The 72,089-nt window shown below is 33.6% G+C and overlaps 1 protein-coding gene, 1 long non-coding RNA gene and 1 pseudogene across 2 annotated transcripts; 1 reads left to right on the top strand and 2 right to left on the bottom strand.

Annotated features, from left to right (window-relative positions):
* The first annotated feature begins 2,528 nt into the window (after positions 1-2,528).
* LOC105793303 (serine carboxypeptidase-like 44) lies at positions 2,529-6,723 on the top strand (annotated as a pseudogene).
* A 22,497-nt stretch (positions 6,724-29,220) lies between these two features.
* LOC128043119 (uncharacterized) lies at positions 29,221-36,626 on the bottom strand. Its single transcript, XR_008198882.1, has 2 exons — positions 36,291-36,626; positions 29,221-29,460 (listed from the first exon to the last, which is right to left on the bottom strand). It is a non-coding gene; the product is annotated as an uncharacterized LOC128043119 (long non-coding RNA).
* A 17,238-nt stretch (positions 36,627-53,864) lies between these two features.
* On the bottom strand, positions 53,865-54,929 carry LOC105791412 (brassinosteroid-responsive RING protein 1). The gene has a single exon (XM_012619477.2). It carries the CDS (start codon positions 54,736-54,738, stop codon positions 54,238-54,240), a length of 501 nt encoding a protein of 166 aa, XP_012474931.1. The 5' UTR covers positions 54,739-54,929; the 3' UTR covers positions 53,865-54,237.
* Between the last annotated feature and the right edge of the window lie 17,160 nt (positions 54,930-72,089).

Raw genomic sequence — 72,089 nt, 5'->3', positions numbered from 1 at the left:
GTTATAGTTGTACTTGCCGATTGATAGAGATAATGTTATGTTTATAATGTGAATGTGCAATGAGAAAGTGCAAAAAAGGTAAGTGGTTATGTGGTTTAATGTGGATACTTTGGCCTTGTGATTCTATGAGACCATTGTATATAGTTGGCATGCCATAGGATTATGAGTATTCATATTTGTGTCGTATTTTGGGGTGCTAAGGCCTGAGATAGTTTGGAGAGATAAGGGAATGTTAGCTAAGCTCCATTTACCTGGACATGTTTGGTGTGCTGGAAAGTGTTAGCTATATGCTACACTTTTAGGATATGTTCGACTTAATGAGTCATTTGGTGTGTGGAAGATTCGTGTATCCGATGTGTGGTGCTAGAGCACACTCCTATCTTTCATAACCTCTATCAATGTATTATTAAATGTAATACTGTAAGATGTGATGTATGCATAAATGTGTGGTCATAATGTTGAACAAGCTATTAGATATTGCATGAATGTTATACTATATTGATATGGTCTTAGTATGTGAATGTGCCTTTGTTGTGTTCCTTTAACGTATGACTTCATGTTTACTTGGTGGTTATTCTGACCATTCACTGAGCTTGTAAAGCTCATCCGCTCTTTTTTAAACCTTTGCAGGCTGATAGTGTTGCAATGTGAGTGTGCGGAGGATTCCAAGGGACTGATACAAGTAGTTAGAATTTGAATAGGTGAATTGTAGTTATTATTTTGAATTGTGGGAATAAGACAATGTGGTAGAATTTTGGGTTGTTCATTGCCATGATGTTTTAGTTAAACTTTGCCATGATGGATTGAATATTTTTGTAACTTATTTGCTCTTACGATTTAAAGACTTGGACCCTGTTAGGTTAATTCTTGCTCAGATATATTTTTGATGTTTTGAATTGTCATTTTGGTCGTTTTGACGATGGTTTGATGAGGTAATTGATGCATGGTGAATAGTTATTAGTTAGAATGAATTCAATGACTTATTATGCTGTATTTTTGTTGTCTGAAGTAGAGGTATCGATATTCAGGTTTTAAAAATGATATCTTTTGATATTTCGAATATGTAGGAAGTTAGTAACACAATTTGGTATCGATACCATATCACAAGTATAAATACTTGGGGAAATAAAACATATACTTTTTGAAATGTATCGATAAATTATTGGGTTTTGGTTTTAAGCGAAAACTAGAATGCTGATTTGGTACCACTTTTCAGAGTGGTATCGGTACCATCCATGAGTATTATCGATACCATTGATTCAGTATCGTTACCTACGTGATTAATTTAATTTTTTTTGTGATTTAAAAGCATGTTTAACTTTTGTTTTAAGTTCGGTTGATGAGTGTTTAGCATGTTTTAATGATGATTAGAGTACGTTTGACTTAAAATTCTTACAAAATGCTAAAATAAAAGATGTTTTCTTAACAATGAGACAATTTATAATGCGCATGATATGTGACGGTGGTGTAGCGTCCTATTACTCGGGCTCGACGACTGGATTGGGTATAGGGTGTTACAACAAGACAATGAAAATGTTTTACAAAAAAACATTTTACATGCAAACAAACGGACCTTAAATGATAAAGATGTTGATGCAATATTTTAGACTGCAAGTTCCTTTGTGGGAGAGTACCTCTTATTTTGACCAAAATTTATTTTAGTTTTTCTTCTCCTAATTAAAATTATTTTGACCTAGGTGCTATGAATTTCAGTCTATAAATATGTTTTAATTACTCTAGGTTTTACACAAAAAAATATTTAGATTGAGAGAATTTTTTTTGTTTCAAAGGGTTTTTCTTATGGTGTTTCAAGTTTTTCTTTTAATTATCTCCATCTTTTGTACTCTCCTTTATTATAGTGAAATCTCTTTTTATCCGTGGTTTTTATCCTCTTTTGAGGAGGTTTTCCGCATAAAATATATTATAATTATATTGTTTTGAAACAATTTTAGGTTAACTCTAACGTGATCTTTTTTAAAGGAAAACACAATAGGTCCAACATGAAACTCTCTTAACCCAATTCTTGCATGGATAATACTAAAATTTTCTATTAATATATGCATGCATTGTCATTACTAAAAAATCTTACGATTAAATTCAAAATTCAAAATATATTTGAAATATGAAGTTTAAGAAAATAAGAAGAAATTTACATTTCATTTCTTGAGTTACCTTAAATCATGTTTGTGAATGAATTTACTATTTTAAAAAATTCATAATTAATGAATCCGTTAGTGTTTTATCCTATAATATATTTAAATCAAGTAAACCTATAATTCATAAAGGTTATTCATCATAAAAAAAATATTGGGAAAACTAACAAAACAAAGTCAGTGCCTAAAAGCAATGACAACTTGAAACCTATGTTTCACGGTTTCAAAATGTTAGCTATTAAAACAATATATTTAGTTTAAAAAAGACAAACACTATTTATAAGGTAGCTCTCTCCATTAATTTTAAGCATTAGAAAGTAAAGAATTCAATAAACACTAGGTTACCTTATTTCTTTGATATTAGAAGCATTTCAAATGGAATTTCGAGGAGGAATATTTCTTTTTCTTCTACTTGGAGTTAAGTCCAATGCCTTCCCAATGAATGATTTGATAAGAAAATTGCCCGGACAACCAGATGTTAATTTCAGGCAATTTGCTGGATATATTGAAGTGGATGAAAATGTTGATGGTCGAAGTCTTTTTTACTATTTTGTTGAAGCTGAGAAAGATCCCATGATTCAACCCCTCACAATTTGGTTAACTGGAGGTTAAGTTCTTTAAATTCTTTTTATTGTAGTTTCTGATGTTATGCGGATTTCCTAGTAGGTACCCTATATGAATAAGTTAGAAAAATTTCACTATGAGCAAGTTAAAGCCAATTGGAAGCTAGTGCTTCGGCCCCATCAGTTCAATGTTACAATTTCTTTTTTAGCCTCTCCCAAAAATTTATAATTAGATTTAATCCCCTTTAGCCCCCTTCAAATGGAGACATTATCACTTTTTTCCCTTGTTAGAAAGTAATGATTCAGTTTAGCCCATTTCTATGCGAAGGTTTTAGGTTTATGTCCATCCCTAACACTAAATTTATAGCCTTGATCTGACTATGATTGTTTAACTCATCTGAAAAGCCATACCTTTAAACATACACTAAATACTTGTCGAATTAGACTAGTCATTACATTAGATCAAACCATTACTCTATTTTCTAGCTTTATTTAAGCCTGGTCGACAAGTTTGTTTGATTACTCACATACAATAAAATCTTTTGTGTAATACTATTCAGGACCAGGGTGTTCGTCAGTTGGAGATGCCTTTGGAAGTGTTGGTCCTTTCATTGTTACGAAAGAAGCTCATGGTCTCCAAACAAATTCCTTTTCTTGGAACAAAGGTTGTCTAATTTCCTATGATTATTTTTTATTGATTTTTTGTGTGTGTATGTATATCATGTTTCATAGTTATTTCTTTCATATCCATATAAATTTATCAAAAAATATTAAATGTGTTAGAACCATAAAATATTACAAAACGTCTAGTTTTCATGGTGTTTAAATGAATTGCATTGTCTTTCTTATATATATATGTATATATATATATTTATTTATTTCCATATCTATATAAAATTACATCTAATATATGTTTCAATGTCAAATCTATTGTTCATCGACTCCCTATTGGATCCGGATGGTCATATTCAAACTCAAGTAGTGATTATATTAACGGAGATGATAGCACTAGTAAGATTAGAATATATATTCATCGTTATTAAATAAAATAGTTTGGGTATTATATATATTGATATTTTTAATTATTTGTTTTGTACAGATAAAATATTACTTACATTCATGCAAAATGGTATGAAAAATATCCATCTTCAAGTCCAAAGATTTATATATAGTGGATCAAGTTTTGCAGTGAACAATTTCTTTTTTTCTCTTCTCTCATTTGGTTGTATATCAACATATTTTTAAATACGAAAATATACTTAATGACCAAATGAAACAAAATATAATGTTATCTCTAGCATATAGTTTTTTTTCTCTAATATATATTGTAATTTATTATTTACATATCAAGCTTACAACATTACTTTTTAGATTCAAACTCAAATCATTAATCAAATTTCTTATTAAATTAAAATTTTAAAAAATTCAAAAATATAAATGAATTCATAAATTATTTTTAACATACTTGTTGAATTGAATATGTCGAATTAATTATTGAATAGAAATATAGCAATTAAATTATATCGACTTAATACCAGTTATGAATAAGTCTCTATGCAACAATACAAACAATATGACATGTTCATTACTTCAACTAAATTTGTGGATTTCTATTTTTAGGACACTTCGTACCAAATCTTGCTAATGCTTTGCTCGACGACAACAAGTAATCCAAGCAATCCAAATTTAACCTCAAAGGATTGGTTGTAAGTAAAACTGTATCTAATTAATCAAATTGAATTTCCACTTTAATATATATTTGCATAGAAGGATTAGTTAGAAATGTTCATGGTTGAGTAACTTGCCTAATTTGAGAAGGCTTAGATTTATTAGATTGGATTAGGATACCGACTTCTACGTTTAGGATCAAATCATTACGACTTTGATTATTGTTAATTACTGACATCATAGACAATATATTTTTCTTTAAATTAAGTACCGACACTAACATAAAAAAGTTAAAATTGCCTTGAAATACTTTTAGGAACTTTTTTGGGCCTAGATAGAACAAAAATAACATGTGTTGCAGCTCAACTCTCCAGTAAACATGCCTAGGTTCAATTCAATGTTAATTTAAAGATTTTGTTGTGAACTTTATTTTATTTTTTTAATTGTAACTATTTTGAACAGTTGGGAAACCCAATGCTTCATAAAAAGCTAGATGATATTGCAAAAATTGATTTTTTTTCTCTCGGGAGATGATAAACAGCTCGTTGTATAACGAAATCAAGAAAGAATGCAATGCCATTGATGAAAATAATTACTTTTCTAGCATCAAAATCACTTGGAGCACAAAATGCAAAAACCTTGTGTTTGAGGCCGATTTGGCTGCTTTCAAGACTGATGCTTATAATTACTCCCCACAAAAGCTATTTGATGTCTTTCGCCCTCCTTGTGCTGAAAATGAGCTGAATTTGAACTTAAGAAAATAGGTTTTCATTTATTTCTTTACATTCCTCTTACTTTACTTCAATTTGAAACTACAATTAACATAAGTTCCTTTAGAATCGAATTAACTAATCAATTGAGTAAAATTAATTTTGTGTTATTTTTCTTTTATTGGTTATATCAAAAGTGTAAAACTTTATATTTTGGTCCAGGTTCCTATAGTTAGCACAGAAGTAGACTTGTGCCTTCCATTAAGGGTGCAATTTTACTTTAATATCCCAGAAGTTCAAAAAGCTTTCCACAGGAACCGAACCAACTTGCCATATAGATGGCAGGGTTGTTTCACGTAAGTTTTCCCCTAAAATTTGAAACAAAATGAACTTTTTTTCCCTATATGTTTATATAATTACTTTTTGAAATTATTTTAAATTCAAGGTTTAAGACTTGTGGTAAATTTTTCTATCTCCATATTGTCACCTCTTTCTTAAGATAAATAAATAAATTACATGTTTATTGAGGTGAACGTTATGTGAAATTTGTTAACCTTGAAATTTTCATTATATGTTAGAGCTAATTTTAAATACAACGAACCTGATACGGACCTTGACATGCTTCCTGCGCTTAAAAACCTTCTTCAACAATTTGTTCCCATTACAATATTCAGGTTGGTATTGTATTTGTATGCCATACTTTTTTTCGATACTTTCTTGAAATAAGTTAAATAAGCATGAAGAATCAAAGTGAATGATTTTGAAAAGAAATTCTCATGCCATTTGACTGATTTTTTTATTTTTATTTTATTAATATGATTGCAATGTTATAGTGGAGATCAAGATGGTGTAATACCAACAGAGGGAACCTTACAACATTTGAAAAAGTTGGCTGAGGAGTTAAACATCAAGTTAACAAAAGAGGAAACATGGAGTTTTAGAATCAAGGTTTCATGTTTACTCATTTAATTATATATATTAGCTTTTTTATATATTATGATTAAATATATTTAAGTATCAAACTATCCCTCCGATATGATTACCCAATTTAGGTCTAAACTTCAATAAGAAATTTTAAGTGTTGACTCGATTGGCTTTATTAGCACTTTCAAGGAAAGCTCACACTACCTACCTAGTTCAATAGGCTTGACCAATACATGCTAGGCCGTGGACAATATTTTTCACAAATTTTAGACAACTTGTCCTGAATTTTTATTTAAATATGAAATTTTTAATGTATACATATTTTATATTTTCTAAATATTTAGTTGAGCCAATAGGTCGACTTGAGCTAAGATTTGGTAGTTTAAAAGTATTTTAAACTTAATCATACAAAATTAAAAATATTAGAAGAAAATAATTTTGCAAAGATTTCATATATATTGAAAATTGAAATGTGTTTTTTTGGATTGAATAACCCGACTCAAATTAACACTATTTATATTTATAAATTTTTTTAATTTAATAAAATTAATGATAAATATTTAACAGGAAGGAGGGTTGAAGTATGAGTTTGGAGACTTACTAAAATTCTTAACGGTGAAAGGAGGTAATCATCATGTTACATCTTTTCGACCATCTCAAGCTTTTTCTATTTTCTCAATTTTCACAATTAATTGGATGCACTGAGGGTTGGTGATGAAACTTATGGAGCACACGGTCATGACTCATGTTGAATCCATCATTCACCATAATAAGACTTGTCGTTGTAATAATTTATTATGATATGTATTATTTTATGATGCATGAACATCATAAATTTTTATATTATGAAATAATATAATTAGTTAAATCATTTGATATCTAAAAAATTATTATTATTTTAATAAAATCATTCATCAATTTTTTTTTTCAAATTTCATACATGAAATCAACAAATAAAGAGAACTCTAAATAACAAAACCCAATATGCGTAAGTATTTTTATTAATCTTTTGAAACAAGATTTTGTTTTCTAATATTATGGATTCTTGGAGCAAATAAATTGATTAATGCTTGAACCTTTCCAAACACCTCTTGATTAATGTTATGTTTCCGTATCTAGTTTTGGTCTTGATTTGTTGTTGATAATTTAACATGGTAGATCCTAGTTTATTAAATTATATATTAGATTGTTTGTATTGCACATTGGCCAAATATCATACTTGGGTCACCAAAAAAGAAACAAATCCATAGTTGAGTGACCAATTTAAAAAAATCATAATTGAGTGACCCAAAAACGAAATGGCCCATAGTTGGGTGACCTGTGATGTAGTTTACCAATTGTGGTATAAATTCTAATCCCTCTACTTTTTTACATGACAGTTGTAACGCCCCGAAAGTTTAAATATTGACTGTCAAATTTCATTGTAATTTAGACTTTGTATTTGTGGTTATGTCCTTTGCTTATGTGTTCGAGGTTAGGAGTTTGAGTCTCTCTTTTGTTAAGGTTTGCAATTTTGTTTTGAATGAATCCTTACCCTTGAAGTATTGACTTAAGTTTAGTTCTATGTAAGTTTGTGACAAGAATAGGCTTATTGATTCACTGGTTAAGCATCTATCTACCTTTTGGTCTTGTGTTCAAGTCTTTGCAGAAGCGAAGTGGAGATGTATATTTTTGCCATTTTGTTGGATGCATTTGGTTAAATCTTTTTAAATTAACCACAATAAAATTTTCCCTTTCCTTTTTCTCTCACCGTCGCCCCTTCTTTGTTCTTTGTTCTTTTTACTTTTCCCTGCTTTGGAATTGCGATTGTAACGTTGGTTGTGTGATCGGGTAAGTACGCATGTCACTACTACCAATTGAAACATTAATTGTGTGAATTTCATTGATTGTAGAACTTCTGTTATATGGTGGTTCGTTCATCTTTTCAGAGTTTTTTTTCAACTTGAAATGTTTAAACCTTCTTTTAAGTGATCGTTTGGTTTCTTTTTAGGTGAGGATATCGAAAGCAACAATTCTCAGTGCGCAAACTCGAGTAATTACTATTGATTTTGTCGGTAAGTCTGGATTCATAGAAGGTTTTGTGTCGAAACTTTTGACATAGTTTTTTTGTGTGTACTTGTGTAATGTTGCCAGTTAAGTTGTTTAATTGAGTTATTGAATGGTCGTGTTAGGCTTCAGGAGTCTTCTACGTTGTTCATACTTTGAAACTACTTCAGGTGCGTACCGAAAACCCAATTTTCTGTGAATTTTGGATGCGAGAAAACATGGCTGTCGACGCCACACGACCATGTGGCAGGCCGTGTAACTCACTCTCCACGAATGGGAGACGCACGGGCTAGGGAGACGAATACAGGATCTCTATAGGGCCCGTATGAACTGAATTAAATTGTATCAACTATTATTCTATGACCTGAGACTAAGTATTAAAAATTTGTGCTTATATTGCGTATGAAAATTGTTAATAATATTGATTTATTCTGTATGAGCATGAACTGTATCTGAGTGATCATATATGCCTCTGTATTAGATGTCATTCGAAATGTACATCTGCACTAGGTGGGAATTGAGAAAAGGAGGAAGTATTTTGTTCTGAGACTGTGACTAAACCACTGGTATCTCTATTCTGATATGGTAGCTAGTTGGCAAATATTGAAACGTGTCAAACCAACACTATGTGATGTGTAGGGTTGGATGGGTATTAAATACCTTATTTTTGTGTGTTGGGTTGGTCGGAGATGGTGTGTAACGAATGGGGTTAGGAAAATTGCATTTGTCCTAATTTGTTCTGTATCTAAAAATGATTCGATTTATTATCTGTCTGAACTGTCCTGATCTGTTAAATTAAACAAATTGTCTCCTATATTTGATTCAGCATCTGAACTTAGAAATTTATTTGTTTATCCATAACTCTATTTGAATATATAATTGGTTCCTTTATTGGAGTATTAATTCATTTTGTTGTTGAATGAATCATAGGTAATCCACAGTCTTGAGCAGGTCGACAGATCGGAAGCTTGGTCACGTTGTTTAAAACGTTTAATACTACTAGTATTATAAGTTAATTTCCATATTTTTGACTTTTTAAGATGATAAACCTTGAACTGTTTGTTATGTTTTCTTTTAAATCCTTTGTGACTCATTCTGGAAGATTTTAAAAGTTAAGTTTCAAAAGTTATGTTTAAGAAAAGTTCGATGTGACTCTCTAAGCTTGGGCTGTGTTCTGGGCTCCTATTTTGTGTACGGTATTTAAATGAGTAGTCTTGAAAACATATTTTATAAAATATCGAGTCTTCGACATCGATCCTATAAGTATTTCTGTTTAGTTATTGTGATTAGTTGAGATAATATAGGAATTGAAATTGTTGTTTGGTTAAATATTCTTATATGAACTGGGATGAGAACTATCATAAAGACTCTAAACTGATCTGTGCATTTCTGATATTGTAGATAAAATGATATTATGAGTTCGCGTGGTAGCCGTGGACGTGTTTCCAATGGGCGTCGTGGATGCCGAGGAGGAGCTCGAGTAGAGTCATCCTCTATAGGCAGCATGCCTAATCTGGAGACTAGCGAGACTGTTGGTACTCCTACTGTTGAGATTAGGTTTTAGACCCCGACAGTTGGGGACGATGCACTATCTTAGGCTATGATTCGAGTGCCAGAAAGGGTCGCTAGGACCCATTTCGGACCTAGAGGCCGAGGCTCTGTTACTGAGCGACTATGGTCAAACGGTGCTGCGTTATTCAGGGGTGTCATTGGAGTCACCTTTACCGTGGTTGAATATTGGTTAGAGGCTATCAAGCGTATTATGACTGATATCGATTGCACTCTTACTTAAAAATTGAGGGGTGCTATATCTCTGCTTCGGGACAGAACCTATCAGTTGTGGCTGACAGTTGAGCAAGGTGTTGAGCCTGAACAAATTAATTGGGACTATTTTAAGAATGCCTTCTAGAGTAAGTATGTGGGGGCAAGTTATGTGGCAGATCACCGACACTAGTTTATAAATCTGGTTCAGGGCGAGAGATCTATGGCCAAGTATGAGGCTGAGTTTTTGAAATTTAGAAGGTATGTGTGGGAGGTGAGACCGAGAGAGAATTCAGTGCAAGGTTAAGAGGGATTCGGGTCCTTCTAGTTCTGGACAGTGCCCTAAGAAATGGACGAGGATTGACGAGTTTTCCAGGAACGAGGCACCAACTACAGCAACTGAGATTCAGCTCTATAGTGACTGTAGGACGTGCCATCCAAGTGAGTGTTGGAGGAAATAAGGAGCTTATCTTCGTTGTTGGTCAATAGAGCATCGTGTTCGAGATTGCCCATATTGACCAGATCAAGTTCCCACTGTGGCATAGACTCCAGCACCAGGTCTCGTTTAGCCTCTAAGAGTAGCTCAACAACCACCTAGAGGCCATGGCATGGTCAAGGGTGGTAATGGTTCTAGTAGGGGTTAGAGAGCATCAGGCAGTGGTACAGGTCAGAGTGAGGTACAACAGCCTATATTGGTGTATGCAGTGAGATGTCATGAGGATAGTGACGACACCGATGTTTTAGTAGGTACATTTTTATTCATTTTTGTTCGTATTCTGCTCTGATTGATATCAGGTCTACTCACTCATATATAGCGAGTATTGTTTCTGTAAAATTGGATATTACTACTGAGTGTACTGCTAGAGAGGTTTTAGTAATTAGTCCCTTGGGTCAATCGATTCGAGTTGACAAAGTTCACAGACGGGTTCCGTTAGAAATTCAAGGTGTGGTATTTCTGACCAATTTGATGGAACTGCCTTTCGACAAGTTTGATCTGATTCTGGGTATGGATTGGCTCGTAGAACATCGATTCAGTTTGGATTGTGCCTCTAAGAGGGTTACTTTGCGAACTGATGAAAACAATGACATTTTTATGATTGGTGAGCATCAAGATTACCTTTTTAACGTAATCTCCACCATTATAGCTGAAAGGCTAGTTCGAAAGGGTTTCGAGGCTTACCTAGCCTTTATATCCAATTCTACATCTGTAAAGCTTTCTGTAAAGTATATTCATACTATGAGAGACTTTTCGGATGTCTTTCCCGAGGATTTTCCAAGAGTACCTCCGAATAGGGAGGTTGAGTTCGATATTGATCTGTTACCAGGTACTGCCCTTGTGTCCATTGTACCCTATCGCATGGCACCGAAGAAACTTGCGGAGCTAAAAGCTCTGCTCGAGGAACTTCTCGATCGAGGGTTCATTAGACCGAGTGTGTCTCCGTAAAGAGCATCGATATTCTTTTTCAAGAAGAATTATGGTATGATGCGAATATGTATAGATTACCGTCAGTTGAACAAGCTGATAGTAAAGAATATGTATCCACTACCGAGGATCGACGACTTATTCTATAAGTTTTGAGGAGCATCTTTGTTCTTTAAAATTGACTTTCGTTTTGGTTACCATCAGCTCAAGGTTAAGGAGACTGATGTGTACAAGATTGCCTTGAGGACTCATTATGGACATTATGAGTTCCTGTTTATGTCGTTTCGTTTGATGAATGTCCTGGCTACATTTATGGATTTAATGAATCGGGTATTTCAGTGGTATTTGGATTAGTTTGCAGTAGTTTTCATTGATGACATACTGATTTATTAAAAGATTGAGACTGAGCACAACGAGCATATTTGTATTGTTCTGCAAATACTTCGTGAAAATAATAGTATGCTAAGTTTAGTAAGTGTGAGTTTTGGTTGCAGGAGGTTTCCTTTCTAGGGCATGTTGTTGTTGGGTCACTAGGACGACTCGTGGCGCAACGGAAAAAATATTTTGGCGATCCAAACCAGGTATCCATGCACGAGGAACGAATCAGGAAGGAAAGGTTTGAAAACATACCTTTCAAAATCTAAAAAAATACAAAGGAACTACTGTTGTTTTAATCCCCTTCACATGTTGTTAATCCAAAGTCGTAACAGAATCATCCCAGCCTATATGTAGTCCAACCAGTTGCAAACGAATGAATAAAAACTCTCTTTAAACATCTCAGAGAGTTTTCCAAAAAATATGTGGCTACAAGACCTCTGTTTCTTTTCTTTTTCGTGGTTAATATATTGGTAACACACTTTCACCTTAGGGTTTTATGATTCCGTTTTATTTAATATCCATATTAAATCTGGAAACACCTATTTTTGGTGCCAAGAAATAGATATATGAAAATATCATAATATAATATTCTCTCCAAAAGATATTAATTTCCATATATTTTATGTTTGACCGAATTTATTATAACACTTTCTTTTAATAATTTCGTTCAACAATATATAATTAATATTTTATATGAATCAAATTCATACATTTATTTTTAACTATGTTTTCTATTCTTATATAACGAATTTGTACATTTATTATGTTTATTATTTAACTGTCAAATTAAATTAATTCAATAATTAATATAATTCTCATGACAGTTAAATTTAATACCAACTGTGTTTAGATTCTGTTTGTTTCAACCATAGGGTGTGACCCTATAGGCTATTGTAACATTGGTAGTAATACTAGAACAGTTCTAACGTTACAAGTAATGAGTGGCATCTAGCAATGCATCATCACTACCCAAGTTATAAAAAGTCGTGGTTTGACATAACCTTTCTGTGATAAAATGTTCATGTATTATATCCTTTTGTCCTTTATATCTTGATTGGATACAAGTCATGAAATAGTCACACTTGTAAAGTCTAATATCATGTTTCTTAATACCTGAAGTAGATTACAATAAACAAATAAGTGTAATATCTCATATTAACTTATTTGAGCATGGGCATGTATTTCTAGTCTTACTTCATCAAGTGGCCTAAGATATTGCTCCCATTATATTACAGGGACAAATCCTATATTGATCAATCATATCCTACTACATAGATTTTGGCACACCCAACATTAGTCTTTATAGTACAACCTGTTACAGTAGACGTTTGATTGTATCAAAATATACGACTCACTATATTGGTACAATGATGATCTCAAGTCTAAGGATTGTATACATAGTTATCACTATGAGTAATGTTGTGACTAATATATAGTAATCCAAGAAACATACTCATAGCGGGTCAATCCAATATGTCATTCTCTAACATATACTCATGTCTTGATTTTGACATCCCTATGTCAATGACAACAACTTTTTTATCAATCAACTACATATTAGTCTTAATGCATTAGTGTTGTCCATGTAACATCCCTAACTCGTAACTGTCGTCGGGATTAGGTTACGGAGCATTACCGAAAAATCGTAACATGAAAACATTCATTTCTAAACATTTATTTAATCATATCATAGTCCATTCACACACATGCATATCGCCCCTAGATCGAGCCTTTGTGGTCGTAACAATACCTTAGAAACAATTCGAAACCAATTTAAAAAAAAACGGGTCACATGGCCGTGTGGCAGGTCGTGTGCCTCACACAGCTGAGACACACATCCGTATCTCAGGCCATGTAACATTTGAACTAGGGACACACGGCAGTGTCCCAGCCCGTGTGACCCTACTCAAAGAGTTACACGGGTGAGGACACGAGCTGGGACATGGCTGTGTGTCCCTAGTTCGAAGGTTACACAGCCTGAGACTTGGGCATGTGTCTTAGCCGTGTGAGGCACATGACCTGGCCACACGGCTAAATGACCCCTATTTTGCAAATTTTTCATGCTTTTCCTAAGCTTTCCAAATTGTTTCAAATTAGTCTTCATTTACTCCTCTATTATTTTAAGGGCCTCGAGGGTTTGAGTTAGGGACTATATGTATGTATATGATTGATTTGTGTTGTAATTATATTTTTGAATGATATTACGTTTAAATGTTTTTAATTGCACGGTAATGCTTTGTAACCCTAATCTAGCGACGGATACGGGTTAGGGGTGTTACAAGGAGGTTTTCAAAGTTTTCGTGTCATTCATTGCTATGGTTGATCATCAATTTTCTCAACAAATATATTATGTTAGAAGTGATAAAAAAACGAAATCTAATTGTCTCCAGGATTATTTTTGTAACACCCCTAACCCGTATTTGTTGCCAGATTAGAGTTACAGAGCATTATCGAATAATCAGAACATTTAATCTTAATTTCACTCAATATCATAAACTTAACATAAACCATTCATACATGCACACACCATCCCTATTGTAACAACCTGATTTTCAGTTTTGTCGGAAATAGTGGTTTTGGGGCCACAAATCCAACAAGTAAGTTCGTAAATATTATTATTTAATATTTATGAGTCAAATATGGTTTTAAAAAGGTTTTTGATATGATAATTTATGTTATATAAATGATTAATTAAGTTCAAGTGGTAAGACCTTAAGGTCAAGTGGTTTTAGAAAATGAGGTATCGGGACCTCGTTTCCATATACTGAGCCGTAAATATTTATATTTACGGGATTTCATTAAGGTTATATTAAATTTTCGTTAAGAAATTTTAATGTTTCGGTAGTTAATTAATTAAATAGAACTGTATCGTTAAAAGTGTGAAAGTTGAATTCTACTAACTAAAGGCATTTAATAGCTATGAAAAAAGTAAATTTATGGACTAATATAGTAAATATACCACAATATAGTTGAGTGGGAGGTTGATGATTATTACTTTTAGTTTATATGATATATTTTAATATTAAAAAAATTAAATAATAAGTATTAATTAAGAAAAAGAAAAACAAAACATAATTTTGTTTTGTGTTCTTCTTCTTTGACGGGAAGAACTCCATTTTTTGAAAAATAAGATTCGTCCAATCCATTTTCTACGCATGGGGGAGATTTTGAAGTCTGTTTTTAATAATTTTTATGTTTTTGAGATCATTCGAACTAGGTCTAGCTAGCCCGTACCTTCGTTTTTGAAACTGTTAAAGAGTTTGAATGTTGCCATTGATGAATCTTTGTGATTTTAGATGTTAATGGATGAATTAAAGTATTAGTTGTTATTTATAAGTATTTTATTAAGTGATTTTTGATAAATTTGTCGATTAGGGATTAAATTATTAAAATAGTAAAAATACAAGGACTTGGTGTGAAATGGTTGTAAAAATAGGCTGAAATGGAAGCTAAGAATATTACACTATTAGGAATTTGCAATGAAAATGCTTAAATTGCATGTTTTAAGCTCAGAGATTAAATTGAATAAAATTAAATTAGGGGCAATTTTGTAAAAATGTCAAAAATGACTAAATTGCATAAAATAATTTTTTACTATCTAAATTAATAAATTGAATGAAATTATTAATTTAGATCAAGATTGAGTGGAAAATCGAGGAGAATGTAAAATTACCAAAAAAAGCCCTTATACTTCGACATTTCTGCGATTTGGCCAAGTAAGTTTGTATTATTAGAATTTAACATCAATATAAATTTTTAAGTAGATTAACATGGTACAACTTATATATTTATTTTTAATTGTTGATAATTAATGGTAATTTGAGATATAATATTGAATTTGATGCTCGATTTAGATTGAACGCGGGATAGAGTACAATCGTGATTTGGTGTGTTACAGGGGTTTGGAGTGGAGATAGTATTGGAGGGAGATATATGTATATTACCCGAGTAAACTGAGGTTTGGCATTTTTTGCAAACTCTCTTGTTATACTCTCTATTTAGCGTGTTTCAGTTGGATCAGCTCTTATGAGGTTCTATTTGGCGTGTTTCGGTTGGATCAACTCTTATGAGCTTCTGTCTGGTGTGTTTCAGTTGGATCAGCTCTTATGAGCTTCTGTTTGGCGTGTTTCGATTGGATCAACTCTTATGAGCTTCTGTTTGGTGTGTTTCGGTTGGATTAGCTCTTATGAGCTTGTCTGGTGTGTTCAATTGATCTAACGATGTACTCTTGTCCGTAAGTCATTGTTCGAAAGGAAAATCTCGGTAATGTGGTCTATTTAATGAATTTGAAATATTTTTTATTGATCTAAACATAGATGAATTTATCTGACTGTAAATCTTTGTAAGGTAACTTATTTATTGATTTTGATGGAATTGTTATATATTTAAACTTGAATTGAATGCTTCAATTCTCGGGTTGAGATTGTGGATGACAGGAACACATATGGTTAATTTTTGTGTTTATACTTTGTACTATGCAAATGAAAAGATGTATTTCTTATGAAATGATTTATCATGTACTTGATTCCAAAATAGTTGTGTATAAATGTACTAACTTGTGTATTGATGATGACGATTAGGCTTGTATCAAGCTTATGGTTATGGTTGATGTTTATGTTTATGTCTTGTGTTATGCAAATGAAACGAGTGAGAAAAGGTAATGAAATGGTAAGTTCACAATTGAAATGTAATGTGATAAGATAAAAGGATTGATGAATTAAAGGACTTGCTTATATGTGAGAAATTTACTTATGCTAAAGGTGAATTTACCTATGTCATGAATAATCATACTAATTCATGAATTGATAATGTAATTAAGCTTATGCTAAGTAAATGGAACAAAAAGTAAGTAAGTGAAATGATTCATCATTTTAAGAAAAGATTGATGATTATGTAGTACAACTTATAAGATCTTTTTATGAAATGAATAGAAAGTATATGTGAGTTGATAGTTTTATAGTTTGATAAATCTTGTGGCATTGGTAAAGCTTTACATTTGTCATATAAATTTCATATATATGATAAAATTTTATGTTTAATATTCATACGATCTTACTAAGCATTCATTGTTTACGTAGTTATTTTCCTTTACTTTACAGATTATAGGAAGCTCAGTCGGGTTGGAAGCTTGCCAGAGATCTATCACATTATCTAGAGATTATATCGATAGTTTTTAATGTCTTGATCAAGGTTATAATGGCTTGTATAAGTGGACTTGTGTTTGATGAACTAGTAGTTATGTTTGGCTTGTAAATATGGTACTATGGTTGGTATGCTTTTGACATTTGATGCCTTGATGGTTGGTGTTTTTACTGCTAAATTGATGCATGGGTTAAATGGCCAAAGTGGTATGTGTTGGCATGGTTGAAATGTAGTCAATTAGGTTATGTGCTGATATGGAAATTAGTTATGTTTGTTTGAATGAAACATGATTTTGATGAAAATGTGAGTATGAATGCTTGGCTATGATTGAGGTGCATAAATGACAAATTGGTTTAATGGAGATATGGTTTATTGAAATGGTCTTATTATGCATAATTTGGCATGTTTTGGTGCCTTGATCATAGGTTCATTTGGTTTGTTGGTACTTGTAAAAATTGGGTAAAAGAAAAGGCTTGATTTTGCCTATTTATTGCCCACACGGCCAAGCAACACGGCCGTATGTCCCCTGTAGGTTGTTAATTGTAACAACCCGTTTTTAGGGTTAATCAAAACAATCATTTTGGGACCAAAAATCCGAGATCAGAAAATTATTTTTATATTATTTTATAAGTTTACAGTAAGTGAATTTTTATGTGAGAAAATTTCGTAAAATAATTTGATCATTTGAGTGCTCTATTTGTTAATAAGGACTAAATCGCATAAAAGGTGAAAGTCGCGTTCTATTAGTTAAAAGCACTAATTGGATATAGAATTAAAAAGGGGGAGTCCTTAGGTTGTTATTAATCCATTGTTAATATTGGCGGACTTATATGGCCATTAAATAAGTGTTTTAAAGGTTTTAAGGTTAAGGTTAAAAAGGTAAATTAATGATTTTATCATTAAACTAAAAGAAACAACACTGTATCATCTTTCTCCTTCAATTCTTTCCACCGAAAATAAATAAAAGAAAAGCCATGGGAGAAGTATAGGTTCGGCCAAGCTTCATGATCTATTTGTAAGTCTTTTTTTGCTTGGTTTTTAATAATTTTTATGTTTTTGAGATCGTTACATCGAGTACTAGCTAGCCCGTACCTTCGATTTCAACGCTGCTTAAGTTTATGAATGCTGCCATTAATGATTATATGTGTATTTTGATGATTCAGGATAGATTATTAATGTTTGATGTTGATTAAACAAGTTTTATTAAGGAAATTTTGATAAAAATATCAAAATGGGATTAAATTGATAAAAGCGGAAATTATGTGGTTAAATGTGTGATTAAGTGAAAATATAGGCTGCTATTGATGTATGTGGATTCCGGCCAAGCTTGGATTTAATTGAAATTGTTGTAATTTGTGTTTTTATGCAATAAGGACTAAAGTGCATAAATGTGAAACTTTAGGGGCTAAATTGTAAAAGTGCTTAAATGTGTGTTTGTGAGTTGAGTTGAATGAATGGTTGAATAAATAAGTTAATTTTTAATATATCTAGATCAAGAAAAGCGAAATTTGGATCTAGATCGAGGAGAAAATCAAAGTTCGGATTAGTCGACATAATTCGTCGTTTTAGCGAACGAGGTAAGTTCGTATGTTAATAAACGTTATGAAACTATATTATAACTGCTTATTATTTATGTAATTGAATTCAATGCTAAATGATTATCCAAATAAAAGTATTATGATTGAGTTATATATGTTATTATGATATTGAATTGTTTGAGAAGGAGAATATATGAATACGAGAAAATACTGACAGTGATGTGACTTCCGAAAGCCCCGTATGAACCATAGGAATAATCTAGGATACGAATGTCATGACATTAGGATTTTAAGATGTGATATCGTGTAAGACCATGTCTGGGACATCGGCATCGTATATGATTTCGTGTAAGACCCTATTCGGGACAATTGCGTCGATATTTCATAACACGTAAGACCATATCAGGGATATGGCATTGTACGAGCTTTACGAGCTTTTCGAGTATCCTTATCGATTCCAAACGGTTCAACGGGCAATATCGAGAAGTAAATGACTATGTGAATGAGTTATCCGATTCAGGTATGAAAAATTTTATACGTATCTTGAGAATGAAAGGTGAGTATGAATATAAGATATGATATGTGATTTAAACGAGAAAGATATGTGTTTAAATATGTCATTTTCCAAAATGTGCTCATTTGGCTATATGAAGTTATGAAATGAATGTCATATGAGAATTGAATTTAATAAACTTAAGGAAGATAAATTTAGTTATGTAAGTGATTATATTATTGAATGGTGGTAAGTTGAAATGAGAACATGTTATAAATTTGAGAAAAGTTTATGTTTGGCCTGTGAGATAGCATATCATGCTTATAACATTGAATTGAAATTATATGTTATGATAAGTTTATTAAGATACGAGCTTACTAAGCTTTATAGCTTACTTTGTTTCCTTTTCAATGTTTATAGTGTCTCGGAGACTCGCTCGGGTTGGAAGTCGTAGGAGATCTCATCACACTATCCGGTTATTGCTTCGGTAAATAAAAGTTTTGAGTTTTTGGTTATGTAGCATGTATAGGCTAGTTTTGATATATTTGGTTTAAAACTTGTATGTGTATAGCCTTGCGAAAATGGCTTGATCATGATGCTAATGTTGGTTATATGATTCGGCAATGGGGAAGGGTGGTAAGATGTATATTCGGCTTATTAGTTAACTCATTTTGGAAACATGAAAAAACGGTATAATGTGGATTGTTAATGTGGTATAATGATGATTATATTTTGGGTATGGTTGATGGTCATTTGAATAACTATAAGTGATATATTGTTTTTATGTTAAGTTATGAGATAGCTTATTTAGCTTAAAAGATTGAGTGATGGTAATATGGTTAATGATTCGGTTAGGTGATAATGTCGGTATGTGTTTATAATTGCTATGTAATGACCTATGTTTTGAAGTATAAATTGCCTTGTAAATTGATTTTTGAATGATGGACACTTCTTAGGTCAATTTGTGAGATAAATTATGGTATATGATGTATATTTACATTTGGCTAATGATAGGTAAAATAAATTCATACGCCTATAACATGGTTGTTTTGTGGTTCGGTATTTAAAGGTCAAGTTGTTGGATTAAGACTTGATTTCGAAATATGTTATAAAAGTGTTTGTATATTCGGTTATGAAATTTGGCTCTTTTGATAAGGTTTTATGTTTGGATGAATATTAGGCCATATAATATGGTTTGTTTTGTCTTAAAATGTGAATTTACTTAAGTTAATAAAATAGATGTATATAAATGGATATCTTGATATATGCTCGGTATTTGAAATGAAATGTGATTGATTATCTTGGAGATATTCGAATGCTACATAGTTGATTTGGTATTGTGAAATGAGTATAAGGTTATAAGGTTGAAACAAGGTTATACTTGACAATTTTGTGAAGTTTTTAATGTTGTATATGCTAATGGACAAAAAAGCCATGTGATATGATTTATTTGGTTTAATATTCGCATGTATAGAATGATGAAGAAAAATGTTCGATTTTTATTAGGTATTCAAATACCATTAAGGTGATGTGCAAATGATTCGAGTTATGCATTTATAAAGCATATATTGAATGGCTTTGAGGCATATTTATTGGTTGAAAATATGATTATGTGTATGATTTGGATAAGGTATGCATGAAATGGTACAAAATGATGTGGATTAGATATACATGAGTAGGAGAAGAAATGTGGCTTAATCCAAGCCTAATTTTGTGCCTCATGGCCTGGACACACGGGCGTGTGACTAGCCGTGTGATCAAGTCAGTATGTATGCCCTGTTTTGCCACAGCCTAATGCATGTTTAAGGTCTCGTTGACCTAAGAAAGGGACTTTATGATGATATTTGACTATGAGATGATGATGTATGACTTATAATTGTGAAGTGATCGCGAAATTTTCTGATATGTTCAGAAATGTCTCGTAACCCTAGTTCGGTGACAGATATGGGTTAGGGGTGTTTCATTTGGTTGGTATTTGAGCTACGGTTTAGTCGGTTCTAGGACTAACGTAGCATATGTGAGTCCAGCTATACATGCCATATATAACCTGTGATAGTGTGATATCTCCCGACTCTAACATAAATTGTGTTGATTAGACAGATATGCTTTCCAACCGAGCTAATTCCGATAGTACAGAATGTTATACTAAAATGTTTGAGTGAAAATTTGTTCGTAATGAGTTGAAACTCATAAATGTATGAATCAGACTGCATGATATTTATTTATCAATAATTGTAATAATTATATGAGCATATGAGATGTGACATTTGGTATATGATTGCTATATGAAAATTTCAGTTGTGAATTAGTGATTTGAATTGGCATATGAACTATGTATTAAGCATAAAAGTGATTATAAGTAAATGATTATTAAATGTTTTGAGAATGTGAATTTAGTAATGAATTGACTATTTGTAATAGTCTATGTTATGTGCATTTATGTGTAAGTTAAATTTGAGGCTTTACTTGCCTCACACCCCATGTCAGTAAAATGTTACAATGAAATCTATAATATTTGGGTTGAATAAGCTCACGAGTGTAGTGTTACAAAAGTTCGTGTATTAAAGATTAATAATGTGGTCAGAAAAGTGAATGTATCAGCAAATGATGACAGTATTAAAAGAGATATCGGACAGTTCTGAAAACTATTCAGATTATGCAAAGTTACTGTTACAGAAGAAGTTAAATCCGATTAAATGATCTATTCAAGTATGTTATCAAAAGAAAGTATTAACTAGAAGCTTTTCTGAATCGATTCTGTTAGTGAAAAGATAATTTAAAAATTTCTGATGACAGAATTAGACAGTTGAATAATGTTCGTATTGTATTGATGGCTGAATGCAGTGGCTATAGTCGGGCAATTACTATGATTCCTTCTGGACATTCTGTGTATACAATTATCCTCAGAAGTATAAGTGACTGTTTAGTTTCAGAAAGAATTCTTATTGTACATATTAATAGATGTAAGTATTGTTGGTCTGTTTGGGTTATGTTCGACATTGCTATGTCTTTCTCTGATATTTATTCCCTTGTGTGAATATGAAAATCAACGGTAAAGTCTGTATGAGGCTAATATTTTGTTTCTACTGGCTATTGTTCTGTTGAATAGACATGAAGATTATATTGCTTATGTTAATTTGGATTCCAGTATTTATGAGTGAGATTGGTCTTTCTAGACATTTTCTGGGATATTATTGGAATTGATATAATTCTATATGGGTTGTAATTTTTTGATATTTTGTGTAGCTTCAGATGTTGAAATATCACTAGTTGTGCTTCTCTTATATTTTGTGTAGCTTCAGATGTTGAAATATCACTAGTTGTGCTTCTCTTATGATTCTATGTGATTATCTGTAAGAGATATCTATTTGACAAAAATAGCTATATCTATTATAATTATAAATTTTGTTCTGAAATTCGGGAGTACTACAGTCCCATTATCAGAGTTATAAAATTTGTGCTTCTACATGGGTTGCTGTTCAACTCATATTTGATTTTTTTCGTGCCCAAATAATTTATTAATATGCATGATATTATCTATTGTTGCGGTTAAGACGCCGGTCTTATGATGACATTATGATTTCTATATGATGGTTGTGGCTTCTGTATAATGATATGTCTGGGTTATCCTTTTAACGAGAAGAGAAGATTTCTTCGAAAAGATTGATTCAGTGGTTTAGTCTTATCTGAAGTATTTGATTGAAAAGTTAATTGGGTTATATGAGTTTGAATCTATTTATCGGATTGGAAATAAACTTTGAATGTACATTTATGAATTGAGGTTTAGTTTGGAAGAAGAATTTGTATTCTTCATGACTTGATACTGAATTATATTTATCAGAACGATTCTATCTGGGAAATGTTACTGTAAATTAAAGTTAGTTCGATTCTTGAAGTTTTCCTTTTTGCACGAAGATATTGTCAACCAAAACATTAGTACTGGTTCAGCCTAAGTTGAATAAAAAGTTTACGATTCTCAGTCATGTGTCAATGAACGATTTGAAGTGTGTTCTAAGAAAAGAGAGTACAGAGATATCTTGTGATTCCATATAGTTAAAGCTGCATGAAAAGAGTTATGTGACATATTTGATGACTATAAGAGTTTAAAATTTTTAATGTCAGAGAAAGATCCAAATTTGGGGACAGTAAAGTTGGGTTGAACTGGGCACAGCAAAGATAGTTGGAATAGTCGAAAACTTTTGAGTTTGTAAGTGATTATTATCTGAGGGAAGTGATCATAGTTTCGGATGATCTAAATAAGAAACTTTTGTGTTCTTTATGAGCGATGAATATGTGATTGATCTTATTAGAAGATGAATATATGTTAGTTGGATTAGAAGTTAAATCGATGCTTACTAAGTGAATTAGAAATATGTTAACAAGTTATAATCAAAAAGGGGTTTAGCATAAATTGATTTCTGATTCAGAACTTCGGATGTGGAATCGATGATTATTTGTTGCTTCGAGATAGAGTATCAATACCGAAAAGCTCTGAGATTGTATAACCATTGTTACAAGTGGCTAACAGTGTCAGTTAGTCTGTTCATACGAGAGTAACAAGATGCATGATAGTCTGAGAAAATGGTATTAATGAATGAGTATAAAACGTGATATTTCTGATTTTACATTCAAATGCCTGAGTTATCAATAGGTTAAAGTTAATTATTGAGTTTCTTCGGGACTGTTTCAACATGAGTTGATATCTAAGTAGTAATAAAATAGAATTTGTATGAACTTTGCACCTGGATTGTCCTTATCATTGAAAAAGATAGAGTTATCTGAAATATTATTAACTGCCTGAAGAAATCTCTCTGAACGTATGGATTTTCTCTTTTGATAAAATAGTTGAGTTATCCGTTTCTGAGATGGTAAGTCTGCCTATGGTGCCAATCATCATTGTTTTGGATTGATATCTGAAACTCATATTGTAATTCTGAGAGAAATTACAGTAAGCTTTGAGTATGAGGTTCTATTGAAATCAGATAACGCAATTCAAATTCTCAAAATATTTATTTGTCATTGTGTTCTAGAGTTTGAAAGCAACTAAGAAAGACTACTGTTGTTGGTTGAGTAATCATGTGAGTATGAAGAGGTATTGTATGGTTACAATTTTTGAACTTTGTAGTACTGAATTCAACTGTGTGAGAAAAAGATTCATAGAAATGCTTTGATCAGAGAAATTGAAGAGAAAGTAAAAGTAATTTGTAACGGATTGAAAGCAGCTTCAAATTGACAGAAAATTTAGGCAGAATTGATACGTCAAAGCATTAAATTTCAGTAAGATAACTGAGTATTTGTGAAAGTATGGTTGTGAGAACGAAATCTCTCGACTCAGCTAAAAAGAGAAATGAAAAGGTAATACCAGTGACTTCTTCAACTTAAATTATCGATCAGAACTCGAGTAGATTCGTAAAATGTTTCTTATATCTATGATGTGATAATTTAGCTTACTATGACATATAGCGAAAGGCAAATCGAATCTTGGTTGGTAAGGTTAAAGAGTTGTGAAATCCGAAAATGCGAGAATTTGATAAGGCTATGTGAAAGCAAATCACTAATTTTTTTTTGATAAGATTTTTAAGGACGAAAATCCCTAAGGGAGGGAGAGTTGTAACAGCCCGTTTTTAGGGTTAATCGAAACAATGGTTTCAGGACCACAAATTTGAGACCAAAAAATTATTGTTATATTATTTTATAAGATTACAGTATGTGAATTTGTATGTGAGAAAATTTCATAAAATAATTTGATCGTTTGAGTGCTCAATTTATTAATAAGGACTAAATTGCCTAAAAAGTGAAAGTAGCATTCCATTAGTTAAAAGCACTAATTAGCTATAGAATTAAAAAGGGGGAGTCCTTATGTTGTTATTAATCCATTGTTAATATTAGTGGACTTATATGGCCATTAAATAAGTGTTTTAAATGTTTTAATGTTAAGGTTAAAAAGGTAAATTAATGATTTTATCATTAAATTAAAAGAAACAACATTGTATCATCTTTCTCCTTCAATTCTTTCCACCGAAAATAAATAAAAGAAGAGCCATAGGAGAAGTATAAGTTCAGCCAAGCTTCATGATCTATTTGTAAGTCCGTTTTGCTTGGTTTTTAATAATTTTTATGTTTTTGAGATCGTTACATCGAGTACTAGCTAGCCCGTACCTTCGATTTCAAAGCTGCTTAAGTTTACGAATGTTGCCATTAATGATTATATGTGTATTTTGATGATTGAGAATAGATTATTAATGTTTGGCGTTGTTTAAACAAGTTTTATTAAGGAAATTTTGATAAAAATATCAAAATGGAATTAAATTAACAAAAGTGGAAATTATGTGGTTAAATGTATGATTAAGTGAAAATATAGGCTGCTATTGATGTATGTGGAATTCGACCAAGCTTGGATTTAATTGAAATTGTTGTAATTTGTGTTTTTATGCAATAAGGACTAAAGTGCATAAATGTGAAACTTTAGGGGCTAAATTGTAAAAGTGCTTAAATGTGTGTTTGTGAGTTGAGTTGAATGAATGGTTGAATAAATAAGTTAATTTTTAATATATCTAGATAAAGAAAAGTGGAATTCGGATCTAGATGGAGGAGAAAATCAAAGTTTGGATTAGTCGACATAATTCGTCGCTTTAGCGAGCGAGGTAAGTTCATATGTTAATAAACTTATGAAACTATATTATAACTGCTTATTATTTATGTGATTGAATTCAATGCTAAATGGTTATGCAAATAAAAGTATTATGATTGAATTATATATGTTATTATGATATTGAATTGTTTGAGAAGGAGAATATATGAATACGAGAAAATATTGACAGTGATGTGACATCCGAAAGCCCCGTATGAACCATAGGAATAATATAGGATACGAATGTCATGACATTAGGATTTTAAGATGTGATATAGTGTAAGACCATGTCTGGACATTGGCATCGATTATAGATTACGTGTAAGATCATGTCTGGGACATCGGCATCGTATATGATTTCGTGTAAGACCCTGTCTAGGACAGTGGCATCGATATTTGATAACACGTAAGACAATATCTGGGATATGGAATTGTACGAGCTTTACGAGCTTTCCGAGTATCCTTATTGATTACGAACGGTTCAACGGGCAATATCGAGAAGCAAATGACTATGTGAATGAGTTGTCCGATTCAGGTATGAAAAATTTTATACGTATCTTGAGAATGAAAGGTGAGTATGAATATAAGCGATGATATGTGATTTAAACGAGAAAGATGTGTTTAAATATGTCATTTTCCAAAATGTGCTCATTTGGCTATATGAAGTTATGAAATGAATGTCATATGGGAATTGAATTGAATAAACTTGAGGAAGCTAAATTTAGTTATGTAAGTGATTATAATATTTAATGGTGGTAAGTTGAAATGAGAACATGTTATAAATTTGAGAAAAGTTTATGTTTGGCCTGTGAGATAGCATATCATGCTTATAACATTGAATTGAACTTATATGTTATGATAAGTTTATTAAGATACGAGCTAACTAAGCTTTATAGCTTACTTTGTTTCCTTTTCAATGTTTGTAGTGCCTCGGAGACTCGCTCGGGTTGGAAGTCGTAGGAGATCTCATCACACTATCCGGTTATCGCTTCGGTAAATAAAAGTTTTGAGTTTTTGGTTATGTGGCATGTATAGGCTAGTTTTGATATATTTGGTTTAAAACTTGCATGTGTATAGCCTTGCGAAAATGGCTTGATCATGATGTTAATGTTGGCTATCGATTCAGTAATGGGGAAGGGTGGTAAGATGTTTATCCGGCTTATTAGTTAACTCATTTTGGAAACATGAAAAAGCGGTATAATGTGGATTGTTAATGTGGTAAAATGATGATTATATTTTGGGTATTCTTGATGTTGATTTGAATAACTATAAGTGATATATTGTTTTGATGTTAAGTTATGAGATAGCATATTTAGCTTAAAAGATTGAGTGATTGTAATATGGTTAATGATTCGGTTAGATGATAATGTTGGTATGTGTTTATAATTGCTATGTAATGACCTATGTTTTGAAGTATAAATTTCCTTGTAAATTGATTTGTGAATGATGGAAATTTCTTAGGTCAATTTGTGAGATAAATTATGATATATGATGTATATTTATATTTGACTAATGATAGGTAAAATAAATTCATACGCCTATAACATGGTTGTTTTGTGGTTCGGTATTTAAAGGTCAAGTTGTTGGATTAAGACTTGATTTCGAAATATGTTATAAAAGTGGTTGTATATTCGGTTATGAAATTTGGCTCTTTTGATAAGGTTTTATGTTTGGATGAATATTAGGCCATATAATATGATTTGTTTTGTCTTAAAATGTGAATTTGCTTAAGTTAATAAAATAGATGTATACAAATGGATATCTTGATATATGCTCGGTATCTGAAATGAAATGTGATTGACTATACTTGAGATATTCGAATGCTATGTAATTGATTTGGTATGGTGAAATGCGCATAAGTTTATAATGTTGAAACAAGGTTATACTTGACAATTTTGTGAAGTTGTTAATGTTGTATATGCTAAAGGACAAAAAAGCCATGTGATATGATTTATTTGGTTTCATGTGCGCATGTATAGAATGATGAAGAAAAATGTTCGATTTTTATTAGGTATTCAAATACCATTAAGGTGATGTGCGAATGATTCAAGTTATGTATTTATAAAGCATATATTAAATGGCTTTGAGGCATGTTTATTGGTTGAAAATATGATTATGTGTATGATTTGGATAAGGTATATATGAAATGGTACAAAATGATGTGGATTAGATATGCATGCGTAGGAGAAGAAATGTGGCTTAATCCAAGGCTAATTTTGTGCCACACGGCTTGGACACACGGGCGTGTGACTAGCTGTGTGATCAAGTCAGTGTATGCCCTGTTTTGCCATGGCCTAGACACACGATCTGTCTAATGCCGTGTGAGGCACACAGCTTGACCACACGGGCATGTGACCTATGCAACTTCGAAAAATGTTAGATTTCAGGAAAATTTTATATGTGTTCGGTTTAGTCCCGACTTCTTCCTAATGCATATTTAAGGTCTCGTTGACTTAAGAAAGGGACTTTATGATGATATTTGACTATGAGATGATGATGTATGACTTATGATTGTGAAGTGATTGCGAAATAGTCTGATTTGTCCAGAAATGCCTCGTAACCCTAGTTCGGCGACGGATATGGGTTAGGGGTGTTACATTAATGGTTTCTTTTCAAAAGTTGTACGGCCTAGCTCACAGCCCGACACACATTCGTGTGAGGCCATTTCGAGAGTTCCACGGGTGTGTTGCTTGGTCGTGTGAACCATGTTAGTGTGTTACACGGGCACGGACACGGGCTGAGACATGACCGTGTGTCCCTATTTCGAATGTTACACTGCTTGAGACACAGACATGTGTCTCAACCGTGTGAGCCACACGGCGAGGTCACACGGTCGTGTGATCTCTGTAGTGTAAATTTTCTAAGTTTTTCCTATACTTTCTAAATGTTTTCGATTTAGTCCCGAACTGTTTCTATTATATTTTTAGGGCCTCGATGGCTCAATTAAAGGACGTTATGAATGTATTTGAATGAAATGAGAATATGTATTGCATTGATATATGAATTTAATAGTTTACTATTTTGTTTGTTCGGTAATGCTCTGTAACCCTGTTCCAGCGATGGATATAGGTTAGGGGTGTTACACCTATATTGAGCCCTCGAGGCCCAAGAAACACCTTAAAAACAATTCGGGACTAAATTGAAATCATTTGAAAAGTTTAGGAAAAAATTACATGAATTTTGTTACAGGGGTCTCTCGACCATGTGGCCAGGTCTTGTGCCTCACACGACTGTGACAAACACCAGTGTCTCAGGCCGTCTAACAATCGAACTAGGGACACACAGTCGTGTCCCAGCTCGTGTCCTCATCCGTGTGACTCTCTAAGTAGGGTCACACGGCTATGTCACACGCCCGTGTGTCAGGCCGTGTAACAATCAAAATTTCCCACACGCCCGTGTGCTAGGTCGTATACCTCACTAACTTGCACCCCAAAAACTCATCAGATAACACATGGTCATGTCGCCAGGCCGTGTGTCTCACACGGTTGAGCCACACGCCCGTGTCTCAAGCTGTGTGGACCCAAAATGAACCTTAAACAACAAGTTTACCATTTCAGACTTACTTGAACTCTACGTAATACATTTACCAACCAAAATACCTATTAAAATTGACATTAAACAAGCCCAAAAACATGCCAAATCAACCTCCTAATTCTCTAACTAATGTATCCTTATTGATACCACAAGTATATACAAATATACATCAACATGAAACATTAATCATAACTTATTAATTCACCAAATCTAACACCTAACCAATGTACCTATAATAAACACCTCCAACACAACATTACTTTAACATATAACATTCATATTTGCATCCAAAATAATTTACCTCATACACATGTATCATATAAGTTAACATTTAGCATTTAAGATCATACCTAACGTTTTACATATCCAAAACAAATAATAATGACACAAAAGCCTATTACATGCCATATAATCCAAAATAAACGTTCCAAAAACTACCAAAATTTATGGATAGTGTAACTTGAGTGCCGACCCGATTGTCCAACCTTCCGAGCATCTACAAGAACAATAATTAACACAAGTAAACTCAATGAAGCTTAGTAAGTTTGATGTATTAAAATGATAAATATTACCGAAGTAAGTACAACAATTGAAATAGTAATATGAATACAACCTTGAATGATCCCTATAATCCACAATCTCAATCGATAAATCATAAATGTTCAATTTAATACACAAATATATTGAAAATCCATCAAAATCACTCAACAAGTTACCTTACCGAGATTTTCAATTCGATGAACGACTTACGGATAAGAGTACATCGACAATCCAACCAAACCACACCAGATGCTCATAAGAGCTAATCCATCCGAAACACACCAATGCTTATAAGAGCTAATCCTTTCGAAACACACCAATGCTCATAAGAGCTAGTCCAACCGAAACACACCAAAACAGAGAGTATAACATGAGAGTTCTCAAAAAAATGTTAAACCTCAACCCACTCGGGAAACAGTCTCCACAAAAATCTTCACTCCAATCCCCTATAACATACCATTTCTCGATTGTACTCTACCCTACGTTCAATTCGATCCAAACATCAAATTCAATAATATTTCTCAAATAACCTTTCATCATCAATAATATAAATATATCTATTGTACCATTTTATATTATTTAAAAACTCATATAGATGTTAAATTTTAAACCAAACAAACTTACTTGGACTGAATTGTCATAGTTATAGAGGTTCAAGGACTATTCCATAATTTTTCCTTTCCCACGAGTATCAACTGGGTCTTGATCTAAAATATAAAATTTCTCAATTATCAGCTTACATTTCACATTCCAATTCATTTTACATTTAATACCCTTTTATTTTCTAAATTTACACAATTACCCCAAACTTTTATAATTTTTGTAAATTAATCCATTAACCCGAAAATCATCCAATTAACTATTTTTCTCAAGTCAAAATTATAGTCGAATATACTAGGCCTTTATACAGTCCCTACTAAACATCAAATTCACTATCAAACGCTAAAATTTTGACACTTTCACAATTTAATTCTAAAATCAAAATTTAACAAAAATCACTTCACAAAATAATCAAACAACACAACCAAAGCTTCAAATACATGGTTATCCTAAACAAAATTCAGGATTAATTAATGGAAACTTCTAACATTTTTAACAGATTCAAAATCGAAGGTACGGGCTAGCTGGACCTAATTGTAATAATCTCAAAAACATAAAAATTACAAAAAATAGAATCAAAATGGACTTACATGCAAGATTTAACAATGGTCGAACCTCGAAGTTAAGTTCTTATGGTGTTTTGGCAAGATGAATTTAATAGATGAATAAGAAATGTATTTTTCTTAATTTAATTTTATTTTTATTTCATAAAATTTACCATTTTGCAATTAAAACATGTAATATTTTATAATTTTAATACATAATGCCGTCCAATGTCAATAATAAGGGCTATGTACTACATTTTTCCTTTATAATTAATAATTAAGCCCTTAAATCACCAAAATGTTATAATTACCACATTTTACACCCTTTTCAATTTAGTCCTTTTTCTATAATTAACTATCTAAACGTTAAAATTTCTTAACCAAATTTTAATATGAATCTAATGAATCTATAAATATTCTTAAAATAATATTTACGAGTTGACACGATGGAAATTTATGGTCCCAAAACCATTGTTCTGTCACCACTAAAACTCGAGCTGTTACAATTTTCTTACAAATGACATTAGTTTTCAAACATCTTCTATAACATCCCCACTTTAAAAAAAGAATATTTATGGTAGAAGTCCTTGAATAAGTGATCTATAAATAAATAGTAGTATAAGAAATTGTGATCGTTTTAAAGAAAACTATCGATATGAAAACAGAGAAAATTATTAGTAGGAGCATGTAGTTAAGTTAAAAATCTGTATCGAGCTCGGGAATAAATTGAATAAATTGGAAAAGTATATAGACTAAAGTGCAATTGTCCTATTTTTATTTTGATAGAAATGACTTAATGGCAATTTTACCATTACTTAAAAAATCAATGGTTTCATTATGGCTTTTAAATGATAATTTTATTAAATAATTATTATTTAATATTTTATTTAAAATATTAGTATCTTATTAAGTATTATTATGATATAAATAAAAGAAGAAGAACATATTTCTTTATGTTTCTTTCTTATTCACGAAAGTTGGGGAAAGAAGAAGAAAAAATTATTTCATCATTTTCCTTCAAATTCAAGCATAAGATATGGTTTTTCTTAAAACTTTTCATAGATTTTGAATCTTTGAAGCTTATTTTACATATATGTACCAATAGTTTTTTTATTTTATCAAGTATATTGAAAGTTTCCATTAAAGGATATTAATGGAAGCTTAGAAAACGTAAGTGAAATAGGTACATTTTTTTTATAGGAAATGATTAGAAGATGAATTCTAGCTTGTTAGAAGTGTGAAGAAGAAACAAAAATGGATAGAAAGTTTACGTGGTACATTTGGTCATGGTGAAGAGGAAATCACCTTGGCTACTTTGTGTAATATTGGTGCTAAATGATAGCTTGTGAAACAGTGAGTATGTGGTGAAGAAGAAAATGAAAACGGATAATCAAATCGAAAGATATGCGAATTTCAAACTAGGAAACTTAAGTTGTCAACTTGATTAACCATTCATATTTAAGTTTGTTTTTATTAGTTTTAGTATTAGAATGGATAAATGACATTTTTTGTATTGAATTGCTCCTATTGTAACTAAAAATGAAGCAAGTATCTTGAAGGAGAAAGGCAAAAAGGAGTAAAGCAATTGAAACTTCGATTTATGCTAATATATTATTTTCATGACATAAAGCTTTAGAATATTTAGTTTACTATGGCTAGTTATATTAATTTTATTCTATTTTTATGAGTTTTGGATGAGTTTGAATGATTTAGTTAATATTTATAAAATTAGGTTTCAAGATGAACACTATATTTTTCAAATGATTAAATTAGCAAATTCATGGTTATGATTTGAATTTGAGTATTATGAATTTAGATGGTTGAGCAAGAAAATGTTTAATATGTTTTGAATTGGAAGCCTAATTTTATATTAGGCGATATGTGATTTGAACATAAAACAAAATTGAAATGAGAATTATATGAAAATGGATCATAAAATTTGGTTTTTACCCCCATTTCACTAAGTTCGACTAGATAAGATATAGTTGGTACGTCATAGAGTCTTTACATTAGATTATTTAGAATTCCTCAATTACCAGAGGGTCGAGGGAGAAAAGTTCAACTTGATCAGGTTTTATTATTATGAGCCCCAATTCCCAGAGGGTTGTGGATACTTTGATAACCATCATTGTTGAACAACTCGAGGTGGCGGATTTGTGTATTTGATTATGAGTCTAAACCTTAGTGTGGGGTCTAAATTGAAAGAAAAGTAAAAACAAAAGTTGTATTTATTCAAATTTTCATATCGTGCAAATTAAATTCATTACGCGATTTTGAATTTGATTAAAAAAGCTTATTCTTATATGGAGTTGATGAGAAGTATGCTATTCTAACATGTCTGTGTCTGCTATGCAAGCATGCCTATGTCTATTTTCTTTGGATTTTTTCGTTATGAATTTTCTTTTTTATTCTTTTGGAAACAGTTTTTTATTTATTTGGTGGAGTGGATCTGAGTTTTTTGGCTTACAAAAATGGAAAATGAGTTAGCATATCTTTCTTTGGAAGATGTTGAAGATGAGGGTCTGCTGATTTAAAGAGATCCCAGTTCTCATGTGGTGGAAAATAATTTTAGTTTGGTTGGTTGTTTTCTGACGGTGAGTATAGTACATTATCCTGCTATGAAAAGCACAATAACGAATGTCTAGCATCCTGTTAGAGGAGTTCAGATATCAAATTTGCATGATAAAAGATTTATTTGTAAATTATTTCATATGTTGGATTTGGATCGAGTTTTAAATGATGCATTGTGGACTTTTAATAACCACCTCTTAGTGTTCCATCGATTGGGGGAAGGGAAAGATCCGATGAAGGTTCCATTAATTTTTGTTAATTTTTGGGTCCAAGTTCGTGAGTTACAAATGAGTTTTTTCTCAGAGGTTGTTGTGCGACGATTGGGATAATTTTTAGGCAAGTTATTAGAATATGATTCGAAGAATCTAAGTAAGGGTGTACAAAACTTTCTTCAGGTCAAGGTTCAGTTGGATGTTAGGAGGCCTTTGAAGTGGAAGAAAAAGATTATTTTTGCATCGAGAAACTGTTCTTATGTCAGTTTCAAATATTAGAGATTAACTATGTTTTGCTTTTACTGTGGTCACCTTGGGCACAATAACTCCTTCTATCAAATCAAGATGCCAAAAGGAAAAGAGTCTATCGAGTTAGGATGGGATATATCCCTTCATGCATAGTTTAGGAGAGTTGTTGCTATGCAGAGTGTGTGGTTGATAGAAGATAGTGATGGGGGCAGATTTGGGGGTAATATTCAACAATCGAATATGGGGAATAGATCTCAAGAAGGGATTTGTAGAGGTTTGGGAGTGCGGTTGGATCCTATATTAGGACTTAACTTGGAATGGGTAACAAAAATCTAGGCCAGGAACAGGAATGAGGTAAGGCTAACATGGAGTTCGATGCGGATGAGATGCCGATTAACAATGGTGAAGGAAAACTCAAAGTTTTAGTGGAATAGAAGATGTGATAGTGGTGAGGGAGGAAAAACCAATGGGGAGAGCCCATTTTCTATCGGTGGTTGCCAAGAGGTAAGTTGGCCGGTCACAATGAAAATCTTAAGTTGGAATGTCCGTGGTTTGGGGAGGCTACAGGTAGTTAGAAGGGTTCAGCATTTGCTAAAGATGTATAATCTCTAGATAGTCTTATTTATTTAGACTAAATTGAATGATAAAAGAATGGAGAATGTTCAAAGGCGATTTGGTTACTTTAATGGGTTCGATGTTTCTACGAATGGTTTGCGAGGTGTTTTAACCATAGCTTGGAAAGGTAATAGCACTATCTCCCTTATAAGTTACTCAGCGTATTATATTGATATGGATGTTTAAGAGTCTAAGAGTAATTTACAATGGCATTTCACATGGTTTTATAAGGCTCCTTATGATAGAAAAAGAGAGGATTTATGGAGGATTTTAAAGTTATTGAGGACCTTACAGGATTCCCTGCGAGTGGCATGTGGGGATTTTAACGAAATCTTGTACTCCTTTGAGAAAGTGGGGTGCTCCTAGGGATGAGAGGAGGATGGAAATGTTTAGAGGAGTTTTAGAGGGCTATTACTTAGTGGATGTGGACTATTTTGGATCATGGTATACATGGGAAAGGTGGAATCTTTCAGAGACAAATATCAAAGAGAGGTTGAACAGAGGAGTGGCTAACGAAAGATTGTTGAATTTGTTCCATAACTTCATGGTACGACATATACCCTACTCGTATTTAAATCATTGCCCTCTCCTTATCCAAACGGAGCAAGACATTCATCAAAGAATTATGCGGTTTCGTTTTAAGGCATGGTGGGTAATGGAAGAGTTTTTTTAGGAAGAGGTTTGGAAGTTATGGGGTGGTGATAAAAGTGATTTGTTTGTGAAGCTTGAGTGGGTTCAGAACGGGTTGCTTGACACGAAAATTAAGTTGAATTCAGAGATAGATAATGACAAGATGTTTTGGGAGCAGCGAGTGCGTGTAAATTGGCTACAGTTGGGAGATAAAAACACAACTTTCTTCCATAAGTATGCCTCATAGAGAATATGGACTAATGAAATAGAGGGACTCCAGTATGAGGATGGGAGAAGTAAGAGATTGGCATTTCAAATTTTAAAAGACCGGTTCAAATAGAGAACTGATAGTTGGAGAACGAGATTTTTATCTCAAGGGGGTAAGGAAGTTTTCATTAAAACAGGCCTCTGAGCTATTCCTACGTACTTTATGATGTATTTTTTGTTACCTAAATTTCTTTGTGCTAAAATAGAGGGTACTATGTTTAGGTTTTGGTGGAAAAAAGGGTATGGCTAAAGAGGTATCTGTTGGTGTGAATGGAATAGGTTGTGCGAGTTGAAAAAGGTGGGAGGTTTAGGTTTTCGCAGCCTATCTAAATTCAACTTAGCATTTTTAGCAAAGCAAGGTTAGCGTCTTATACATTATCCAAATTCTTTATTAGCACGGGTTTTAAAAGAAAAATACTATTTGAAGAGTATTTTTTGAATGTTAGGTTGGGGAATTACTGTGGTATATTTGGTAAAGTATTTGAGCCATTAAGGGCCTTCTGGAGATAGACCTTTGTTGGAGAGTGGGCAAGGGTGACAAAATCAATGTTGTGCAGGATGCTTGGATCCTTGGATCTATTAATTACAAAATCAGTGGTTTTGTTCGTGGTAATGGAAAAACTAGAGTCGTAGAATTAATTGACAGCTTGTATAGATCTTGGAAAGAAGATGTGATCCGAGATACCTTTTTCGTTGAAGATGCAGATAGAATTTTGCCGATCACTCTGGCCACGGTGGAATACGATGATCTGTTAGTGTGGAAAGGTTAATCTTCAGGCAAGTTTTTAGTTAGGAGCGCATACAAATTATTACTTGACTCAATAATTGACTCTAATACCCATGAGGTACATAATGCAGTTAGGTTAGGGATAACCATGGGTGTGGGAGAAGTAGAAATTGAGGAAGATGCATTAATAATTATAAAGAAATGCCAGGCCGATGTTGAAGACAAGTCAAAAATAGGAGCTTATATTAGAGAAATACACCAGATTAATGGTCAATTTAATAAGATCTGGTTTAAGCATATTCCTAGATGGGTAAATCAAACAGCTCACATTATTGCCATAGAGAGTTTAAAGAGAGAAGAGTAGTTTTACCTGGAACAAAGTGTGCCTTCTTACACCGTCACTTCGTTGGGACTGGGAAGGCAGGGGGATCGTGAACCTAGCTGAGAATCTCTAAGGTCTTTCATGCTATTAGAGAAGAAGATAGACGATTCTGATGAAAAGTAGCTTCTCCGAAGAATTGCAACTGACAGCAATAATGTGAGATTTGTGGAGTGGTGGATGGCAGTTTCATTAATTTTGACTGGACAGAGGGACTTTTAGTTTTCTTGTTTCAATTAATTTTGTGTTTTCTTCTACCTAGTTGGTCTCGCTGTTGGGCTTCTGTTATCTGTTAAACTTTACTATTAGGCTAAGTGTTTGGGTCCAATTTTTTTCAATAAAGTTCAGTCCTATTATTTAAAAAAAAGCTTATTTTTTATTCGATTTGTCAAAATCATAATATTAAATTTTATCAATATCAGAATTTTATTTTCTTGTGATGTTTTTAATAATATTTATAATCATGTTTTAATTTATTTCAATCAATTAATTATGTAATGTAATGCCCCAAAAATCCCTTATATATTTATTTTTGTATGTTTATGATACAAATATTTGTCAGCTTTAATGGTTATGTGTTCTGGGAGTGTCTAAGAGGTCTCAAGTTCAAGCCTTAGCTTAGGTAAATTTTTGTTTTTAAATAAATAAAACCCTATCTCTAATCAGTAGGCTTATAAATAAATGTTGGTAAATTATGTCAGAAAGGGCCTACAAGTTTGGTGATTAACTGGAGTGTGAATAAGCTAGAGGTCTGGTGTTTGAGTATCTATCCAAACAAATGACTTATTTTATTGCTTGTGTCGTGTAGTTATTTTGGTCCAGCCGAAATACTGAAGAGGTTGACTGAGGGTTGGTTTTGGTTGTTGAGAGGATTATGGTGGGTTAGTAGTAAGGATATTAAGGAGACATTTTAGGGATATGATGAGAGAGTTAGTGCCGAATTGAATTTCTTTTGTTTCTCAAACTTCGGCTGGGGATTGTTTTTTTTTTCTTTTCATTTTGTTTCTGTCGACTGTTTTCCACTCTTGAGGGCCAAATATTGCTGAGGGTTCCTACTTTTTTTTTCTCTTCTCTTTCTTTTCTCTTTCGACTTTGTTCTTCTCTTCGGCGAAAGTGCTCCCCCCAACCTGTTGCTGCCGTCTACTTTCTCTTTTCCTCCCTTGCTCTTTTCCTTGTCGAATTTTGGGCTCTCTATGCTTTTCTTCTAACGTCGATTAACCACATTCCTGTCAAAATATTGTTCTTTTCTCTCATTGATTCTCGTTTGGTTCATCCTTGCTACCGAAAGTGTGGTTGCCTTTTTTTTGGTTTCGTTTGTTATCATCTGCTACACGTTCTTTAACATTCTTTTGGTAAGTATTTGTTTCTTCACCGCTCGGTTACTTGAAGTTAGTTTTTTAAAGAGTTGTGTATTGTTTTAATCAGGAGCCGACCAAGGAACTGGGGACTGTCGTTGACGCATTAGGGGAGTGGAATTTTTCTGTTATTAGATTGATCATATGGGTTCTCCAACTGGAAGTTGGATAACTTGTTTTGGTTTAAGATTTAATTGATTGTGTAGTAAATAATTGAATGGTATTTTGATCAAATATTAGGTACTTAGAGTGTTGCATGGGGTTAGGCGACAAAAAAAAAAGGCTAGGTGGGTAAACACAACACTAAAAATCGGTAATCGGCGAAAAGCCAAAAAGTGGGATTGTTGACGCCACATGAGCATATGGTCGTTCGTGTGGTAGGCCGTGTGACTAAACCTTGGCGTGTGATTTACGAGGTTGGTCATATGCAATACACGGGCCGAACTGAATTGGGCCCACACGGGTGAATCACACGAGTGTGTGGGATTATTGGGCCAAGCTGTGTGATCTACACGGCCAAGGCCATTTTTGGGCTTGTGGGCTACACGAGCGTGTAGGCCCATATGGGCAAATGTCATGGGCTTGTGGGCCCATTTTCACTGAAATGATTGTATGACTGATACGATTATGCATGTTAATAAGCATGATGATGTTCCACTAATTGATACTATATGCCATGATTTTATGCATGATATTATGTTTTAGCATGTCATATATGTATATTGCATTGCATTGGGGTGGGGGTTTATAATGTTCGAAGGAAGTGCACTGAAAGGCCTCGAGCCTAATTTACTAGCAGTTCAGCTGCAAACCATTGTCTAGTGCCGCATTCGGTACTTTTTGCAATGTAGGGATGGGTGGGTTAATTATACCCCCACATGGAGTGCAGGGTTGGACAGATTTTGGAATGTAGAGGTTGGTTGGGTAGGATTTGATATTGTATATCTATTACTAATCTTAATATGGATACTGTAATAGGCCCAGGCCCAAACGTATGACTACTACTGTGTTGTAATGAGCTAAGGCCCTAACTGAAACTGAAATTGGCTTAGGCCCAGACTATGATTGGTTTTTTTCTGCTTGTTTATAGGGGGTTTATAAATTGAGTTTTCGTAAACTCACCTTTCTGTTTTATCTGTACAAGAGACCCCCAGACTTAGGCGGATCGGAACGACGGAGGACTCTGCAGTGGCCACACGACCCCTTTTCCATTGTCTCGTACTTAATTAAGTTTTTAGAGTTTTATTTGGGGTATATTAGTGTAATAAATACCTCTATGGATTTTTGCTTAAAATTTAGACTTATATTGCTTTATGTTTTACATCTTCTAGAGGTAGGACAAATACGAGTTTTTAAATAAAATGCATGTTTTTTTAGCAAAATACCCACAAGGTCACAAACTATTTTAAAAAGATTTTGCAATGCATAATGTTTTGAAAACTAACGACTAAATAAGAATCTCGATTTTAGAATTAATACCAGATCTTGAGGAATTCTAAACGGAAAATGTTTTAAACAAAGCTACGGTTTTCTAATACACTATCATGTGACATCGCCAGATTCGGCCATAACATCCAAGCTGGGTTTAGGGTGTTACATTTAGTGGTATCATAGTTAGGTTGCAAAACTCAGCTGTGGATGTGGGTTTTTAAGACGTAATTTTTGAGAACTGATTTCTAAATTTTTTTTACTGAAAGTGTGGTACACCGAGTCTCCGGCGCCGATCCAGTAAGTTCCTGAAACTTTTTTTGATAGTATATCCTAAAACTATTATAGGTAGTATATACTGAGACTACTATAGATAGACTGTACTGAAAACACTCAAGTTAGTGTATACTGATACTGTAGTAAAACCGATAGACACTAATAGACACTGCGTTGTACGAAAACAAACGTTACACTTCTGATACTGTTTTCATAAAATATCTGTTAATAAACACTGGAACTGTAAACTGATGCATAAAATTGTAAATATAGATTAACACAAATAGACAATGAGCACAAGAGGTACTCGCAGACGGGGTACAAGAGGCCATGGAAAAAGTCGTAGAGGTGCTAGAGCTAGGTCCTCATCTTCTGGCAACTTGCCTAATTTGGATACAAGTGAGACACCGGCTGAAATTGGGTCTCATGATCATGTGGCTGGGGACGACGCACTGTCCGAAGCCATGTTAAGGATTCTAAAGAGGTTCGTTGGGCCCAGTATTGGAGCTGGAGGCCGTGGGTCGGTTACGGAACGACTCCGATCTAACGGAGCTGAGCTTTTCAGTGGTATTGTTGGATTTGCCACTAACGTGGCAAAATACTAGATTGAAGCCACAGAGAGGATTATGGACGACCTGGACTGCACCCCTGAGCAGAAGTTGACGGGTGTTGTACCGCTGCTACGTGATGAGGCTTATCAGTGGTGGCTCATTGTTAAGGAGGGCACTCAACCCGATCAATTGACCGGAGAGTTCTTTAAGACTAATTTCTAGGGGAAATATGTGGGGGCCAGCTATGTGGATGATCGTAAGAGAGAGTTCTTGAATCTGACTCAGGGGGATAGATCAGTGGCCGAGTATAAGGTCAATTTTTTACGACTGGGCCGCTATGCACGTGGTATGGTGGAGACTGAGTATGAGCAATGTATTCACTTCGAGGATGGCCTCAGGGATAATCTGAGGGTTCTAATAGCTCCACAAAGGGAGCTAGATTTTGCTACACTAGTTGATAAGGTGAAGATCACCGGGGAAGTGAAGTGCACTGAGTGCCAGAACTGTGACAGAGAGAGAAGTAGGAATAAGAGGGATTCGGAGCCCTCAAGTTCCGCTTAGAAGCCTAAGAAAAAAGTCAGAGTTGATGGGCTGATCAGAGTTGGGGCTTCTATTGCTGCTATTAGACAGCCGTCGTGTACTGACTGTGGTAGATGCCATCAAGGCGAGTGTTGGAAAAGAACCGGGGCTTGTTTGAGGTGCAGTTCATTAGAGCACCGTATTAAAGAGTGTCCGCAGAGGTTCAGTCAGATGCAAGCTTTGGATACTAGTGCTGCACCACCACCAAGAGTAGTTCAGTAGCCACCAAGAGGCCATGTCCAGGCCAAAGGTGGTAATAGGTTGGGCCATGGTCAGAGAGCACCGGGCAGAGATGCTGGTCATACTGAGGCGAGGTAGCCAGCTATACTTTATGCTGCACGTCGCTGAGGGGATAAAAATGCTCCGAGCGTTATCACGGGTACGTTCTTTATTTATAATGAACCTTATATTGCACTGATAGATATAGGATCCACTCACTCCTATATAGCTTGGATTGTATCTGAAAACCTGGGTATAGTAGTTGAGAGCCCTATAAGTGATGTCATTATACTTAGTCCGCTGGGATAACCGGTGAGGGTAAATAAGCTGTTTAGAGACGTCTCTTTAGAGGTACAAGGGGTAACCTTTCGGGCTGATCTGATGGGGCTTCCATTTGGGGAGTTCGATTTAATATTGGGGGTGGATTGGTTGGTCAAACACTGAATGAGTTTGGACTGTGCCATAAAAAGGGTTGTACTGAGAACTAAGTAGGACAACGAAGTGATCGTAATTGGGGAATGTCGGAACTACTTACCAAATGTGATTTCTGCATTAAAGGCCGAGAAGTTGCTTCGTAAGGGATGTGAGGCATATCTGGCCTACATCAGTGTTTCAGATTCTAGGGATTCTTCGGTTAAGGATATCAGGACGGTTAAAGACATTTCAGGCATTTTCTCAAAAGAGTTGCCTAGGTTACCTTAGATTCGTGAAATAGAGTTTGGGATTGAGCTCCTTCCTAGTACAGCTCTCGTGTCCATCGCCCCTTATAAATTGGCACCAAAAGAGCTTATGGAGCTTAAGGCCCAAATTCAAGAGCTATTGGATCGTGGGTTCATCCGCCTTAGTGTGTCTCCGTGGGGAGCACCAGTTCTGTTTGTGAAAAAGAAGGATGGATCTATGCATATGTGTATTGATTTCTGGCAATTGAACAAGTTGACCATAAAGAATAAGTACCCCCTACCGAGGATAGACGATCTATTTTTTCAGTTCCAAGGTGTTTCAATTTTCTCCAAGATTGACCTCCAATCGGGATATCATCAGTTGAGGGTTAAGGAGACTGATGTGCACAAGACAGCATTTAAGACTCGGTACGGTCATTACGAGTTCCTAGTGATGCATTTTAGACTAACGAATGCACCAGTAGCTTTTAAGGATCTGATAAACCGAGTGTTCCAACCCTATCTAGATCGATTCATTGTGGTATTTATTGACGACATACTGGTGTATTCGAGAACTGAGGGTGAGCACGATGAATACCTCAGAGTGGTTCTATAGATTTTACAAGAAAATCAATTGTACGCCAAGTTTAGAAAATGTGAATTATGGTTACGTGAAGTAATGTTTTTGGGACATGTGGTTTCTGCTGAGAGGATTAGAGTCGATCCTTTAAAGATTGAGGCTGTCTTGGATTGGAAGCAACCTAAGACTGTATTTGATATATGCAGTTTTTTGAGACTGGCAGGGTATTATTGATGATTTGTGGAGGGGTTTTCTCTGATTGTCGCACCCTTGACAAAGCTGCTACGTAAGGGTGCGTCGTTTAACTGGACTGACGTGCAGCAAGAGAACTTTGAGAAGCTCAAGACTGTACAACAGAGTCCCTTGTTCTAATACAATCAGAGTTTAGAAAAGAGTTTACTGTGTACAGCGATGCATCACATGTCGGTTTGGGATGTGTATTGATGCAGGAGGGTAATGTGGTAGCGTACGCTGCTCGTCAGTTTAAGACTCATGAGGCAAATTATCACAATGGTGTTCACACTAAAAATTTGAAGGCATTATTTGTATGGTGAGAAGTGTATCATCTACACTGATCATAAAAGCCTCAAGTACCTCCTCACTTAAAAGGAGCTGAATCTTAGGCATCATAGGTGGATTGAGCTGCTTAAGGACTATGACTGTACTATTGAATACCACCCTAGTAAGGCTAATGTGATGGTCGACGCACTGAGCCATAAAGCTATAACTTACCTGAGGGCGATGTTTGCTCGCCTCAGTTTATTTGATGATGGTAGTGTATTGGTCGAACTTTAAGTTAAACCGACATGGATAGAGCAGATTAAGGGTAAACAGATAGAGGATGAGTTGTTGGGTTTTTGTTTCTAACAGGTTGAGAGTGGGAATACCGAGGATTTTGGACTGAATAGCGAAAGGGTGCTCTGTTTTCGTGAGAGAATCTGTGTACTGAAAGATATTGAATTGAGGCAGTCTATACTACAAGAGGCGCATAGTAGCCCTTATGCTATGCATCCTAGCGAAAATAAGATGTACCGTGACCTTCGTGAGTTATATTAGTGGCCAGGTCTTAAGCGAGAGGTTACGAAATTTATGGCTAAGTGTCTGACTTGCTAGTAGGTTAAGGCTGAGCATAAGTTGCCTTCGGGTTTGTTACAGCCGGTCAAGATTCCGCTTTGGAAGTGAGAGAGAGTGACTATGGACTTCATTAGTGGGTTACCCTTCATACTTACTAAGAAGGATTCTGTATGGCTCATCGTGGATCGATTGACCAAGTCTACCCACTTCATACCGGTTCGTACCGACTACTCTCTACAAAAGCTAGCTAAACTGTATGTGTCTAAGATAGTGAGACTATATGAGGTACCATTTTTGATCATATCTGATAGGGATTCTCGCTTCACCTCTCGGTTCTAGAAGAAGCTACATGAAGCTCCAGGTACAAGGTTGAACTTTAGCACTGCGTTCCATCCTTAAACAGATGGTCAATCTGAGAGGGTGATCCAGATACTGGAAAATATGTTAATGAGTTGTTTTATTGACTTCTGAGGCAGTTGGAAGTATTACCTGCCACTAGCAGAGTTTGCTTATAACAACAGCTATCAGTCTAGCATTCAGACGACACCTTACAAGGCATTATATGGTCGTAGATATCGCACACCTTCATGTTGGACTGAGTTGGACGAGCAGTGTATTATGGGCCCTAAACTAGTTTTCGATATCGAGGATAAAGTTAGGTTGATTAGAGACCGATTGAAGACGCATCAGATAGGTAAAAGTCCTATGCGGATCTGAAATGTCAAGAGATTGAGTATTCAGTGGGGGACTTCGTTTTTCTCAAGGTCTCGCTGTGGAAGAAGGTACTGAGATTTGGTCGCAAGGGCAAGCTGAACCCTAAATTTATTAGACCTTACCGTGTGCTCAAGCGAGTGGGACCAGTTGCTTACCAATTGGAGTTACCTCCAGAATTGGATCAGATTCACGACGTGTTCCATGTCTCTATATTGAGCCGGTACTGCTCTGATCCCATGCATATTGTTCTAGTAGAGGAGATTGAGGTTAGACCAGATCTGACTTTCGAGGAGGAGCCGGTTCAGATATTGGATCGTGATGTAAAAGTTTTGAAGAGGAAGTCTATTCCACTGGTTAAAGTTCTCTGGCGTAATTGTAGCACCGAGGAGGCCAAGTGGGAGCCTGAGGATGCAATGCGTCAGCAGTATCCCCATCTGTTCTAATCAGGTAAAATTTCGAGGCCGAAATTTTCTTTTAGGGGGTAGAGTTGTAACGCCCCAAAAATCCCTTATATATTTATTTTTATATGTTTGTGACACAAATATCTGTCAGCTTTAGTGGTTATGTGTTCTGGAGTGTCTGAGAGGTCCCAAGTTCAAGCCTTAGCTTGATCAAATTTTTGTTCTTAAATGAATAAACCCCTATCTCTAATCAGCAGGCTTATAAATAAATGATGGTAAATTATGTTAGAAAGGGCCTGCTAGTCTGGTGGTTAAGTGAAGTGTAAATAAGCTGGAGGTCTAGAGTTCGAGCATCTGCACAAACAAAGGACTTACTTCATTGCTTGTGTCGTCTAGGTATTTTGGTCCAGCCGAAATACTGAAGAGGTTGACTGAGGGTTGGTTTCGGTTGTTGAGAGGATTATGGTGGGTTAGTAGTGAGGATATTAAGGAGAGATTTTAGGGATATGATGAGAGAGTTAGTGCCGAATTAAATTTCTTTTGTTTCTCAAACTTCGTCTGGGGATTGGTTTTTTTTTCTTTTCATTTTATTTCTGTCGACTGTTTTCCACTCTTGAGGGCCAAATATTGTTGAAGGTTACTACTATGTTTTTTCTTCTTTTTCTTTTCTCTTTCGACTTTATTCTTCCCTTCAGCGAAAGTGCTCTCCCCCAAACTGTTACTGCCATCTACTTTCTCTTTTCCTCCATTGCTCTTTTCCTTGCTAAATTTTGGGCTCTCTATGCTTTTTTTCTAATGTCGATTTACCACATTTCTTCCGAACTGTTGTTGTTTTCTCTCATTAATTCTTGTTTGGTTCATCCTTGCTACCGAAAATGCTGTTACCACACGTTCTTTAACACTCTCTTGATAAGTATTTCTTTCTTCATTGTTCGGTTACTTGAAGTTAGCTTTTTAAAGAGTTTTGTATTGTTTTGATCAGGAGTCGACCAAGGAACTGGAGACTGTCGTTGACGCATTAGGGGTGTGGAATTTTTTTGTTATTAGATTGACGGTGTGGATTGTCCCACTGGAAGTTGGATAACTTGTTTTGGTTTAAGATTTAATTACCTTTGTAGTGAATAATTGAATGGTATTTTGATCAAATATTAGGTACTTGGAGTGTTGTGTGGGGTTAGGCGATAAAAAACAGGCCAGATATGTAAACACAACACTGAAATTCGGTAATCAGCGAAAAGCCAAAAAGTGGGACTGTCGACGCCACACGATTGTATGTTCGCTCGTGTGGTAGGCTGTGTGACTGAACACGATCGTGTGAACGACAAGGCTGGTCGTGTGCGATACACAGCCGAACCAAATTGGGCTGTTTGGGCCACACGAGCGTGTGAACACACACGAGTGTGTGAGATTATTGGGTCGAGCTGTGTGATCCACACGGCCAAGGCCATTTTTGGGCTATGTGAGCTACACGGGCGTGTAGGCCCACACGGGCAAGTGTCATGGGTTTGTGGTCCCATTTTCACTGTTTGATGGCTAAGGTTGCACAGGTCGTCTGAGTCAACTGTGGACCTACTGAAGGGTCAGTAAGCTTACCTAGACCCCTAATTGACTGAAATGACTATATGACTGATACGATTATGCATGTTAATAAGCATGATGATGTTCCACTGATTGATACTGTATGCCATGGTTTTAGGCATGATATTATGTTTTGGCATGTCATATATTACATTGCATTGGGGTGGGGGTTTATAATGTTTGGAGGAAGTGCACTGAAAGGCCTCGAGCCTAATTTACTTACTGGCAGTTCAACTACAAACTATTGTCTAGTGTCGCATTCGGTACTTTTTGGAGTGTAGGGATGGGTGGGTTGATTATATCTCCACATGGAGTGTAAGGTTAGACGGAGTTAGAGTGTAGAGGCTGGCTGGGTAGGATTTGATATTGGATATCTGTTACTGTTCTGAATATGGATACTGTAATGGGCGAAGGCCCAAACGCATGACTGCTACTGTGTTGTAATGGGCCATGGCCCTAACTGAAACTGAAATTGGCTTAGGCCCAAACTATGATTGCTTTTTGTCTACTTGTTTATAGGGGGTTTATACACTGAGTTTTCATAAACTCACCTTTCTGTTTAATCTGTACAGGAGACCCCCAGACTTAGGCAGATCGGAGCGACGGAGGACTCTGCGGTGGCCACACAACCCCTTTTACACTATCTCGTACTTAATTAAGTTTTTAAAGTTTTATTTGGGGTATATTACTGTAATAAAGGCCTCTATGGATTTTTCCTTAAAATTTGGACTTATATTGTTTTATGTTTTACATCTGCTAGAGGTAGGACAAATATGGATTTTTCAAAGAAATGCATGTGTTCTAGCAAAATACTCACAAAGGTCACAAACTGTTTTAAAAAACTTTTGCAACTCATAATGTTTTAAAAACTAACGACTGAATAAAAATCTTGATTTTAGAATTAATAATAGATATTGAGGAATTCTAAACGAAAAATTGTTTAAACAAAGCTACGGTTTTCTAATACACTATTATGTGACATCGCCAGATTCAGCCATAACGTCCAGGCTAGGTTTAGGGTGTTACATGTAATGATTTTTATGATATTTACACCACTGAGCATAAAAACTGCTCAGCCTATGGTTATCTCTTTTTTCGTGCGCAGGCAAATATTCGATAGGTCATTCCAACAGCATCCAAAAAATGAAGATCAGCTCAAATAATGTTGGTGAAAATTTTACTTTGTACCTGGTATAAATGGCATGTACCTAGGCTTGTATATATATAATATTATATCGTAAACTAAATTTGAATATTTTTGTTATGTTTTTTTTGCTAGTACTTTATAACTAATGTTTTATGAAATAGTAAAGCGTAGAAATCTAGTTTATTAATATGTTTTAAGAAATCAAAGTGATGGGAATTGATTTGGGAGATTATTTGAATGTGGATATATTGTGAAATCTAAATTTTGAAAGGGGTTTTACATCAAATATGCAGAAATGCTGTCAAAATTTTTATAAAATAATTTTACCACTACGTTTCCATTTTGACAAAGTAAGATGTAAAAGTAAGTTGCTTCGGTAATGGAATGTGACATTTTATATTCATATCCAACAGCTAGATCGAGTATAAGGTGTCACATCTTGTGTTGGTACTTCTCAACAAAATGAGAGAGTGGAGAGGAAACATCAGCATATTTTTAATGTAGCTCGTGCTTTGTGTTTCCAAATAAATCTACCTATATCTTTGTGAGGGGAGTGTGTGTTGGTTGCTTCTCATAACATTAATCGAACTCTTTCACCTCTTCTTCACAATAAAACACCCTATGAAATGTTGTTTGGCAATCCTCCTTTATTTAATGATTTTCGTGTGTTTGGTTCCTTATGTTTTGCTCATACTCAACATTTTAAGGGTGATAAGTTTGCTAGTCAAATTCGAAAATGTATTTTTATTGACTACCCTTTTGGAAAAAAGAAGTTCTTTGTGTTTAGCGATGTGAATTTTTTTGAGGATTTTTTTCATATTTGGATAGGAATGTTGCAGCCATTGAGCCTAAAAATGTTGCTCTGCCATATAGGAGTGCAAAAGTAATTTTTTAGACATGTTTTAGTGAATTAGAGGTTTTGCAACGACAGTTCCTCCGTTTCCTACTTCGTAGGCTATAAGCTCGCCACCTACGAGTTTTCTAACACCTGTCGTATCTTCTTCTTCCTCTAATGACACGGTGGTACAGAGGACTTGGGGTAATGATGCACTTGAATTGGGATGAAGGCATAGGGAGATATTTCTATCTGTAAGGTTTCGGGATTTTGCCACTCATACCGTCATAAAGAAAAGTCTATCTTCCACCTCATATGCTTCAGAGCCTTCCTTAGGTACTCCATTTCTTATAGCGTATTATGTTAATTGTGACAAATTTACTATGAAATATTGAAATTTTCTTATAGCTATTACTGCAGGGAACCACAATCTCTTAAAAAGGTTGTGAAGGATGTAGGAAGGCATGATGCTATGCAAAAGGAGATTTGTTCTTTGGAGGATAATGACACTTGCTCTATGGAAACATTTCCTCTTGGAAACAAAGCACTGGGTAGTAAATGGGTGTACAAGATTAAATATAACTCCAATGGTAGTATTGAGATACTTAAGGCTCTTATTATTGTTTTTGGTTATCACCGGGTAGAAGGTATTGACTATAATGAAACTTTCGCACCTGTGGTGAAAATGGTGACTGTTCGAGCTTTCTTAGCTATTACAACTTCAAAAAATTTAGAGTTATATCAGATGGATGTCCATAATGCCTTCCTGCATGGTGATCTTGATGAAGAGGTTTACATGAAGCTTCCTCCAAGTTTTGCTCCTAATAAGCTTGGAATGGTTTGTCATTTGCACAAGTCTTTGTATAGGTTGAAACAAGCTCCTCGGTGTTGGTTTGCGAAGCTTGTTACTGCACTGAAAGAGTATGGATTTCTTTAATCATATTTTGATTATTCTCTCTTTACATACACTAAAGGATTTGTACACATTAATGTGATAATTTATGTTGACGATTTACTTATTTTTTGGAACGATTCTACTGCTTTGAAAACCTTTAAGGGGTATCTCAATTCTTGCTTCCATATGAATGATCTTGGGTGTTTTGAAATATTTTAGGGGATAGAGGTAGCTCATATATCTTTGGGGTTATTTCTTTGTCAAAGGAAATATGCTCTTGATATTATTTCGGAAGTAGGCCTTTTGGGAGCAAAGCTCGCAAGATCGCCAGTAGAGCAAAATGATAAATTAACGCAAGTTATAGGGATAGTTTTGTTTGATCCTAAGTTGTACATACGATTAATGGGTCGTTTGATTTATTTGGTAGTAACCAAACCTAATTTGGCATACTCGGTTCATGTCTAATCCCTGTTTATGCATTAGCCAAGGTAGTAACATTGGGACACGGCTCTTCGTGTTGTTCGGTACTTGAAAAGCTCTCCTAGCCAAGTGTCACACCCCAACATCGGCGAATTTAAGAAAAGGGAGAATAAATGTGAATTTACATGTTTTGGCGCACTGTTGTAGTATAGTTCACCATTATTCAGAATATTGACAAGTTAAATCTTGGCGCATATGTATCCGCCCATGTAGAATCTAAGGTTTTCACCTCAAGATGTTTCTTAATTGAAGAAAGAATACGCCAACTGAAGAGTACACCTTAGATTTTTTATTGAGAATTATGCGCATATCGAGCGTATGAGAAAATTTGAGAAATTAGACTGTTTTTAAGAACACACCTTATGAGAGTTACTGCCAAAGGTATGGCAGTATATGGTACACCTGATTTACTCAAATGCTATGCAATGTGGGTTCTATAACGTGATTGGTTGAGAGTCAACTGAATGAATTGACTAGTCAAACAACACCTGCATCAAATTCTCTTTTATATTTCTCTCATTTCTTGTAGGGCATTTAAAGGACAGTTTATGTATATATTTGACACTCGTCAAAATCCACTAAGAGGAATTGAGTGTATATATATATGGTAAGAAGGGAACATTCAGATTTTTTTCTTCTTTCTGTTCCATACTCCGATTCTTCTTCTTAAACCTAAATATTATTTTCTTCTTCGTTAAATTGAAAGCTACGATTTTTAGGTTAATTGGTGAATGTTTCAACCTCTTATTGTTGTTGCTGGTTCGAAAAGGACAATCAGAGTTTAGAACTCTGAGTTATAATTAAGGTGAGTTTCAAGTGAGTCTTTAACCTAACTCATAGATGTTAAATTTACAATGGTTATTCGTATGTTGGTATCTTCTCAGAAAACTAATGAATGCATATGTGTGTGAAGTATCGCAAAGGTTTTGCATGTTTACAAATGAGATATATGAGTTGTTGCATGAATAAGATTATATGTGGTATGTACGCATGTGAAATCAGGTATGGAAAACTATGAATTTGTTAAAAGTGTATGAATGAATCTAGGTAAGTGTGTTCTGTGTTAAATGAGTAAAACAACCAGTTGTGATGCCTCTAATTGGGTAGGTACATTACTAACCGGACTGGTAGATCACGATATGCAGATATGTGTAAGACCATGTAGTAAATACTCATGACATCATATGGAAATGAGAATAATCATTGTGTAGCCTCCAGTAAGATGTAAGCCGAACTGGCAGATCACAACATGAAAATATGTATAAGACCATGTGGAAAAAACCCATGATACCTTCTGAGACAGTTCGCCGGGATAGTAAAAATGTAATGTTCTACAAAGCCTTTGTGGCGTATTCTATGATGCCTTTATGGAATATTCTGTGATACATTTGTGGTGAAATTTTTGATGCCTTCGTGGTAAAAATCTGGTTAACTGCCCTTGTGGCGAGATCTAGGTAAACTTTGAGACTTCTCTACTAGTTGACTCTATGATAAAGATCTAGTAAGTTTGAAGATAGCTATGTTTGGTCAACCTTGTTGTGAAATTGAATATGCCTTGGGGGCATTTCCTGAAAAGAGTTTGCAATAGTGTTTCTAAAAAGAGAATCTACCATAATAACTCGTCAGTACAGAGAACTTAGAGTAATCATAGATATGGGTGGTCTATGTGTTTGTTAGATCTGAGTTTGTTTACGATATGTAAGGAAGTTATCTAAATTGTTTGGTATCCGCCAAATCTGAGTAGTTTTCGTGTTAGGTATAGAGATTATTTGGACTCTAAGCTATCTGCCAAGTTGGGTGTTCTCATAATGTGTAACACAGTTGTCTGGTATTTCACGAGATAGCTTAGAATGTTTCATCCATCATAATAAGTTGTGATCTGGGTCGATTTAAGATATGATCTTATTGGTAACCTGATTACTGTCAAATTTACTGTGAGAATCCGTACGAAGTTCTTCAATAAAATATCAGTTAGTATAGGTATTCGCCAATAATAATACTTGTGAGTACCCCATCCTGGGGAAAGAATTTAACATCTATCTAAGTGAGAATTCGCAGGAGATAGGTTCTACATGGATACCCTTCTGAAGAATGCAACCATTTTTCGAAAAGGAAATGAGATCCACATTGAGTGAGAAATCAGAAATCTGCCTAATGAATGAATTGTGTGTCTGGTGGTAAAGTGTGGAAGTTGGTGTATATGTTTGCGCCTGATATTAGAAAGGTAACCTGAGTTAAAAATTTACTAGTTTCATTTAAACTTACAAGCGACTGTTTGTGATGTAGGTTCCGCTTAAAAAGTTGGTATGCCAGAAGGGACCAAGTCAGGATTACGCCAAGGTAGCAGTTCAAGTTACGACATTATGCATATAGAGGGCACCGTAAGAACATGGCGCTTAGTACGCTACACCATGAAAAGTCAGTCTTTACCAAAGTTTTAAGTAACGTCCTATGTTGTTTTTTGAAAATTTGATGTAATTATTAGATATCCTTTTTTATTTTTAATAAGAGTACAAAAATAAAAAAGAAGTAAGTTTTAAAATGGTTTTTCTCCAGTTGTAAATTTTTTTCAAAGTGTTTATGTGTCGTAACATTCGATATCTGGACCTAGTGATTCGATTCTGGCAAAGGGTGTTACACTAAGGGATTCTTTTGAGATCTGGTAGCGATTTGTCCTTGAAATGGTGGTGTGTGATTTGGATTGGGTTGCTTGTTCGTTAACTCCGGATTCACTTACTGGCTGGCTTATCTTTCTTGGACAATCTCCTATTTCTTGGAAAGCTAAGAAACAACATATTGTTTCCCATTCTTCTACTGAGGCTGAGTATAGGTCTATGGCTTCCGTCACTTATGAGCTCAAATGGTTGAAAGCCTTGCTATTGAGCTTAGGTGTTCATTATTCAAAAGTAATCCTTTTATTTTGTGATATTCAATCTGCAATTTGTGTTGCATATTGCAAAAAATCTCGTATTTCATGAGCATACTAAACATATTGAAATGGATTGTCATTTTATTAGGGATACAATCCAAGATGGGTTGAATACACTTCTTATGTTCCGACCTCCATTTAGTTGGCTAACATTTTTACAAAGGCACTTGGTAAATTGCAATTTGAATATTTCTCAACAAGTTGGGCATTTATGATCTGCATGCTCCAACTTGAGGGGGTGTTAATATATTATTATGGGATATTATCTTTTAGCAATTTGATTCCTAATGAGATATTACAAAATATTATGGGATATTATTTCTTAGCAATTTGATTCCTAATGGGATATTATAGGATATTATTATGGGAAATTATATTTTAACAATTTGATTCCTACGTAACTATTATTGTATAGATATATATATATATATATATATATACCTTTGAGGCCTATCAATAAAGTTCAAGAGATTACACTATTTTGTCATCTTCTTTCTTTCGTTGTCACTTTGATTAAAAAGAAGTTTTAGTTGCCTATCCCTCTTTTCCTATTTGATTAATTTGAGAAATAAGATATAGAATAAATTACTAGAGAGATGCTTAAAATAAAATATTATAAATTTCAACATTTTGTATAGTAATAATAAATAAAAAGAAAGAAGCAAAATATACAATTTAGTGCATGCTTTAAATTATGTTTTGTCACGAAATTTAAAAGCGTTACGATATGGTCACTAACATTATCAAAAGTTACAATAAGATCAATCACGTTATAGATTTGTTACATTTTAGTAACTAAGTTACTAACCATCATTAATGATGTAATGAAAAGCTAACATGGCACATTATATTATCATTTCGGACAAAAACTTTAGATTAGATTGCTCAACTAGTCCCTCCACTTTTGAGTAATTTAATTCTTTTTATTTTATTTTATTTTAACTTCCTTTTCTTTACAAAATATTTGAGAAGCAGAGAAATAAATTACACAATTAGTTTAAGACCATTAAGTAAGAATTTAATATTTGACCAACATCACACAAATTATAAGATTAGTTGTTAGGTAAAAAGAAAAAGAAAAATTACTTGTTTACTTAAAACCTTTCAGTTTTTTCCTTTTTCTTTTATCTCAGCCAATTTCTTTCAATATCCTCGCAACATCCTTGCCTTCTAAAATCTTTTGTAAAGAAAAAGGGACAAGGAAAGAGAAAGTTAAAGTTAAAGAAAAGAAGAGATAAAGATTTAGATTTCTCGAAATAAAAAAAATAGGAATTAGTTATGCAATTTAATCTAAAATTTTCGTCAAAAATGATGATACAATGTGTCAGGTTAATTTATCTGTACAATGTTAATGGTAATTAATGGTTTTAACAACCAAAATAACTTTTAGTAATCATATAATGCTTTTGATAACATAAGTGGTCATATTATAACTTTTAAAGTTTGATGATCAACACATAAAGTTAAACAATACTTAAGTGACTAAATTTATATTTTACCCTCGATAAAATCTTATATTCCTACCAAATAAATCAAACATAATAATATAATAATATTCCAAGAAATAACTTTACATTTATTAAACAAAACACATATAACATTTACTATCTACGCATGGAATTTTTAACAGAAGACTTGGGTGATATAAAAGAAAGAAAAAGGAGTAAAGCTATGTATCCACTTCTTTAATTTGGAGATTGACACCAACTTTTGAAGTTGTTGCTTGTTTTCAAGTAAATGGAAAGAAGAGAATCCAATTGATTGGATTTTTTAACAGACATTTCATTAATCTTAGCTTTTTGCTATCAATTCCAAAAATGCATCTAAAGAAAGGAGGAGGGAAACAGGTGAAGAAAACAATGAAATCCACACAATATTAATCGTAAATGTATTATCAAGTGGGGGAGTTTAAAACAACCCCCAAACACCAAAACTTTGTCCAAACCCTCAATTCCAAATCATTTAGCATCAATTCCATACCTTAACTACCATTATCATATACAAAAAAAGAAAAAGAAGAAGCAAGAACTATCAAAATCCACTCCAAAAAGAAATTAGTTTGCAAAAATATAACAACTCTGCGTTGAATAGCTAAAATTTTCTTTTCCTCTTTTTTTTTTTTTTTTTTTTCATTGCGGCAATTTCCCGGATTTTCATGTATATATACAAACCAACTCCTTATAAGATGATAAACAAAAAAGCCTCTTTTTTTTTTTGTTGGGAAGCAGACAGGTATAACTACAAAGCAGTAATTTGAGAATAATCACCAAAGACTTCAGGGATCCCAGAGGCAGCCCACAGCCTCTCATTAAACGTTTGTTGCATATCATCAGGAACAAAACTTGTTCTACAAAGCGGACACGTTTTCTGATCATACCCCATCCAACGGTCCAAACAGCTCCGATGGAAAATATGGCGGCAGTTAGTCAGCCGCCTGATCTCATCCTGCCCTTCGAAGTCGTACAAGCACACGGCGCAGCTCTCCGGCGGGTCGACGAGGTCGGAGAACTTGACGACGGGTAGGAGTTCCCGGATGAGGAGAGCAGAGACGGGGGCGGCGGAAGCGTGGTGGGTTTCAGGGGCGTATTCGCGCCAAGGAATGTCGGGTTCGAGGAAATCGGGGAGACCCAAATAGAGGAAGAGAATGGAAATGAATTTGCGAAGGTAAGCAAGGAGAGAAAGCGTGTGGAGAAGCAATCTTGGAAGAAGAAGCTCTGAGTAGGCTACTGGGAAACCCATGTTTTTGTTCTAACTTTAGAAACAATGTGAGATAAGCTATGGTTTCGGACTTGAGTGGTAGATAAAATGGGAAGAGATGGAGAGAGTTGGAGTGAGTATATATAGAGATATTCCAACTCAAAGAAGCTCACTTCAACCATAAAAGAATATTTTGGATTCATCTTTGTAAGCTTTTGTTTATTTTTTGTTTTCACAGACAATGAATAAAAATTCCGAAATGATAATAATAGATAAGAGTGGGTAAAATGAAATGACCAAACCTAAAATTCAAACCGCACTGCCAACCACCCTTGCTTTTATCATAAAGTTGACAGATTCTTGTGACTTCATTAGGGCATACTTTTATTTTTGGCCTAATACATATGTATTAATTGTAACTGTGACTAAAAAAACCGGAAAGCAAATAATAACAAGTCCAGTAGAAAGGTACCTTTCAAAAAAGAATTTGAAGTTAATTATATATAAATATTAAATTATAATTTTTTTAATAATTATATAAGTTTTTGGAATTCATACCATTTGAATCTAAATAAAAAGAATAGGATTCCATAGAATAATGAATGTTAAAGCATACTAAAATAAAAATAAAAAATGAATTTTGAGAGGGCTAAAATGAAACCTAATTCTTAAGTGAATGAAATAGGCAGTATAAATATCAAATGGTGAAATAGGGTGGTCCACATAAATTGATATTAGTCTTTCTGAAAGGGTTGGTATAGTATCCAAAATTAATTTATCTATTTTTTGAGTGAATAGAGCAAAATACAATCTAACCCCTAAGAGACTTCACGGTACTTTTATCTAATTTTTTCTTTGCTTGGCGATTTCAAGTTAATCATTCGAGCTAACAATTTATTATTACTTTAAACTTTTCATAGTATTAGAATTGATTACTTCAAATTAACTCAAATAAACACTTCTTACCTATTCTGATAACATATTCGAGCAAGATATGTCTTATTCAAATCCCAAATACATTTATCAACGTTCATTATTATTCATTAAGGATATTGCAAAATCAATTAAATTGTGCAACCAAAATTATTGTCTAATATATATATATTTTCCTTATATTAACAAAATTCATTGTTGCAGTCATGCAATAAATTATTTATATGAAAATAAGAAGCACAATTTTCTATATTTTTAAAACTATAATAATATTATATTCTAAAAATTTTAGTTAACTTAATATTTGAATAATACACCTTATCAACCCATGCATTACATGATTATGTAGACTAATCCAAATCTATTTGAAAGATTGATTCAGAGATTTCAAAGTTACTGATGATTTTAACACCAAATTACACGAGTAATTAAAGTTGGTTTTTCTTTTCAATTACAAGGTACAATTATATTAATAGTTGAAATTATAAAATCTACCCATATTGAGATTTGAATTTGAGAATTAAAAATTGTGGGTCTCTTTCTTGATTAGAGGTGCTCATTAACAGCTAAGCACGATATTAGCACATTTTATATTGTCTCAAGTTCGGTCTAGCTTCAAATATGAACCTAAAATTTTGCTCAAACCCACCTATTTTTTGTAAATGACTAACTCAACCCCATTTTATGTCCATCTAAATTTTTTTTATTGAAAATATTTATATTATTCTTAATTTTATATTTTTTTTCATTTCTTAGAATTTTATATATAGACAATTTAAAATTTTTTAAAGTTTACATTATAGTATGACATGTTACTATAGACTTAATTTTGCGTGTTATAAATTATATAATATAATATATTGTAAAATTAGGAAATGAGTTAGAGTGGGACGGGCTCGGGCCTTGAATGAGCCCGAGTTCGGCCTATATTTTAAGCATGTCTAATTTTTTTCTCCAAGTCTAATATCTTTGTGCAAACATTCCTAAATTTTGAACAGGCCTTCGAGCAAATTTAGATGGATAGTTTGACCCATGAACTTATCTATTTTTTATATTAAGGTTTTATTGATAAAGTCGAGATTCTTTTATGATATCCATAAATGAGAGAAGAAATGTGTTTTTCTTTTTATGATGCTATTATAGATTTTAACCAATTATAAGATTTTAGAATATATAATAAGATTTTATATTTTTAATAAAATTTAAGTAGCATGTATATGTTAGATTATTTTCTATGTATTTAACCTAAAGTTAATATATCGTTTCATAAAAAAATTCAAAATTCAACCATTGTCCCCTTCACCCCTTCCACATGTTATGTTCGAAACTTGCATGTGTGAATAACTCCATCAATCATCATATAGCAACGAAAACTACGGATTCTCAATTATCAAGAAATGGGTCATAAAGGGAAAAAAAGAAAAAGGAAAAGGAAAAAAGAGCTATGGTGGTGAAATGCCCTATACATAAAGAGGGTTCTTGGTTCCGCCAATCATCTTGGTGATGCCCCCACAACGCCAATGAAGAAAACGGTACAAAAAGTAATTATAATATGAACACATAAATGTATTAAAAATTATAATTATATTATATATAAACGGAATAAAAGAAAAATTATGTATGGACATGGCGTGTGGGGTTGACACATCAAATGGTGTGTCATTTGTCCCACTAACGCATCAAATGAAATGGCCTTTTCCCGAATGATTTGTGACAAAGTTTCTAGGTACCATTCGTCTCTTCAATCACTTTTTTTTTTTCTTTTTTGTCCTATAATCCACCCTCGACTTAATTAATTAGTTAATGTAAGTTAAGATTATTGTATTAATCAGTGTGAATATATATATAATCATCATCTCAATCCAACCCACATGATTCTTACATGCTATTATATACCTATAATTATCAAAATCTATTTGTTAATGCATGAAAAAGATCTCACACATATCTTCTGAATAATTTTACTTAGTTAGTTATAAAAAAAAAATTGATATCTAACAAGTCCGTGGAAGGGTAGAGGAAGTGGAGAAGAGGGTGTCTGGTTAACGAGGCATGACTAGAGCTGCAGGCAACTGATAGAGGAGGGGAGGGGGCATGAGAATATGGCTAAAAATTATTATTGTGGATGCATCCGTCCGTCGGTCCATGCTGCTGGTATCGGCCTAAAATGCCAATCTCCCTCTGACAAATGCCCTATACAGCCACGACAAGCGTTGGCCCACCCAATAGCTCACCCCATATGTGGCGGGCAACCCCACTCACTCACTCACCCACCCACCCGACCGAGCGGAGCTCGATCTCACCAGTCACCTCCACTACCTTTGTCTCATTCCTTGTCTCTGTCTCCATGCCATCCACTCCCAACGGGAATCTCAAGATTCTTCCTTTAAATATTATCATAACTGCCCCTCCTTGTCTCTCTGCTCTTCTTTTATCTCAATGTCAGTAATTGATATTTTTGCCTCCTTTCTATTTAATTGTTCACTGTTGTTTTAAATTTTAGTACAAGGATTCTTCAATCTTTAATCAAGTACCTTACCAAAGAAAGAGTTTTCGTAGTTAAATCGCAAGTCCAAGTATGTTTTGAAAGATGAAAAGCAAAACAGGCACACACACACACATATATATGTATACATGCATGGGATGAGATGGGATGGGACTGAAAAAGGCCTTCTGGCATTTGTCGTGATTAGGAACATATTAACAGAGGTAGGGCAGGCCAGCTAAATCCAACCAATATCTCTTTTTAACTCTTACTCTACTACTGTACAAATGTTGTTAAGGCAAATGTTATCATCCCACTTGCCCTCTCATCTTACTTAATAATTTTGTCCACTCCTATGTTTTGCAGCTGTTTTATTCTGTTCTCTGATTCTGCCCCCATACTTAGCCCAAAACCCATGTTTTTTGTAGGCGATTAGCTCTCAGATTCTGACTCATCTTAACCCCCTCCCCCAATTAATATATGTAATATCACTATCAGGAGTTGCATCGTAAGATGGAACTGGGTATCAAAACATGTCTGCATTCCAACTTTAGATGTCAGAATTTGTCTCTAACAATTCAAATCCTAATAATGTAATAAAGGAGAAACTGAAGTGAACAAAGGATATTTAAGCAGACAATTAACAGCAACTTGCATTATAAAGACAATTGCAGAGAAAAAAAAGGTGTACTTTCTGGGTCATGCTTAAATTGACATGTGACATGTGAAAGCATGTTCATCATTGGCGATATGGACTGACGACCACCACGTGGCTTCTTTTCCGTATGTCCTTTTCCCCTTGTTTCGGGAAATTAAAACCATTAATCATCTTTTCTTTCTTTCACAACCTATTTTTACTTTTAAAAGGATTTTATATTATATACATTTTTGTTTTTAAATATAGTAAGCCATATATTATAATTCAATTTGGTTCTTTATCTTTATTTTATTTTTAGATTTACTTGTTTTATTTTATTACTTTTATATATTATTTGAGAAAATTTTAAGATTTTTTTATTAATATTTCTAAAATTTTAAATTATTTCCATTATTTTAAATATAAAATATTTATTTCTATATCATAAAAATTTAAAATTAAATAAAAATAGTTCATCTCAATTTTGGGTAACCATGATTTTTGAACTTGTTTTCCATAAACCGTTTAAATTCCCTGATTTGAGTCGATTTTCAGTTTGATTGGGTCTTTTTATTATCAACCCTACCATAAGAAACCTTTTAAACTTAACTAGATTACGAGATGTTAAAATATTTTTTTATGTAAAAAGTATATTTATAAAAAATAATGTAAAAAATTAATTCATCATAGTTGAAATGGTAGAGTTGAGATTTTAGGGATTTTGATGTTCTAGGTGGAGGTGCTCATTAGTCGAGTTCGGGTAGCGCCTATGTATGGTACTAATATCATATATGGTTGTCTAAGCTCACAACCTAACTCAAAATATGAGTATCAAATTTTGCTCAAACCTGCTTATATTTGTTAATAGCTAACTTAAATCTATTTAGGCTCATCTATAATATTTTACTATTATTATATATATTTCTTTTATTCGATTCATAAACATAAATAATCTAATAAATTTTAATATTTACATTAATATAGTATAATATATTTAATATTTTATATAATATAAGTTACATATAAGAAAAATAAATGAAAAAAAATTATAAACTTGAAAATAGATTGGGTTCAAGTTTTGAAGCTCAAGTTTGACTCATATTTTAAACATGCTTAATTTTTATGTCTAAATCATTTTTAAGCTTAATTACATTTTGTCTAAACCATCCCAAATTTTGAGTAGGTACTTGACTTAGATAGATAACTGACCCTTGAGCAAGTTTCATTATGTGTGTATTTCTTCTTTTTTTATAAATTTTATATAGAAATATAAAAGGATAAAAGTAATTTTGTTATTTTTAAAATGAATGATTTTAAATATTTTTCTAAGTGAATTAGTGTTAGACTAAATTTATGATACCAAATTAATGAAGAACTTAATAATAGTATAGATTAATATATTTTAATAAAAACATTATGTTAAACATAAACACTCATAATTTTATTCATTATTTGTAATACATTAAATAAATATATTACTATCTTACAAATACATTAAATAAATATATTACTATCTTAATAATCTTAAAAATAGAATTAGAGTAATTGATGAAATTTTGGTTGGAATAGTAAAATTGACATCTTAAAATTTTAAAGTGTTCAAGTTTGAATTTTACCGTGTAAATATTATGGTATATTTTTAATCCAAATTTTTATTTTAGTTATTAAACTAATTTAAATTCGATCGTATTTATATCGATGTGTTATTGTAATGAATAATCTTTATATATATATATATATATATATATATATATATATAAACATGCATACATGTGCCATGCTTCCTACCAGAGTTCATCCAACTATATATGCAATCACATTCACATTCATAATTCAACAATCCATGATAGATTTTCCTTCTTTTTTTCTGACAACTGTGTACAGTTAAAATTATTGCAAAATGCAAACCCTAAAAATGTGTCTTTAAATTGAGGATCACAACCATTAAAATTTAAGAATTATTTTCATGGAAAATTTGAGTGGGGACTTAGAGAATGTTTAATTATTTATAAATTAAGATTATTAATTAATTAATTGACATTTGTACTGGCTATGTTAATTAAGTAAAAAAGAAGAAAGAAGAAATAACTTAGGCATGTTTCAAGTGGTATACATTTGAGTGACGACAGAGGGATGAGCTCGCATAGCACTCTTTTAAACAAGTTGCCAAACTACTAAAGATAAGCATGAACAATTACAATGCATTAAGCCTGCATCAGATCATAATTAAAAAAATATCAACACAGCTATATTTATTAATATATATTTAATTAAGACATGAAAGATACGAAAGGATAGTAAAGAAATGAAGCATATCTGACTGTCTGTACCCTCCAAAAACACTGTTTGATGAAAAAAGATGGAATGTGGTTAACAGATAAGTATGTTGTACTATTTGTTGGCTTTTCAACAGTTTCTGCACTGTGCTTCACTGTTATACCACGTTGTAGTTCTAGTTGTAGTTCATTTAAAAGCTTTTACAATGGCTCCCTACCCACCGAGTCGGGTCCCCAAAGTTATCTAATTTCTGGCATATGCCCACCCACACTGGAGACGACCTCAGCTGACCCATCAATGTATTGCATCTGGGCTTTGAAGAACTATTGAAGAATGAAACAATGAACATGGGAAACACAATCACATTTTCTTTTTCTTTTCTTTTCTTTCAACTGTTGAACAATGATGCCACCACTGTTTTGCAATAGGGACTTGGGAATTATGGGTATTATGACGGGTTTTTTACAAAAATATTATAAAAAAATAAAAATTTACCAAAATATTATAACTTTTTTTATTTACCAAAATATATATATTTTTTATTTACCAAAATATATCAAAAAAACCCAAAAAAAACCTGCAAAAAAAAAATCAGATCGATGTGACGAGTTACTGGTCACGCCAATGGGATTGGCGGCACCAATGGTGCCAATACCATTGGCGGCACCAGTTAATAATAGGGGGGTCGGTGGTGGGGGGGCAGAAGGAGAGGGAAAGAAAGAAAGGAGAGGAAAGAAAGAAAAAGAAGGAAAGAAAAGGAAAGGAGAAGAGAAAAAAAGAAAGAAAGAAGAAGAAGAAAAGGAAAAGAGAAGAAAAAGAAAGAAAGAAGGAAAGAAAAGGAAATGAGAAGAGAAAAAAAAGAAGAAGAAGAAGGAAGGAAGGAAAAAAGAAAAAAAGGTAATTTTATTTATAAATTTAATTTTTTGTAATATTTGTGTATTTAAAATTTATGTTATGTACATTATAGTTATTTTATAATTTTATTTAGCATATATATTTTATGAAATATATTTAATGAAAAAATAATGGTATGTACATTGTATGTTGATTAGAGAATTTTTTATGAAATTTACTTAGGAATTTGAAATTAAAATTTTAGGAAAATAGCATTAAAAGTAAAATGACAAAGAAGTGATCGGCGGCACCTTCCACGTAGATAGGTCCCGTAGGACGGGGAAATCATTCTCCCAGACACGCAATGTGCGCTCTAGCGTGTACACATCATCGACATATTGTTCAAAGATCAAGGTTGACTTTAGCACACGCGACGACATGCGCATGCGGGATAACGAAGTGTTTGAACTTCACTTTTCGCACTGCCTGCATTAGAAGATCAACTCCGTAGGACCTAGGTCGACGATCGATGTTCTCGATAATCAAAGCGTTTCCGATCGTCGTGAATATATTTCCACGTTCATTGACCTCGCCAACCGAAGCGGTTCGACCATTGCATCTCGGACATGTTCGACAAACACATGTCCCTTTGAATCTGGTCGACTTCTCTGACCCATTCTTGGCATCAAAGTAGCCACCAGAAAGTAGCGAAAATACCGATGCAATCGAAAGATGACGTGTTTTCAACAAGACAGCGTTGATCCCCTCGACTAAGTTTGTGGTCATGTGGCCATAACGAAAACCCTCGTCAAAACTTTGAGCCCACTGCCACGGCTCCATTGTGCGCAACCATTGTTGGAAAAATGTGTTTGTCTGCCCCTCCATGTCACTCTTAAGTCGGATCATTCTTTGCCGGAAAATATGTGGCTCTAACTCGTACACTGCATACGAAAAATAAGTTCTAGTAAGTCGATAACATCAAACATTACAACTTATATTGAAAAGATAAGGTTATCATTTACCCATTGCCACGACTTGTCTCTTCCATCGCATTCTTATAATCTTTATGGAAGTTAGGCGCAATGTGACGAATGCAAGAGCGGATCTCCACGGCTGCCGGAACGCCTAATAGCGCAATTAAACCCTTCCCCTATCGGAGATGATGCAAATGCTATCATTCCTAATAACATACCTCCGCAGATTTGTGAGGAAGAATTCCCAAGACTCCATGTTCTCTTTATCTACGATAGCAAATGCTATCGGGAGCACGTTTCTGTTACCGTCTTGAGCAACTGCAAGAAGCAGTATTTGTGTATATTTTCCATACAGCCAGGTCCCATCCACCTGCACAAGTGACTTGCAGTGGGGAAATGCCCGCACATATGGATCGAACGTCCAGAACATCCGATGGAAAATCTTTTTTGCCAGCTGTAACTGGTCATCCGGGCCGTAATATGGACTTGTCTGCAACTCAATCATAGTCCCCGTTACATACTCCCGCATAGCAGGTATCCAACCTTGAAGCTCGTTATACGACGAATCGTAATCCTCATACAGTTGCTCCATCGCCATCTGTTTAGCTATCCATGCCTTCTGATATGAGACTCGATACTGGAATTATGCTTCCATTTCTGCAATGAGTACCGAAACTTTAATAGTCGGCATGTCCTTCACCATTGGCATGATACACGTACAAATAGTTTTCGAATCAAGTTTTCCATGATCTTTTGTCATACGTGTTGATGTGCATGTATGTGGACCAACAAATTTTCGTATCTCCCACATCTGAGAATTTCTAATGAATGCAGCTCGTACTTGCCAATTGCAGCCTTCCGCTGCCTTCCAACACTCCCCAACATATATTGTCGGAGTAGACACGGAGACTTTATAATCCACCGATATCTTCATGCTGTACTATTTAATGGCATATACGCACTCTTCTTTACAGCTGAATCTCTGGCCTATGAATAACTCATCATCATCAGATGTTAAGGCCAGCCCGTGAGAATGAACTATTTCAGGGTACTCTGGAAACTCAGATACATACGCTGCGTCAAGGTCTATGAGCGACATGTGTGGCCCAGGATTATTGTGTATCACAATACGCCGCATCTGCTCCCCGACCGAAGAAGCGTTAACGCCTTCATCATTGTTGACATCTTCAGCGTCAATATCATCAGGTACATCGTCCACATCGGGATCAGCGTCACTATCGACCTCTTCATCCCAATGATCGCCACCACCTTCTTCTTCGCCGGCACCTTCTTCTTCACCACCAACCATGTCAAAATCGGGTGTAATATTCAGGTTGATACCCATCCCACCCATAGTTGATTCACTATCAACGTATGATATTGGAGCCACCATCCGCGGTTCTTCAGCCCCGTCTTCTTCATCAGATGCATTTTGCTCCACACCGACTAACTCAGCAAATAAGTGAATCGGTGCATTCTTCTTACTCCCATTCCCACAGTAGAGATCGATCATTGTCTCCACGTCTTCGTCGTCTACAAGTTCCATTTCGACGAATTTGACCGGATTTGTTGAAACTGGAAACTTGTAGAAAATTTTTGATATCCTTCTCCCACAACGTCTATGGATTTTTGCATTAATCATTGCCTTCATTTCATCGAACGATACAGTTCTATTAAATCTCATTGCTATTTGTTGTCGACATTCAAATACACATCCAACACTTGTTGTCAATATGACTCCATCGAAATAAACGCATACAAGAAACTTAGCATCCATCTTCAATATTTAATCTGTCAAAAAAAAATCTCATAAAAATTCTCGAACGCTAACTAAATTACTTAAAAAAAATTTTATACTCAAAATAATACACAAAATAATACACGCTAAAATTATTAATTTTATACTCAAAATAATATTAATAATTTTATACTCAAAATAATACACACTAAAATTATTAATTTTACTAAAATAATAACTAACTAACTAACTATAATAATACTAGTTTTTTACTAACTAGTTATTTTCAGTAAATAAAAATAATAAGTAACCATAATAATAATACTAGTTTTTTGCTAACAATAATATTACTAAGTTACATCTTAATACATTAATAACATCTTAATACTAACAACAACAACAACAACAACAACAACAACAACAACAACAATAATAATAATAATAATAATAATAATACTAACTAATACTATTATTTTGAGTTTCATTAATCTTAATAACTAAACTAAAACAAAAAATATTACAAAAAATTGATTATAATAACAACAATATAATCAATTATTTTTTAAAAAATACCTTCTTTTTTTCCTCTTTTTCTCTCTTTTTCTCTTCTTTTCCGCAGCAACTCTTCTTCTTCTTCTTTTTCTTTTGATTTTTCTCTTTTCAGCTGGACAGAGGTCGTATTTATAATACGAGTAGTGCCGCCAATTAGTATGGCACCATTGGTGCCGCCAATGGCATTGGCACCATTGGAGCCGCCAATGGTTTTGGCACATTTGGTGCCGCCAATCCCATTGGCGTGACCAAGAAAAATCACATCGGTCGATTTTTTTTTGATTTTTTGTTTTTTATATATTTTGGTAAATAAAAAATATATATTTTGGTAAATAAAAAAAGTTATAATATTTTGGTAAATTTTTATTTTTTATAATATTTTTGTAAAAAACCCAACAAATGACAAATTATAGGTTGTATGATGAAGTATCCTAGTACTCTTTAATGAACTTTTAGGTCCACCTTTGTCAACCTTGACATGATAGATATTGTAAGTTGCAAGTGTCATGCCTACCCTTTTTTTAACTGTTCATCTTTCTTTCCCACATCAACATTGAATTCTTTTGATGTTATTTTGTCAAATATTACATCCTTCCACGCAACCCATGATGACTGATATCATAACATTTCCTCTTAAAAATTATATTTTTAAAAATAAATGAGACTTGTGAGAAATTTGTTGTTGTTGTTGTTAATGTATAAAAACAGAACTTGTAATTCATTAAATTCATGAAGCGAGGGTGCTTTGCTTCATAAAAGATGTAATGAATATCATTTAACTTTTATTTAAATCTCCAAATTAAGCTTCCAAGAATTCCCCAAAGTCATCACCTCAACAAGAAAAAAAAAACGCCCTCAAACAAATGAATCCCCACCGGAACAGGTTTTAGTTGTTTATATATTATTCATATCTCCTCGTTATTCGCCGAGCTTGGTATCGCAAGCTTGTAACCCAAGCGGGAGCAATAAGGTGGTGGGACAAAGGCTCATTCTTCCGAGTCAGATTCCTTGAGGTTTAACTTTGGCTTGCCTGTTCCAAGCTTAGAGTTGAGTCATGGGGTTTGAATGTAGACTCTGGGTTTCGTGCCTCCTAGAGTGGAGGGTACTGCATGAGGCTGGTTTCACAGAGCAGCGAATATCTACCTCTCTTGGCAGTGGAAGGACAACAAGCTTATTCTACTTGGATCCTACATGGCTTGGTTGGTTGATCCTAACTAGACCATTATCATTTTTTTTTCTCTGCTAAAAGCTAATCAAGTTCATTTTTTTGTGAAAGATTATCCAGTGTTTTTATCTTTAAACTTTAGGAGACTTAGGGTGGGTTTGGATGGGCGATTGGGTACGGTGCGTTGCGTTTAGCTTACTTATTGTCTCACGCTACAGTATCTAATCTCACCACCACCACTGTTTTTACACTAACTGCAGGTAAACGCACCACCCATCCAAACTCACCCTTAGGCTTAGTTTGGATGGGCGGTGTTTTAGCTCGTGAGGTTAAAAACAATGGTATGTGAGATTAGTTATCAGAAGTGTGATTGGATCTTATAGCGGTGAGATTAGAAACAATGGTAGAGTGTGTGTTTGGATTCAAACGCAATTGTGTGCAGTGAGGTGAAAATAGAAAATGACTTTTAAGGACATTAGATTAAAATGATATATAATAGAAGTTTTTAAAATTATTTAACAATTACAAAATTAATAAATGATTAAAATTATTACAATTATATTTATTTTAATAATAAATAATTAAAATGAATTAAAACTAGAGAAAATTCAAAATTTATTTTATTTAATATTTCAAAATTAATCATATATTTAATTATAGGGCTCAATTCATTATTGAAAGATTATTGAAATTATTGAGCCTTTAGAAAAATAAAACATTATTGAAAGATAAAATAATAAAGCAGCTCTAGAATAAGGGTCTTAATGCATGTTATTTCAAATGTTTGTCATCAGTAACTCAATGCAAGACATTGCTAGCACCAAATAACTTTAAAACTAAAACTAATCGTTGGCTAGTAACTGAAATAGCCTATGGCCACCAAGTAGAACGTGCAATGTCGAGCCTTGAGCTGGTCATCAATGCTAAAGGGAAGAGTTAAGAATCACATCTGTTGGGGTTTTGACAGCAGAGGAAGAAATAGAAGCAAGTAACTCGGATGATGTAAAGATTAACTTTATTACTTGAATAAGCAATATGCCATATACATAAGTAGTCCGGATTACATGTGTCAGTTTTTTTAGCAGAAAACTAAGGAGAAAAAGAAAAACGAATGCAAAGAAGTTTGAACAAGAAGAAAACTGAATTTGATTTCCAAAAATCAGATCTTTTTCATTGACTTGAGAAGCATTTATGTTACAATGAAATATGGCAGTTAACTAATGAATAACTGCTCCCACTAATACATAACTAAAGCCTAGATAGAATTACAAACAAAATGTAGTTGACATACCAACTATAACATCAAACATAAATCAACAACTACTCCTACTAACTTTAAGTATAAATTACATTGCAACTAAATCAAGTTACAAATGAACAAAATAAACAAAATCTTTGCTTATCTGGTTCAACTTGGATCTTTGATCGCATCTTTGGTTTCTTCTTGGTTTCTGTTGCATTGCAGGCCAAAGTTCAACAACATCCTGTACTTTGCTTACTAACAAAGTAGTGCATATTGCAGGCCAAAGTCAATACAACTATGAACTTACAATGAGAAATATAACACCATTTTTCAGAGTAAATTTATGCCAAATGCTAATTGTTTATTGAAAATATTGAACCCTGATGAACACAAAACAGACTTGAATTTAGTAAGACGACATTAGCATCAGAAATTAATGCACCAATGGTTCTAGCAAAGCAACAAAACCAGAGAAAATCTTGCCAAAATCACCAAAAAAACATCATAGTCATCTGATCAGCTGCACCAATTACATTCCAAGAAGAGAGTAAATTACACCAAAACAAAAAGAAGATTTTATCAACTAACCACTCTTCAAGAAAAATGAATATCAACTCAAATGCATCCTTTGGGAGGATTACCCCTAGTTCTTCTTGAAGCTCCCTCCTGAACAAATAAGATATTTAGCAAGCATTGTGTTTTAACACTAGATCAACCAAAAAGGGATAAATTTCTAACAATAATATGTTCACCAAGTAATAGACGGTGGAAAAAATGGGCCAACAAGGTAAAAAGAAAATCAATGGATGCTGATCTCCAAAGAATTTCTTATGTTGAAAGTTACTACAAAGGAATGGACAATAAGATATTTAAATAAAGAAAGAAAAGAAGAAAAAAAAAGAAGACTCAGATGTCTTCACTCCTTCAGAACAAAAAGGTTTCTTGGCCATCTAGAAACCACTAGGTTTACCATCAGTTAGGAAATTATCAATTAGATATTTAAAAGAAATGTATTAACCAAATCTAGCAAGTATATAAAACAATGAAAGTAGAAATGATAAACAAGAACATGGGAGAATATCGTGCACGGCACACATAGAAAGATTAAAGACCTAAGCAGTTTTTCAAATGCCCTATGAAAGAAGCAAGATCAAGACTTGTGAAATTGGATTCACTTCTTGTCTTTGTTATTAGCGATGAGTCACCAGCAGATATATGGCCAAGACTGGAGATATCCCACAACCACAGCCACGAGTCCTTGCGATCTGCATGTTTTTGGAGAAGTAATTCTTGTGTACTTTCAGCAAAAATCCAAACATGGATCGCTTTATGGTAATCCCCATCTCGATGGACATCTCCCCGCAAAGAGATCACAATGAGTTACATATCAAGAAACTACCATTATAGAGAAACGCCAAGATCTGAAATCATAAGCAACCTCTAACACACAATAATACTCAAAATGAAATATTTTATATCAAATGTATGCCTCCCTAGCTCTAGCTTGCAAGTTTTCCATTCCCAGTTCCAATTTCAAGGACCATAAGCAGCCTCCCCCCCGCCACAACTCACACACACTCTTGAAAACTTTCAGTTCTATAATCCAGATTGAGTACCAAAAAAATTAGGGGTTCATTGAAAGAAATTACAAACCAAATCAACAAATGAAGCTATTACTACCATTTTCAAGGAACCAGCTTAACTAATCTCAAAGGTTCTATCAAACCCAATTTACAGAAGCTGCAAATAACAAGTATAGCTTAAATTAAATTGTCCTATAATTTTCCAATTTGATAACTGCTGTTGACACCATTTTTTTGATAAAACGAGGTCGACTTTGGTTTTGAAAAATGAAAACGAAAATGGGAGTCGCCACCAATCCTTTTTGATGACGTGTGATCGGATCACCTCGAAAAGTAGTTGTTTTTAATAAACGATTTGATTTTATTAAAACAACGATTTTGGTCCACGAAATTTAGAAAAATAGGTTCGGGAGTCGATTACGCACGAGGAAGGATTAGCACCCTCGTAACGCCCAAAATTGGTACCTAGTTGATTAATTATTGTCTTAGTGTCGAAGATTGAAAATTTTGAAGAGATTTAAAATACGATCCTTTATTTTAAAACTTATATAAATCAAGTTACTCGTTAAGACTCTCTCATTTTAGAAAGAGAAAATGTCACACCCAATGAATTAGGGCACGATATTTTACCTCTTCCGAAATGCGCTTGTCTAAAAAAAAACTCGCACAATAAAATTAAAAGGGTATTCAATTGTTTAATTCGTATGAAAAAAATTGCGACCCAATATGTTAGGGCACAAATTCTCAAAATATTAAACATTGAATATTGCCTTAATTTATTTTATTTAGAAAAATCTTCATCTCGAGAAATCAACGTGTCACATCCAATACGTTAGGACACAACATATTGAATTCTCGATAATGAGCTTTTTATTTTATTTTTTGATTAAAGAGCATCCTCGATTATTTAGATTCAACGAAGAAAATTGGAACCCAATACATTAGGGCTCAATCTTCTCGAATCTAAAATACGAGATTTTGCTTTTTTGAAAGTCGAAACTTATGCATTAAGATAAATTAATCTAACTTAAAATAGTAGAAATGAAACATGAGATTAACATGCATAACCAAATAAAAATAAAAACAAATACAGCGATGTAAGCGTAAATAATATGAGCAATAGCAACGAAAAGAAGTTAAATAAAAAGATAAACCAATAAGATACAAAATAATAATGCATATATAAGCAAATAAGATTAAAACATTCATTTAAAATAATAATGAAAATATAAATAAAGAAATAAATAAAGAAATGAATAAGATTATATAAAAAGTAAAAGACATATATATATATATGTATACAAAATTGTAAGATAAAAAGCGTGTAAGTATATTTATATATTCGTGAAAATGAAAGGTGTATTGATATATATATATATATATATATATATATATATATATATATATATATATATGGATATGTATTAAAATTATAGAAATATATATATAAAATATAAGTATATATATATTACAAGATATAATAAAAATATAAACATGTATATAGATATTTATGAAAATTATAGATATATATATGTAGATATGTGTATAAATTATATAATATAAAAAATACGTATATATATTATAAAAATATGCATGTGTATATAGATAACAAAATTTGTATTTTAAAATGTATAAATAAGTAAATAATAATAATAGCAAATAATCTAAAGTTTTTTAAAAAGGGATATATATAAATAATTATATAATAATAATAAGAGAAATATATTTAAAGTTTAAATAGGTAAATATAAATAAAATATAATAATACTTTGAAAGCATAAAAGGACATAATAAATAATACGTAATAAAATAATATAATAAAATAATTATATACACAAAGAAAAATGCATATATGTATATAAAATAAAAATTAAAGCTAAGAATAATATAAAACTAATTAATATATAAGTACAATAATAACGAATAAATAAAAGGAAAATAAAACTAATAATAATAAGAGGGCTAAATTGAAACTAAAAGAAATTTCAAAGTAGGTATTTGAAATAATGAAAATATAGGATAAAGGACTATATTGAAGACAAGCAACAAAGAAGAAGGACCCGCAGTGCAAATCGCCCATTCGGCTTGAAAACGCGCGGATCCTCCACTTAACCCGGTCGGGTCTTCGGGTCAAACGACAAACAACGTCGTGGCCATTGATGCTAAGGCCCAAAACGGTGCCGTTTTGTATCTAATATAAATACCAAAAAAAAAAAAAAAGCAGTTTTACTTCATTTTCGAAAAAAAAAAAGAACAAGAGAGCTCACCTCTCTCTCTCTCAGAAGCTTCAAGCTCGGCCAAAGGGGTTGCCATCGCGCCAGTAACTTTACCGTAAGCGGTGGTCCGAGCTGCACGAAGAACGCATTTTGGCCCGCTTTTAAACGCTCAAGGCCTAAGCCTCGCTTTTGAGGCCGAAAGAAGGAGAAACCCCATGCCCTCTCACGTCCCAATTTGACGACCGACATAGCCGTGAAGGGCCCTTCAGGTGACCCCATGTAATCTCTTTCCTCTTTTATGTAGTTTTTTTTGTAGATGAAACAAAATAATAATAATAACTAGATCAAAAACGCGAAATAAAAAAAAAAACTTCGAATCCTAATTTAAACTTTTGTATCCCTTTTTTATTATCTCCAAAAAATCTCAAACAAATGGTTTCATTTTTGGCTCTTATAGCCGAACCTAGGCTATTCGCCATCATTTTCTTTTGTTTGTTTGTTTTCTCTCTGTTGTCCTTTGTTGTTGCGTGTTGTTCTTCGTTTTGTAGGTGTTGGAGCAGGTGGGCAGAGACTCGGCACTAGTCAGAGGCTAGGGTGCGGCGACGGTGGCAGAAGGTCAAGGGTCGGAAGACCCTAGGTGCAGCGCACCTAGGGTTAGGTTTAGTTGTTTGTTTCTGCTGATAGTAGGCTTGTTGGGCCAAATTGGGCTAGGTCAAAATAGGTCAGTATTTGGGCTTGGCAATTGCAATTGGGTTC

Source organism: Gossypium raimondii, chromosome 8 (assembly GCF_025698545.1).
Source record: "Gossypium raimondii isolate GPD5lz chromosome 8, ASM2569854v1, whole genome shotgun sequence".
Classification (NCBI taxonomy): domain Eukaryota; kingdom Viridiplantae; phylum Streptophyta; class Magnoliopsida; order Malvales; family Malvaceae; genus Gossypium; species Gossypium raimondii.
Note: the sequence above shows the minus strand (reverse complement) of the source record. Positions and strands in the feature narration are given on the sequence as shown.

Coding starts and splice junctions, on each gene's coding strand:
- LOC105791412 (XM_012619477.2), bottom strand. CDS start 54,738: ATGGGTTTCCCAGTAGCCTACTCAGAGCTTCTTCTTCCAAGATTGCTT.